Genomic DNA, 72,089 nt, shown 5'->3' with positions numbered 1-72,089 from the left:
CGGTTACTATGAAAGGATCTTAAACTGACTACCCTAGATGTAGAAATCTGCAGTGTACTTCTGAAGAGACATATTTCAGTGCAATGCATAGGGAAGTGCGCATTTCAGAAGTACTCCGGCTCCTCCACCGTTGGATTAGTCGTGAGTATCACCAGCTCTGAAATCAGTTTCCATTGCACTTCTACAAAGGCACAATGAGGTTCCAGCAGTCACTAACTCTCTCCGCTCTCTGAGCAGGCAGCTCAGTCTCAAAAGCTGCGTAGACATGTCAGCAATGAAATCAGGACTCACTAGCAAGGACACACGTGCATCTGCCCATCAGTAAATGTTCTGCCAAGCTTTAGCAGCTCCACTACCACATAATTGTTCTTAAGTCCACCTCTGTGTCTTTTTTTTTAACAGATGTCAAGGAGACGATCAATGGGAAAGATGTCCTAAAGAAATTGTGTGGTCCAGCAAAGAGAAAGTAAATTTTAAGTAAAAATAAATTAAAATAAATTTTTTTTTTTTCTTTCTGTTGAACAAAATATCTCGTGTGCTAGAGGAACAAATAACTTGTCTTTGTTTTAATAGCAAGTACTTTTCTTCACTTACTGTTTAATCCAATTATATCATTTCAATCCTTACGGATATTGTCTCTGCAGATATGAACATATGTCCCAGTTATTTGACAGTTTGCCTGTCTATTTCAAAACACCCGCTGTGACGGAGCACCAGAACAGGAACATCTTTCCACAAACTGTGAATGGGGAGGTGGCATCTCTCTGGCACACGCTGTACTACCCCATGCTGCTGTCGACTGCTCGACTTACCTTTTCCAAGAGTGAAAGGACTCTCATTTCTTAGTAAAGTATTTCATGTGTCACAGTTGCTAGTGCAAAATGCTGCACTAATAATAAGTGTTGGCTAAATCCTGTCTAAGCGTGGATACAGACTTCAGGCAGATGTTGGGAAGAAGACAGCATGAGAAAAGACTTTCCTCAGGGGGGAGAAAATCACTTCCACGCTATGAAGAAGGAGGCTGGAGGGAAAACAAACTTCCTTCAGAAGGAAATATTCATGGAAATCAAATGTGTCCAAACACTTGCTTTGGTGACCCTGGATCCTCTCTGCTGCTGCAAGTTGTGTGAGATTTCCCACAAGCAGGTAACATTTAATGAAAAGCAGTCTATTTACACAAGAGGGGGGGAAAAAACATGCTCGGGGCTTGGCATTCCCTGCAGTACGTTGCTGTTGTCTTGCTTTAGGTTTTAGCTGTGATTAAGGTGCCACCACAGATATCTTAGCCAAATGCTAGAGCTACTCAGATTACCAGCTTATTCCCCTTTCTCTCTTCTGCCTCTGTTCCCCCCTTTTGCAGTGAGAAGGCTGTTCCCTTCCCCCACTCATCCATGTCCCAGATGGCCTTATTGCAAAGTCACCGCTAACTTCAGCTAGCATGAATCTGGAATTGTTATACACTTATTCCTATGCTTATTTTTAATGTGGATTCTGAGAAATGAGTGAAAATATAACATATGGCCTGTTCACTGCTCAACCAACATACGCAAAGACAGTTGCATTCAGGTAGCATGTGACACTTCTGTCTTTCCTTCTACCCAGATGTTTGTTGTTTCTGTCATAAAGTGATACATTAGGGAAATGAAACCGTTGGTTTCATTTCTTTGCGCTGCATTCTGCAATACTTATTTTAAGTGTTTTAGAGCACACTGTCTGAGGCAGGAGTAGAAACAAAAGAACTGGCAAATTCGAAAAGATTAGGCTCCCATGGTGCTCAGGAGTTGTGTGTTTTGCTGAATGAGTTACAAGCTTACCCTCCAAAGTTGGCAAGGGCTGTTGCACTAATCTGACAATATTCCCAGCTCTGCAAGGAAATCTGATTGAAGTTTTGATAGGCAGTGTTGAGAGCCTGAATGCGAGAGAGAGGTGCATATATCTCTGGTCCTAGTACTTAACATAATATATACCTCTGTCAAGTTGTTATTCCATCACTACCAACGGCTGGTCACGCAATTGGGTCACCTTTAATTCTTGCATTTTACATCTGATAAGAATGACAGTTTTCATTAATTCTACTTTCTTGTGCCCCGTCTTTTAATCCCCCTTCCATGCCACAAATGCACGTACACACCAGACTTCCAAGTGCACAGGGATTATATCCAAAGTCTTTCAATATTTTGGGTTTCACACTCCTTAAATACAGATTTCACTTCCCTCTTCCTGAAAATAACTGCATGACTTTCATCACACAAGGAAAAACAGTCCCTTTTACAATTCTGATCTGATGCATTTTGCATGTGAAGTGAACAAAGAGATTTTTCCTTGTGTGGCTACTGTCCTGGCAATGAGAGCTGACTACGTTCTGTGTAAGCCTGGATGACAGTGGAGACAGAGGGAGAAGACTGTCTGGTTTACACTGTCTTTGCTATCTGACATAGTCTTTATCACTGTCAGATGACCTTAAAAACTCATGTCTCCCCTGGTGTTTTTGTTCAGTTCTTCAGTAGAAGAAAAGCCTAAAGGCAGCATGAATGTTTAAAGCCACTTTGAGAATCCAGTGGTATTGCCAGTATTTTCTGAATGGCAGCAAATTTGCTGGGTTATAATGCTTGGAGATGGTGTCGATGTTTGCATACAGACCTCAGATTAGAGCCTGGGAGCAGGCGAACAGAATGGGAGTTCTTGGCTCAGGACAAGCAAAATGCTTAAGGAAAGCCTGAGAAGTGTACACAAAGAGATATGATAAATTGTGTCCTGTATAAAAACCTGAGCAAGATGAAAAGTTGCTAGGGAGAACGGAAAGAACGTGGTGCCAGCTGGGATCACAGCTCAGTGGGGAAAGGGACATTATTTTGCATTGCAAAAGGAGGGGATGGAAACTCATAGAAGAGACAAGCTTGTTTTGAATATGTCTGGCTTTCAGATCCCTAAGCAAGGCTCCGAATGGCACTAAAGTTGTACTGCTGGTAGTTGGAGTTTAAGTTTTATCACAGGGTATACCTTAAGTTCTAGCTGACTTACTAGATGGGATCTCAGATGACAAAGTCTCCCTGTCTCGAGGGAACCCAGATCCTGTGGATCCATCTGTAGTACTTTTCCCCATTTTAAGAGACGCTTTTCCAGGAGAAAAAACAGACTGGAGATACAGACAGATCCCTTCAGTGAGGTTTGGGATCTACCTCAGATTGCAGGACATGCATGCAAGAGTACACCTGGCAAGCAGGATAAGCTGGAGAGCAAGCCTGCATATGTTGCAGGACCCGTATCTCACCTTGCACTGGGGCTAGTGTGAAACAGCTCCCAGGAAGCCTCAGTGCAGCCAGCGTAGGGAAATCAGGAGAGTGAAGAAGGTAGTATCATGAACTGTGCATATGGATGAGTATAGCCTTTCCTTAATGCCTGAAACCCACAGATCTTTGGTATCTGAACCCCATTTGATAAGGGCTATCTCCAGTGCACAGGGCTGGCTTGGGTGAAGGTAATGCTGATGACAATACACTGCATGGTGAGGTGGATGCGTCAGAAGGGAGAGCCATCTTGCAGAGAGACCTGGACAGGCTGGAAGAGTGGGCTAGCAATAACAGTATGAAGTTTAACAAAGACAACTGCAAGGCCCTGCACCTGGGACGTAACCAAAGAGCCCAGTACAAGCTAGGATCTGATGTGGCTGGGCAGCAGCCTTGCTGAAAGGGACCTGGGGGCCCTGGTGGACAACATGCTGAACATGGCTCAGCAGTGCACCACTGTAACAATGAAGGCAAATCGGATCCTGGGCTGCATCTGCAGGGGCACTGCTAGCAGAGACAGAGATGTGATCATCCCACACTACTCAGCGCTTGTCAGACCACATCCGGAGCGTCCAGTTCTGGTCCTCACAATTCAAGAAAGATGTGGACAGATTAGAGAGGGTCCAATGGAGGGCCATGAAGATGATCAAAGGGCTGGAGAACCTGCCCTGTGAGGAAAGATTGAAGGAGTTAGCACTCTTCTCCCTGGAGAAAAGAAGGCTGAGGGGGGACCTCAACACAGTATCCCAGTACTCAAGGGCAGCTACAAAGAGGACAGGAGCCACATAGAGAAGACAAGGGGCAATGGGTACAAGTTGCATTGGGAGAGGTTTCATCTCAATACAAGAAAGAAATTCTTAACAGTGAGAACAATCAATGACTGGAACAACCTCCCCAGAGTTGTGGTGGAGTCCCACGGCTGGAGGCTTTCAAGATGCAATTGGACAGGGTGCTAGATAATCTCGTCTAGGCTCCCTTTCCCACGAAAGGTTGGACCAGATGATCTTTTGAGGTCCCTTCCAACCTGGGCTGTTCTATGACTCCGTGATAACAGTGGCTGCTATTTGAGGTAGGAGTTGGCCCACTTTGCCCATGGCAGAAGAGAAGAGGAATAGCTAAGAGATGCTTTTGCACAAGCATCCGAATGCTACCTGCTGCATGTGTAACTTACTCTCCCTGCTACTGCTGCTGCTCTGGAAGATCTGGGACCTGTGGGACTGTGCCGTGAGGCTCTTTCGGCAGCGGTCATGAGCCAAACCCCTCTTGACCCCTCCCCACATCACTCTTCACTCTGATCTTTTGGTCTTCCCACAGAAGAAAACATGAGCCCTGCTCATCTTCTTTATTCACATGTCAACAGTTCCAGAGATGCAGGAAAGCTAGGAGTAGCCCACCCACGGGGGAATATGGGCTGTCTTGGGGGCACAAGTAGAGTAGGTTTGAGAGGGTAATAATCCTGTATTTCAAGAGTATGAGGGAATCTCCTTGAAGGACAGGCTGAAGGAAGCAAGTGAGGAGAGACATCTTCCCCAAGAACACATTAAACTTTATATGTCTATTGTACTGTTGAATGTTCTTGATATACAAGTGTCTACCCATTTTTAATCAGGCTAAATGGATGGCAGTGAGCTTCAGGAGCAGCTGGTTTCTTTCATTTAGGAAAAAATACATTCTTACTGTATGTTTGAGTGCTGTTGTATCTTTAAGTGGAGTTTGGGGGGACAGGCTTCCATAAAAATACAATGAAAACTGTATGTGAGTAAATATAGCTTCTTGAGCTCTCAAATAATTTCCCATCCAAGTCTGCTTTATCCGTTCAAGTTCCTTGAAACTTCGTGCAGAGCAAGCCTCGTTCATAATTTTCCACACTTTTCTTAATCATCTATACTCATACAAAGTTGTTTTAGGACACTATCAATCTGGTTTGATAGCGTTTTACATCTCATATCCACAGCTGTAAGCAACATGAAATGTGAGGCAGGAAAGGATTGGGCCCCACATTCATAAGGATGACTTGACTGCATGATATTTCTACACTGCGCTTTTACGTCTTTCTGGGGTGGAAATCATTTCATGTTTCTGGATTTCTGTGTTTATTTTAATGAGTTGTTAGTTGTTGTCATGGCTGAACTATATGGACTGCAATATTTTGTATCTAAGCAGTTGAAGTAAAGGGGAAATCAATTCATGTGCACTCTTATAGAAGAGAATACACTTTCTAGAAGTGAAAAGAATAAATCGTAAAGCAAGAAAGACAGAAAAGGCTAAAGGGGTTTCCCAGGAGTAGTGAGGGAAATGGTGCACTAATGCGCATTGAAACGTTAGTCACATCTGCTGTAGAGTATAAAAAAGAGAGGGGAGGGCGCATGTTGTGTGTGCATACCCATGCCAAGCTGTGAATTTGCAGCGAACCAGGAAATTCGCTGTGAATCAGGAAAATACAATGATAAAGCTTCTTTGTTTATACTTTTTAACATCATCTTGTTTTCAGAGAAGTCTCAGCTTTTTTTCTATGAACTTTTTTTTAATATGATGCCCATGTTTACCTATTATGGTGCCTATTTTTATTTCTAATCTACAAGCAGAGTACTCCACTTCGAAGACATTATTTAGACAGTATACTAACACACACAGAAAGATCAATAAAAATACCATAATTATGATAAAGCAACACACCTGGTAAGACTCCCTTTAAAAGTATTCTGAAAAACATTTTTAATGTGATTTTATGAGACTTTAGAAATATCAGAGGAACAATTTTTTTTGCATTTTGAAGTTGCATTGCAATCACTGTCAGTCACGGTTGTGAAGATGGCACTTTTGAAATGTTCTCGTCACTTCTTAAGGCAGCAGAAACTGCATGCGGACAGTGGCTGGGACTCTGCAAACACGCACATGCATTCAAAACAGAAAAAGTACATCTTCATTTTACCAGCTACCAGCTGTGATCCCACACAAACAGAACCGAGCCACTTTGATAAGCAAGAGCAACATTTTCATAATTTATATAATGCATAGTGTATTTTAGTTCTTACCTCCAAAGATACAGCAGCTGACCAGGTACAGAAAATTTGTTGTCTTCTAACCAGTTTAAAGCTTCCCGTGAGTCTGTGCTACCCCAAAACGCAACGTTCTGTTTTTATTTCCTTTTCAAATACACTTCTAAGATGACATGTGTTTTATTTCTAATCCTCTATAGCACAGAAGTATAGAAAGAAAGTCCCTTAGGAGATGAGGGGGGTTTATAACTGACTGAACTGCAACACGCTGAACTTGCTTCCTCTTTTATGTCTAAATGAAACTTCATTGTGAAACTGTGTACTGTTAAAATAGCTGATTGCAACACACTCAGTCCAGGCAGACGGACTTCTCTTTATTAACTGTTATACAAAAAAAACTGGTGAATTGAACAGCTAGAACAATCTCAGAGAAACTGCTCATTTGTTGGCAACTTACAGTGTACCCCATTTCAACCACTATCTATCGTTCTCCTTTTAATTGACACAACAAGACATCTAGACATGTCGAGATTGTCATGCCAAACAGGTCGGAAGAGTGAGATGCCAAAGCAGAAATGCATTTCACAGCAGGCCTACTTTGTTGTCTGCAGACCCGCGTACGTCTCAGCTTCCACCAAACAGCACAGCTCAGCTGGTTTATCAGGTTTTGCTCGGTATCCGCAAAACCTGTCACCAGGAAAGTTAGGCTCGAGGTGCACTCAGTACCTCAGTGCCTGCCATCCCCAGGCAGGCAGCTTGTCTTAGCAGGGGCAGTGTATGAAAATACCTTGGGCAAGTGGGAGTTCACCCTCCAAGCTTGAGGTGTATGGACAGTGAATATGGCTTTGAGATTGGTGTTGGAGTATTCCTTAAAGGACAGAGGACAAGTACTGTTTGAAGGATATAACTGGACCGTTTGAATTGATCCCAATAGGATGTACAGAATTTGCTTAAAAAGGCATCATCAGGCATCCGTACATTGCAATAATAAAAGAAATTAATTTTCATTCTCAACGTATTTTAACTTCCTTATTGAGGACCTATTTTTTTTTTTTTTTTCTCAGAAGCCTCCAACTCTGCCAGCCAGAAAATATGTTGTAGTACAATGCTTCTATTACATAATTTTGCTAAATATTCACTGTGATATGGTATCTGATCGGCACTAGTGTCCAAAGTCTTCTTAGCCATAGGCATGGAAAAAGTACATATGTCACTCTGGCCCTACCGACACATCCCTAGCTAATTCACACAACAGTTTAATCAAATAATATTGTACCCAATCATATGCTATGCTAGGATCAACATCATCTAAAAAGCACAAAAACTGGACAAAATTGGCAGTTTAACGCAAATCTCAACAGATATCTTTGCTGTAAAAGTGCTCCCTGTGGAAACAAAGCTACTGTAGTAACAGATAACTCTTTTATGCTTAACATTAATATTAACATTATTGTATTTTTTTCTCTGATCTTTCATTGGTGCTATGGACCCGTCTCAGGCCTTGTCAAATTTATATTGGCCCCACACTTTTTGCGGTATTTTGATATCTGGTTGAAATAGTATTGAGGGGAGCAAGAAATAAATCACTAGGAAGTTTCACCTCTTCTGTAGATCCAGAGAGCTCTATATAGACAGGAGCTCAATATTTCTAGTTAGACTGCTGGGAAATAACTTCGGTAGTATAAAAAAGCATTTCTGTAAAGGTCCTCAGAGAGTTTTCAAAATATATTTTAAATCATCTAAATCCATGTAAAAACAGCAGGATACAAACGGACAGTTTTTTGAAAGTAAAAAGTGCTTACACAGCCAGAAAAGCACAGCTATCCAGAACCACTGAAAAATCAATCTACTTTCATAGACACACCTAAATATGGATTTAAGACTTACCTTCAGGCACCTAGATTTGAAAAAAATAAGCGGCCTTGTTTTTTTCCCAGTCATGCAATGTTTTCAGTGCTCTAGAGGAAGTCAAACACTGTATTTCTGCTCAGTAGCTATGTGTGCCTGTGGAAGGGAGATGCAGAACTGTCATTTCTGGTCATATAAATTGCACATTAACATCCTGACAGTCTAGGCTTTGGGGACACTCGTTTATTCTAGTGACCTTCTCCACATTCACTCATGACCTTGGAAGGGTTATCCTCAGCTAAGAAGCATTGTCTTATATGAATTTTTACGTTGTGGCTTATCAACTGCTCTGAGTGTAGCACTCTGAGGGCCAGATTCAGAGCTGAACGAGTTGGGAGCCTATACAACATAGCGGCACCTGACCCTTTTCACAAAGATCCCCGCACGTGCTGTGCCTCCCACACCCAGTGGAATAGGTGTGAGAGGAGAGGGAAAGCTTCAGCACCTTAGGGAGTCATTCAGGCAGTCTCTTCATCTGTACATGTAGCTCAGATCGTCTGAGGCCAGGCCAACTTATTTTTGTCAGTGTACTTCGCTACCGCAAGTCCAATGCATCAAGAATGTGTTAACCCCCACAAAAAAAAACCCAAAAACATTTCAAGTAAGTTGCACAGTTCCCTGTTTCCTTCTCTACCACATTCCTCCTACTCCCAGGGAGTTTCCTTTAGGAAACTGCTTTAATTTTGACCCTAAGTACATCTATCTTAGCTTTTTGTTTCAGTTCAAGAGTTTATTTTCAAAACAAATCTGCCAGTTGTATGCCCTCACTGTGCTTTGGTTTGCCTCTTGAAGCACATGAAGCAGATTCCTTTTGGATGAAGCTCAGCAGGAGGACACACACCAGGACCATACTTGAAATTTGCCATGGGCAAGTTTCCTCATGGGCTTTCATGGGACCACAGTGGAGCTAGTCCAAAGTAACCTCCCCAGAACAGGCATACCGTGGAGGCAGGGCTTCAGCACCAGCTGTGTCGCTGTCCACATCTGCTCCAAATGTGATGCGCTATTGGCTGATGTAAGCAGAAGAGAAAACTGCTATCAAGGGACTCATCTATAGGATATACTAGCCAGTTTATCATTTCTTCACCGAGTAACCCTTGCCCACCGATGCCATTCAGCTAGTGTCTCTCAATATGTTGTAACTGATAACGCTACACTGCCATAAACACAAGAGAAGGCTGAAGTTCCTTCTGTATAGCTACAGGCTCCACCACAGAGGTTCAGTATAAATAAATCTCTGCTTAGCCTGGGCCTGTTTGGTCAAACAGCGCAAAGGCAGCTGCCTGTCACTTGTAGGTGAAATGTTTGTATTCTAGAAATTATAAATTGGGAGCCTTTGAGAGGACAATATTCCATAGCTTTTTGTTAAAATTAATAGTAGGAATAAGTGCAGAAAATAAATCAATTTTCCTGTACATATATTCAAGCAGGTACGTACACAGGAAGCTCTACCAGGTTATCAAACAATTTTAGCTCTACCCGCATTTGGTATGTCTATGCCATTAACTAGGAATTTTGAAATTCAAAAGGTTAAAGATAATACCTTAAGATTATCGCCTAGTTTGTAATTACTTTGTGCAATATGACAAGGGGGATATTTTGAATCCTTTTGGTCTTTGGAAGGGAAGAGGTTATGGGAAGGAGATAAGCACATTATCCAGTACTTCATCATAAAGAAAAATCATGAATGATTTATGTTCCTTACAGCAGCAAAATCAGTTATATTTCAACCTTCCCAGTATGCCACACTTGATGAGAGCCTGAAACTCAGTTTCCAATGCGTTAATTACACCAGGATAATCAATTATTTGAGTATAACATCAGCCTTTAAACAGGGAAGAAGCCTTCATTGTACAGTTTTCTCTCCTGTTTCTTCACTGCTGGTAGTAGAAAGCAGATCAATATAATTCTCTAGGTAAAATGTGAGGATTCCCATCTTCCAAATGAGCGCCAGGCAAGTCTGTTTTTGAGATAGCTCAGGCTGAAGGGAGTCTCCTGGATTAATTACTCCAGCCCTCTGCCTGTTACGTGGAAGAAAGATGGTTGTGGCATTGTTCTCCTCTTGGCCACGCGCTTCCCAGGAGGATAAAAAGGGCACGGATGCAGAGAGCCTTGCCGCTCTGGAAAAGGCAGGGGAGTTCTGGTGCCTTGGGAGTATTTACTGTTTCCAGCTGCCCATGGCCAGCAACTGCCCACACAGCACCGAGAAGCCTGGCTGTGCTTGGGGCCCAGAGCTTTACCTCCAGGAACCCGAGTCAGGGAGCACAGCACCTTCCACATGGCTAAATCGATCACGTTTTGCACCCAGAGTTTGATACTTCAAAATGAAATAGTCATTTCATCATACAAATGACCACTAAATCTTTTCGTTATCTACAGAGGCAAGGGCCATGAATTTCCTGATTTCTTGTTGCATTAGAATACGCTTTTTGTACTTCACGTGACAATGTAATAGGGAACATTTGCTGCCTTACATGCTCCTTCTAGTCAATAAAATATACAATTTATTCTTGTGTTAAATTTCATTTCTCTTTTGTGGCTCACATAAATATTTTAGTTATATCTAGTCACCTCTACAGGTTCAATCTATGTGAAAATCAAGAAAAAAAAGCAAGGCGTTTGATATGAGAAAATTATAAACAAGACCATTGCACCCTCCGGTAAAATCTCCAAGGCCAAAGGGAGTTTCCTATGAGAAAAGGCGACAGTGTTGGACGTAGCATATTGAAGTTGTTCTACATTACGTTCCCAGCACTGGTCTTTTCTAGTAATGAATAGCCAGTTAATGAAGTCTTTTCAGTTCATGTTCTTTCCTCCTCTCACTAATTTACAAGAACTAGGAGACTGGTCTTGTCACAGTTCAGAAATCTTTCCCTTCAATCTCAACCTCTTTTCATTCATAACCCCTTATTTACCTTTAGCGGTCAAACTGTTCTGCCCATATTTTTTTAATGAAGGTCATAAATAACGCTGCACCGACGTATTCTGAATAAAGTACCTTACTTTACAAGTGATCCCATTGATGGCAGAGTATATTGTGGTTTCCGTGCATAACCACATATGGGCACATAAGCATATGAGCATTGTTATTTAGTCCGCAGTGCATGAATCACAAGTGGCCTGTAAAGCAGCAGAAGGCAGTGTGCTGGGCGGGCTGCCCCCTTTCCGTTGTCAATGTCTGGCCAAAAGCCAAAAACTTTTCTTTTTTCCTCTTTTTCTTTTTTTTGTTTTTTAACTAGTAGCACGATAACTTAGCAAAGGATGGTTTTAAACAACAACAAAAAAATCTAAATGCCACCTACTTTTTAACACCCCTCTAGCCTCAAATAATAATGAGCATAAAAGGTGGTCCACAATGTATAGATACATAGACGTATGTTTACTGAAATACTGATGTACACCATAAGTACTGTGTACAGCTTGCTCTCTGCTGCTGACTGAAATACCTCAGGGTATGATGCATTTCAGTCAGCAGCAGAGAGGAGCCTGAAGCTGCAGTATGCTGGGTAGAGCGCAGACCGCAACTACTCAACTAAGCAATGAAGCGTATTCTTCCCCGTCTCACCAGCCAGCTCGGCTAAAGGTTTTATCAGCAGCTATAACCCTGCTTATGTTTGCACCTTCCAGATCTCTTTAGGGAGTCTTCTGGGGTCATTTTTTAAGCTTTCCAGCATGCAAGGACATCAGTTCTGCTCCTTCCATGGAATTTGTGTTGTGGTATGCCCCGTCCATTTCTTTAAAACTCCACTTTCAAAGAGGAAATTTAGCAGTGACTTTTTTTTCTGGATTTTTCACCAAGATGCATCATTCCTTTGTAAGTATCTAAACGTTCAAAATATGTATATATAATCTGAAGGGTTGCTGGTTTCTCCCGGTTTTAGTTTTATTTAATGCTTTTCATACATTGAAAACTTCTTTAAATGCTTCGAATTCATATAAATCTTTTCAGCAAACAATGTGAAAAAAAATCTTAATTTTTATTTTTTATTTGTAAACCTGAGTGTGCGTAGCAAATAGGAGTGATCAAAATTAGTATTTCGGGTGGCAAACCAGTAAAGCAGCCATCCCAGATCTGTGCGTTTCAAAGCATCTCCTGCAGAATAAAGAAGTGCTTGAGCCCCTAACTAGGTCAGATCACTTCCGACCGCAGGAATCCCACAGGGATGTTACAATGCGTTCTTTGCTTCACAATTCTGAAATGATTGCTCACATATGCTCAGTTAATTAAGCAGCAGCTAATTACATCCTATGTACCAGATAGAAAGGCACATCATTGGAGTAGTGATAAGACTAACCAGTAGGTCCGGGAGGAAATATTTTTGCTGCTTGGAAAGTAGTTTCACCTTTTATTGAAGGAGTCTTTTGTACAGACTCAGTGTCCAGTGCGGAGACTCCAGCAGCCCACAGTGCCGTCCTAGGAAGAGGGCAGCAGAGCCTGAAGTCGTTTTACCAACGTTGCCAGAGCAGGGTGTAGCCTACCTTTCTCTCCTCCCCTTGGCTTTCTTCCCCCAAGAACCTTTTTCTGCTTTTTTGCCTCTGGGTGAGCTCTGGGTTCCCTTCTCAGCAGGTCTCCAGATTTAATAGGCTCTAAGCCTCAGCAAATCCCAGCTGATAAGAGGAGGAGCTTGTTGTTTCACCTGTCTGCATCTTGTCACCACCTGTCATCTATTCATCTCTGCAGGACTAGCTCAGTACAATATCGGCAGTTTTCTTCCTGGCTTCCTGTCAGATTCCCACTGTGGCTAGACAGACTCTCTGGGACAAGCCAGGATTTTCTGTGTAATTCCAAAGGAGGAACTAGTTAATTATATTATAAAAGTTTCAGATGCTATTTCCCAAGGCAATAGAGATTGGCTGGAACACTGCCTACCTGTATAAAAACCTGCCATATGATACATACTCTAATTCCAATGCTTGCATTGAGTCTTTGTTAAAAACAAATCATGCATCACGCTGCTAATGTACTTCTTGGTTCAGTGACAACTAGTCACTAGTGGTGAGGCTTTAAGATGTCGGGCAAAGAGCTTTTAACTGGAAAACAGGATTGTGCAATAGATAGATAGGTTTTTCTTCTTTTTTCGTTTTGTACTATACCTCAGTGCAACATAATAAAATCAAAGGCAGTCAGGCTACTAAGAAGGGATTCTTTTTGATCGTGTATCAAAATACCACAAAAATTGCAGAAATGCAAGAGGTGTTACAGAGGTCTGATTGCATTAGGTGTATTGGCACACGTCTGTAATTTCTAGGTAGAGCCATCCAGTGGTAATTGGCTGAATTTCACGTCTCTCTTTCTCAAGTACTGGCTCTCATTTTGACTCCGATTTCCACATCCCTCACTTATTCTTACATCTTTCCAGCAACCAACTTTTTCAGCTATCCCAAATTCTGTCAGTAACACTCAATTGAAAATTGTGTCTGAATTCAGGCACTGTCTTCGGGAGGTTTCCAATGGAGATGATTGGGGAAATACAGAAGCAGCAACAGAAAAAGCAGCTGATCCTCAGAGTACTTTTAAGAAGATAATAATAGAAAACCCTCCTTCACCTTGGTCCATACAAACCAGATACCGGCAAACCACTGCCTGTGGTTTTGTTTGAGTTAGGTATTCCTGGGCAACTGTACAATGAACAAACAAAAGGAAAAGCAGCAAATGTTACAGGCTGGAACGGCCGCAGACGAAGAAACTATGCTTATCGCAGTTTGCTGCTGAAGCAATATCCAGGGGCATGAGACCTGGCAGAGGGAGTGAGAGGGAGGAATGGTACCATGGACAAGTTTCTGAAAAGCAGATTGAAAGCTAAGGGTCGCTGGGTTGATTTTTTGAAAGAGATGGTTGCTGGTAAGGGGCAGAAAAACATTAAATCAAGCGATTATACAGGGACAGAGAACCAAGGAAGCTTTTTCTGAGAGGCTGAAACTGAGATTTTGCAAGGAAAAGTGATAGCAGAAGGTTATTTAGTTACATAAATAAGAGGGAAACAATTTAAGAAAAATGGATCCACTGCGGTTTCTGAAAACAACAAATACATTTGCTTTAAGGTGGAACTCAGTGAGTTAATGAAAAGTCTCTGTTTGATGCAGTGCTTGGAGGATTTACTGAAGATACATGTACATATTCAAGAAGACTGGGACAGAAACAACACAAAGATTTAGGCATAAGGTAGAATATTTTAAATTTTAAAAATTAAAATTATGAGCCACCAATATGTCCTTGTAGAAAGAAGGCCAATACCATCTTGTGCTGCATCAGGCAAAGCATTGCCAGCAGATTGAGAGAGCTGATCCTTCCCCTGTGCTCACCCCTGGTGAGACACATCTGGAGTGCTGGGTCCAGTGCTGGGCTCCCCACTATGAGACATGGACACACTGGAGCGAGTCCAGCGCAGGGCCACAAAGGCGATTAAGGGACTGGAGTACCTGACACAAGAGGAAAGGCGGAGAGAGCTGGGACTGCTCAGCCTGGAGAAGAGAAGGCTCAGGGGGGATTTATCCGTGTGTGTACATATCTGATGGGGGAAGTAAAGACAACAGAGCCAGACTCTTCTCAGTGGTGCCCAGTGACAGGACGAGAGGTAAGGGACACAAACTGAAATACAAGAAACTTCATGTAAATGTAAGACACTTTTTTACCATGAAGGTGGTCCAACACAGGAACAGGTTGCTCAGAGAGGCTGCGGAGCCTTTTCTAGCAGCATTTCTAATTTTTTTTGTCTCGTATCACGGCAAGCTGCACAAACATCATTACTTACCACACAGAAATTGTAACTTAAAAATTACAGTGACCCTACAGACATCTGTATCATCATCAAGCTGAGAAGCCATTCATGCTAAGTCAGCCAAAGCAAAATGAAATAATAGAAGAAGTTTGTAAAATAATTATACACACCCAGATGCCATGATAAGATAAGGAGCACTTAGCATCAGAGCATAATTCACATTCTGCTATGAATTTACTGTTACAAGCAACTAGGAAATATTTCACAACATCCCTGACTCACCCATGTGTGATACATGATGCAATCAATGGCCACAGAAATTTGTATCTAGCCTTGTACCAGAACACAGTACTTTGAACCGCGTATTATTATGCTTAGATAAAACTCAGGATTAAGGCTGCTTGCTGCCTTTAAAGCAGGTTGTTTGCTTATCACTCACAGACTCTGGACTACAGAGAAAAGTGGTTATATTATAGATAATGTTCTCTGGTAGCCCCGAGGAGCTCTAGAGTATGATTGCTAAGGTCAACTGGGTAAACAGAAGACCTGGTCTCTGATGACTACCCTGAAGGGTTGGACTCTTTTTTAACTCAAGTGTTTGAATCAGCAACATCACTTTAAAGAAAAGACTGGAAGAGGGCCATATCTCCATATCTCCCCAGTTACGTCCCACAGTTTCTCCACAGGCCCAGCTGTATCTCCAGCATGAAACATGAGCTCTCCTGAAGAGCAGAAGCCGCTTGGTCCCTGCCTTGCTGCCTTTCAGCTGTGGCTAAGGAGAGGACAGAGAAGACAGAACTTCAGCCATTCTGTTCCTTGCTTTCTTGCCAAGCAATGTGACCTCTGGGATGAACTGAGCAGGTCTGACCAGCTCTGCACAGCAATTGAAGAGCACTTCCCATCCAATACACAGCTCTTAGAACAGCCCAGGAAAGAGGAAAAACTGCCAGCACCCTGATTCACAACCCTGGCAGCTATAGATTGATCCAATCTGAACTGGTAGGCTACGGTCCTCAGGAAATAACATGGGATGGGAGAGAGGAGAGGAGAGGAGAGGAGAGGAGAGGAGAGGAGAGGAGAGGAGAGGAGAGGAGAGGAGAGGAGAGGAGAGGAGAGGAGAGGAGAGGAGAGGAGAGGAGAGGAGAGGAGAGGAGAGGAGAGGAGAGGAGAGGAGAGGAGAGGAGAGGAGAGGAGAGGAGAGGAGAGGAGAGGAGAGGAGAGGAGAGGAGAGGAGAGGAGAGGAGAGGAGAGGAGAGGAGGAGAGGAGAGGAGAGGAGAGGAGAGGAGAGGAGAGGAGAGGAGAGGAGAGGAGAGGAGAGGAGAGGAGAGGAGAGGAGAGGAGAGGAGAGGAGAGGAGAGGAGAGGAGAGGAGAGGAGAGGAGAGGAGAGGAGAGGAGAGGAGAGGAGAGGAGAGGAGAGGAGAGGAGAGGAGAGGAGAGGAGAGGAGAGGAGAGGAGAGGAGAGGAGAGGAGAGGAGAGGAGAGGAGAGGAGAGGAGAGGAGAGGAGAGGAGAGGAGAGGAGAGGAGAGGAGAGGAGAGGAGAGGAGAGGAGAGGAGAGGAGAGGAGAGGAGAGGAGAGGAGAGGAGAGGAGAGGAGAGGAGAGGAGAGGAGAGGAGAGGAGAGGAGAGGAGAGGAGAGGAGAGGAGAGGAGAGGAGAGGAGAGGAGAGGAGAGGAGAGGAGAGGAGAGGAGAGGAGAGGAGAGGAGAGGAGAGGAGAGGAGAGGAGAGGAGAGGAGAGGAGAGGAGAGGAGAGGAGAGGAGAGGAGAGGAGAGGAGAGGAGAGGAGAGGAGAGGAGAGGAGAGGAGAGGAGAGGAGAGGAGAGGAGAGGAGAGGAGAGGAGAGGAGAGGAGAGGAGAGGAGAGGAGAGGAGAATTTGCCTCAAACTGTCTAAGGTATCCCCTTTGCTGTTTTAAGTGGTAAATCGAATTCCTTATGATTAGGAGGTTGGATGTACCTCTTAAATGGTAAAATGTTTGTTAATGCAATGAACACCAGCCTGAAATGAGGAACAGTGGGTGTCTTTGTAGCACAGGGGGGAAGGAACTTTGTCCTGTCCTCTAAAAAAAATGATTGTTATGAAACCATTTGGGAATTGAGAAGCTCTTTTACCTCCAGACTGGAAGAAATCACCCTTTTACATTTTTTTTCACTTCTCCAGTCCTCAGGCCCACAACCACAGAAGATTATTGGACTCACCTGCTGCAGGTGACATGGCTCATGTTTAAAGGCACAAAGGTGAGAGGAAGAGTTTGGGCCTCTTGAGATTTGCATTAGTGAGATAAGACATATTTTATAAGATTTGCTAAGAAAGGGACGCTCTACCCTTGAACTGCTTCTTTGGCAGAGCACATTCCAGTTCCTCATTCTTTGCCTCCTGAAGTAAATGAACTGAGCATTGCTCATTAAATTGTAGAATGAACTTTCCCATGACCAGTGAAATTTTATAAACAAGATAGTCTCTGAACTTGAGTCAACAAAAGAGAGGCAGAGCGACTGTGTAACAAATACAGTATCCGCACACCAGCCGCTGTACGTGCAGAAGGACACAACACATGCAGGGAAAACAGCTTCTCACCTTTCTTCCACAACAGCCTCTTCTTCAATGAGTGATTGCGTATCAGATTTCTTTGGGAGACTGGCTGTTCAAAGTTTACCTGATGAGGGCTTTTTGCAGAGCCAAAAGATAGCGTGCAGGGTGTTTCTTTCAGGAGGTATTTTCTGTATAACGGTGTAAATCTGATCTTCAAATTTTATGGGACTGGCCTGGAGAAAAGCTAATATTCCAAGCTAAAAATAACTTCTCAGAGTTAATCCATTCTGATGAAAAAATCTCTCCTTTATTTGCCAAAATATATATCTCTGAACTGACTTTAAAGCATCTGAAATGTTCAGTGCTTAATTCTGTTACGCAAGTCTTAAATCCTTCCTCTCCTGCCCAGCAAGCTGTCATAAGAAATATGCTTTGTTAGCTGGGATCACCTGTTTCACATACATTGTCTCAGTTGTCAAAATTATAAAAAGTAAAACCTCCTGCTGACGTGTGTAAGGAAAACATAGCATTTTGGCCACAGAAGAGCTCTTTGTTTTATATCAGGCTTCTAATTATTACAAAATTTTAAAGAGGAAGAGGCAAAAAGAAAATGAGAATCGGTCCTTTCAGGAGAAGGTACGGAAAAAAATCCTTTTATTTGGATGTTACGTCTTCTTGGAACTTAAGGAATAGCATAACTGAATCTCTAGGAAAAAAAAACAGGTGGTTTTTTTTTAATCTTAGAAGAAGGCAATGACGTGACCTTCTGAGTTCCCTCCCAACCTAAATTATTCTATGAAAATTAATGGCGTTAAACTCTTAGAAAACCACTTACTACTTTATGCTATTTGATGTATATTGTGGTATTATTTTAACAGAATATCTGGAAATATTATATTACTATAGAAAACTTTATACATGTTTATATTACATACATATAAGAAGACATTTACTAAATCATATGTATTATATACATATGTAATAATTATAATTAGTGTTAATACCATTTATTTTCAAAGTTCACACCATGCTTTAAAATATTATTGTGAATTAATTAGAACTGTACTTCCCTACATTCCAAATGTCTCTGAGATTTCTAATGCTTTCTGTCCTCCTTTGTTTTAGCAGACTCACATGCTCCACCATTAATCATCTGAGAACTTTGTACAAAATACACCATGGAAGTAGGTTTTTCTGTTTACTCACTGTTTATCTTATCTTGTTTACAAAAGTACAGCAAACAAAGATAGCAAGCAAAGATATCCAAGAGAAATGTATTTTGATGTTAAAATTTTAATCTAGTTTCTTTCTTAAGCAGTGACAAAGCAAAGCAAAGCAAACACACACACACACACAAACATCAAGCACATTTTAGGGTATCCACAGGAGAAAAGCACGTCTCCTTTCCCTCTTAAATTCACTGCAAAAGCTTCCTTTGACTGCAGGGGGAGCAGGAATTTTCCTAAAGTATTTTTGAAACATTCAGTTGCAGTGCACTCACTGTGCAGTGTCTTGGTCATCAGCCAGATAACTATTTCTGCACAGAACAGAAAGAATAAACTACATCTATAGCATATGAAATCAAACTGAGCAGTGTGTTGCCTCACGCTGACTCCCCATCTCAAACAATATGGTAGAAATTAATGTATAAAAGAGGCTAAAGTTAGCAATTAAATTTCTTTGTATTATTATACCAAAAATACAATCTCATACAGAATGAACGGTCAGCTATGAATGTATCTTAGAATAATAGGAACCTTATAATATAATTAGAAAGGTAATTTTTCTACTTCTGCAATAAGTAGACAAATTTTACCACTGCTATACTGGTGTTCATCATCTGAGTGTCTAGCCTTATGATTTTATCTATGCCCCTATTATCTTTTGTCCTAATAGCCAGACAAATCACTCTTTTGTAGCCATTAGAATGTTATTAAATTGCATAGAAGAATCAACTGAGCTTCTAGAAGTTAACATACTCATAGGGATGACTCACAAACAAGGCAGCTGGAGCAGTTTCCACCCTAGCTCTCAACTCTGCCCCTAAGGAGCTTCTGCCCGGGCAGAACAGTGTTGTAACCTGGAGAGAACCAAATGCCTATGAGCAAGCTGTTCTGATAATGGACCAAAAGCATTACTGGAGTTAAGACAGAAGTTAATAACAAGTAGCTGCAATATGAATATATAAGTACATTCTGTTAACGAACCACTGCTGGGTAGATTGAAATGTCAAAGGCCCTGGAATATATGGGAATAACGTGACTACAGTATGCTGCAGTTACCAGGAACCTACCTTGAGAAACATGAGCAGGAAACTACGTTTTGAAGTACATTAAAGAAAAACAGGAACCTGCTGTTGGAAAACCATTCAGTCAATGTGTAAGATTCACATAATTTGACCATGTACAGAACTGCATAATAACCTACTGAAATAGCCATAACTGATAGCATAGGTGGAGCCACCTTTACGTTGCATATATGAGCCTGTAACAAACACCTCCTGTTGCACAAGCGCCTGTGCTTCAGAATCCAGTATGCAAATCTGACCGCTCTGGTTGCCTGCAACGCTACGTATGTAAGTGTTACCTTATGGTCACTCCAGGGAAAGACACCCCTTATGCTTGCCTCTGGTCTAGCACCCTGCCCTTCAGGCTTGGCTGTAATCCAGCTGGCTCTGACGGAAGCAGGTATTAACACTAGCATTACCCTGGGTTTCCTGGACTGCGGCAGGCTGGTCCCTGCGCTGGGTCAGGACTGTGGAGTGAGCAGTTCATCCTCGCCTTCCAGGAGAGGAGCAAGAATAGCTGAACCAGCCACTGTTTCCAGCAAGTGATTTTCTTCTTTGTGTGTGTCGTGCTCCTCCACCACTGCACCAGGGAAGTGCATTCTTTAGATTAGCTGTCCTAAGTAATGCTTAAGAGATGTAGTCTCAGCAGATGCTCAGAAAGCACACAATAAATTATCAAAATGTCAAATTCAGCCTTTCAAGATCGGTCCACATATCCACTTTCTCTTTGGGTGACTCGGCTTTTTGCCCTAATGATATCTACTAGATATGTTTCAACTTTCTCATGCTCTCTTCAGGATATTGTACAGTTTTTTTACCTCACAACCTCAGTTACTCTCCGCTGCTGAAGAGCACTTTTCTCTTGGGCAGCTTCATTGATAGCTCCATTGACAGCTTGGTTAACTTCCTCCCTGTCTTTTTCTTGTAGTTTATTTTAGTCGATTCCATCTGAGAGTTTCTTCTCTTTCTAGAGCTGGGTTGTTGGTTTTTTCCCCCAGAAGCGTAGCTTTGGCAATCCTAGAAAGAAATATATGCAGTATCTTCCAAATTCATTTCAAATCCAATTCAGTTCCCAATTCAAACACAGCAAGGCATCTTTTATGAAGTTCGAAAAGGTTGGTGTTCATTTTGGTGTCCCCAGTGAACTGTATTTGCCAGCTTACACAGCAAATGAGTTTTCTGACTCAGGAAGAAACTTGTGCATTGTATGTGTCTGTCTCTACTCCTTTGAACCTAGAATACTCCAAAATAGAGAGCACAAGCTTCAGGAGTAGACTCTAATATACAGTAAGGAAAGCAAGCCCCATGGCAAGCACAGGAGCCTGCCAATTAATAGCTAAACAGCAATAACAGCTATAAATTCGATCTAGCACATTCCAGTCAAATCTGTCATTATCTTAAACCCTTCGAGACCCGTGTTGGGTGCCAAAAAGGACTGTCGTGGTTTAACCTCAGCTGGCAACTAAGCACCACACAGCCGCTCGCTCACTCCCCCACAGTGGGATGGGGGAGAGAATCAGAAGGGTAAAAGTGAGAAAACTTGTGGGTTGAGATAAAGGCAGTTTAATAGGTAAAGCAAAAGCCGCGCACGCAAGCAAAGCAAAACCAGGAATTCATTCACTACTTCCCATGGGCAGGGAGGTGTTCAGCCATCTCCAGGAAAGCAGGGCTCCATCACGCGTAACGGTGACTTGGGAAGACAAACGCCATCACTCCGAACATCCCCCCCTTCCTTCTTCTTCCCCCAGCTTTATGTACTGAGCATGACGTCACATAGTAAGGAATGTTTCTTCGGCCAGTTTGGCTGTGCCCCCTCCCAGCCCCCCGTGCACCTCAGGCCTTCTCAGTCGGCAGAGCATGGGAAGCTGGAAAGTCCTTGGCTAGTGTAAGCACTACCTAGCAACAACTAAAACATCGGTGCGTTATCAACTTTGTTCTCATCCTAAATCCAAACCACAGCACTGTACCAGCTACTAGGAAGGAAATTAACTCTATCCCTGCTGAAACCAGGACACTCCTGCTGGTGCATGCCATCACATCAGTGTCAGGCTTTGGCATCAGAAAGGATCCGTTACTCTGGATCAGTCCTTTCATACCCTGGTCCCTGGAAGCATCGGTCGAACTCAGACCTCCTCATCTGACATCTCCTTCCACAACTTCTCCCAACTCTTGACTGTTGACTGAAGATGTCTAAGGAACTTTGGTTTCTTAATATTCAGTTGCCAATTCATGAGGCACTAGGCTAGGCTTCAAAGCCCTTCACCAATAACAGCAAGGCCTTGAAGGAGAAGTAGAAGAAGAAAAGAAGGTCCAAGTGCTTGGCTTGATTCAGACCCCAGAACTGTTTACAGCTCCTGCCACATCAGCTAGTACTGCTGAAAGAAAAAGAAAGAAGAAAAAAAAAAGGCTACTGAGAAGAAAACCTTTTAGGTTTTCTGCAGACTCAAGTCTCCAGGAATCCTTTAGAATCACACTTGAAATTTTACATCTCTCAGTCCAGCCTTTTAGGAAAATACTGACACTACTCCCTTCAGAAGGGAAAGGCTAACAGTGGTGCTGATCAGTCCTGGATTCTGCGAAGCCCAGACTTTTCCTGCACTTCTAAACGCTGCTTTTTTCATGAAAATGGCCCGTTTATCCCCAACATCAGTCAGAAAGGATTTCTCGCCCTACATACAGAACCCCTAGATTCACAACATAAATTCAGGGTATTTTCATAATCTCTTGTGGAAGGTATTCCCAAATGTTATGGTACTGCTGGAGGAGTCAGCAACACTGAACAAGGTTTATAGGACAATATCCAACACCCACTCTCCAGAATGTCTTTACCTATAAAACAAGGCTCTGCTGGACTCTTCTTACCTACTCAGTGATCTTCTGCAGAAGTAGTGGACTGTAAATATCAAGTCCTTGCTGGGACTACAGAGTTTTTGTTTAAACACCCCCCCTCTTCTTTCATTTAGGAAATAGCTAGAAAACTCACAAATACATAAAAAGATTAAAGCCATAAAAACAGGGGAAAAGTTTTAATCTGGCAGCAACTCTTAAGTCTGGGTTATCCAATTACCATATCAAGCTTTGCTCCTAGGTCTTCATTCCTTTATTTTGAACCATCTGTGTAGCTTATATATCTGTTTAACTATTAATCTAGTAGCAATTTCTACCCATTCCTCAGCTGTTAAAAACTGACACAAAAGTTAAAAACTGAAGCAAAGGCATGTCCCATGCTCCTCTCCTGGCAAGAAATTCCTTCACACTATGGAATCTGAGGTTGGGATTTGCATTACTTCTGAGTCCTTGATGACCTGGGTATGGAAGTAACGACCGCAGTTATCAGCAGTTCCACTTGCAATGTAGGTGACATTTAGGTACCTTACAGAAGATCACTCTAACAAGCCCGTTTTTCTGGTGGAGTATCCCTTCACACACGTATCAAGCTTCTGCGTAAGAATGTAGCCAAATTTACTAGCAGATTAGCTGAAATTGTATGCTTTCCTAGCCCTCCAGTCTCTAAAATGGAAGAATCACTGTACTCCTTGGATGTCCGTGGGGCTCTGCCTTTTTGTAATTCAAAACTTTCAGATGCTGTCGGATGTCATTCATCCCTATTGCTAACACCCAGCCCCACAGAGGTATTTTTGATTTGGGTATTTAGGGCAAAGGTGACGTCAGTGAATGACTGTCTCAGAATGATCTCGGGACTGTCTCCATCTTCAAAATCTATAGGATGGCCCCCTTAAGCTTCTTTATTAAACCACTATAGGCTATGAAGCACTACACAACTGCTAGAGCATTTGGAAATGGTGCAGGTAGTGGCAGCAGTCCGGAGGTCACTGTTTGCTTGAAGCACTTTTATTGTTTCAGATTCTGCTTGGAGACATGTCACATGGAAACTGGCATGCAGTACTTCTGAAGGAAAGAAAAGAGGTTGTTTAGCCGCAGCTTAAGTTTCCTGAGAACTGTAAACCACTAGTACGCTAGCTTCATGCTCTCCTCTGTCTCTATTTCATATTCCAACTTGTCTCTGTTTAGATTACAAATGGAGAGGAATTGAAAGCATGTGGCTGATGCCTACCTACAGACTTGTCATGGCTACAGGTACTCAGTACTGAGTGCTTGTTGCACACTCACAGAACCACAGAATCGTGTGCTGGAAGGAACCTCTGGAGGCCAGCTGGTCCTACCTCCTGTTCAAAGCAGGCCCAGTTAGAGCAGGTCAGTCAGGCCTTGCCCAGTTGCATCTTGAGTATCCTGAAGGATGGAGATTTTACAGCCTCTCTGGGCATCTGCTCCAGTGTTTGACAACCCTGACTGGGGCAGGGGGGGAAGTTAAAAAAAAAAAAAGTTGCTCATTTCTAGCCATTCCTTACATCTAAACAGAATTACACGTGTTCCGACTGGCGTCTCTTCCCTCCTGTCCTGTCACCATGCACCTCTGAGAACAGACTGGATCCATCTGCACTACATCCTCCCACTAGGTAGCTATAGGCAGCAGCAAGATGTCCCCTAGGCCTTCTCTTCTTATGGCTGAACAAACACAGCTGTCTCAGACAGTCTTCGTACGTTATCTACCAGTCCCCAAGAATTCCAGCTGCTGGTAACTAACATCATTTTGCCTTAGGATATAACCAGAGCATAAAGAATCTCCAGAAGACCTCTGTATAGCTGAGCTCTCCCATCGGTTTTATGAGAGAGACACTAGTTTTGTGACGTAAAATTGAAAACAGCAATGTATTAAAGTTATTCTCAAAAACGGACAGCATAGGTCAGTCTTCATGACAATAGTGTAGCCATTAATATCTCCAGAATTTCCCAACGGATAGCTAACATTTGATTTGACGATACGGAGGCTGAAGGTCCATGAGCAGCTGAGGCAATCCAAGAGGTCGCAGTTGCTGAATATTTCATGCTGTCTCCAGTCTCCTCCACATCATCTCCTACTTATTCCTAACCTTTCCCATGCTCCTAGCTGTGGAAAGCTCTGGCACTCATTACTGTAAGTGAGTCAATTCAGCTTCTTGGCAGAAAACAATCCGCTTTTATTTTGTCTGGGTATGTTTTCTGCCATATTAATGAGCTCAGACAACTCAAGAAGGGATCCAACAAAAACCAGACCCATTGCACACTAAGCAGAAACTGTGCACAGCCGGGATCAGGATGGTAGTGGTAAAAACATCATCTTTCAGGACCTATGTGCGGGTAGCTCAACTTACCCTGTGGAATCCTGCCTCTGCTGGTTATTACAGATAATTCAGTCCTGTTCTCTCTGAGGTCAACAGGAATGCAGTTACTGATTCCTGAGAGCAGCAGTGGGTAAGGAATGCAGTGCCTTCGGACCTGAGGGAAAGCTGTCCTTTACCTCTGCTCTGCTAAGGACTTGCTATGTGACCACTGGCCAGTAATTTAGCTGCTCTGAGCCTTTCTCCATATCTGTAAAAAAATGCTAGAAGCATTACAGTTCCGCAGGAGGTTTTGTAGAGATAATACATCAAAAGCTTTTGAAGTTCATAGGCAAAGAAACGTGCGGATCCTGGGGCCATCTAATTACCTAGAATAAATGACTAGACCACAATATAATAATCAGTACTAAATTCTCAGTGCCCTTTCTGAGGATGTTGCACAGCAATTCAGCATGCAATAACCAAACTGAAACAGAAAACCAAAAGTATGGGATATATTTTCTTACGTATACTAAATATGTATTTTCCTTAATATAATTAAATATATTTCTACAAAATTAACATATATTTGATAGGATGTTTTAATCAACACTATCCTTCTGTACTCTCTGTGGACATATGGCACCTCTCACTTGAAACATTTTTTTCTGCTTTGCTTTAGTTCTTCTGCATGATATAAGAGCTCAGGTTAGTGTAGGATTAACGGAATTTGTTTAAATCCAGTGCAGTGACAGTCTCAGGGTTCCCACACAATTCCACCGCTGCTTCTGGTTTTTAAAATCTTCACCACATATGGAAACCAGAGCCTGGAGTGTGCATCACTAAATTTTCAATTCTGAGCCTGGATTTAGAGACAAAAGTGTCAAATATCAGTATTTAGAGCAACTCACCTTTTTTCTAATCCTACTATTATACACAGCAATTTCACTTAAGTTTATTTTTGAAAATATCCACTATCCAGTGTGAAAAAGATACATGTGAAAAGATGCCCTGTATGAGCAGCAGTTGCCTTGTCTCTGCTAACTTGAAAGCGAAAATAAATAACAGAAATGAGCCTATGCGAACTGATCATATCATCTGTTTATGGAGCACGAACTAGATTAATTCATTTGATAAAAATAATTAAAAAGAAAAAGCTAGCAAAATACAGCTGCTATGAAACCAGCAGAAAACTAACTCAGTTTTAACGCTTCCCTTCAATGCAGTGTGCATTTTCCTTCAGGAATAAATTTTGCAGTAAGTTGCCCTATTTTTGTATGGAAGCTAGAAGACCAAGTATCTCAGAGTTAAGGATTTTGAAGCACAGAGTATCCACTATATCACTAATGAATACTTAAATTTCTCTGAATTATTCAACTCCCAAGAATGATGACTTTTATCTATATAAAATTCTTGGGTGTTTTTTTTCTGATTTTCCCATTTTGAATTCTGTAATATTATGCATGTAAAGATTTATTGGCTTAATAGCTACTTTTCAAAGTGCTCAGTATTAGTTGTCTTTGAAACGTGAATTTATTTCATCGAAGTTTTATTTTTGTTCACCAGAAAGACAGCAACTGCAACAATTGCTCAGGGTTTGAACAGTGTGAAAGTGATTCTAAATATAAAATGTCATTCAGGGAAAACTATTGTCTAATATCAGGTCAGAAGTAAAACACATCCTGCGAGACATTTCATTGCAACACCGCAGTCATGGCTTCACAATAAAACTGTTCTTGCCAAATGGTGGCAGAGCACTGCATGTGGACACCTTCCAAAATAAACCAAGGAGACAGAACGTAAAGTTGTTTGTTCTAATCTCCTTCCTCTGGGTCTGTGAAAAGGTTCCCTGCACACGGGTGCTGCAGACAATCTATATAAATGTAAGGGCATCGGCAGCCAGGGTCATGATCTGTTTGTATTTGCTCCCTGAGCCAGTGAGAGAGACTGAATTTATCCACATGCGCAAGCATATGCACTCTCACACATACCACTCATCTTCCCAGTAGGCAAAAGGGTGTATGTGGCAGCGTGACTCATTCCCCTGGCACACTGTACTCTTTATACCTACACCTGTTCCAGGCTAGTTCAAAATATTTGCCTTCAGCTCTTCCTGGGGGAACACAAAGATCAGACATCAGTAAGGAAGAGCAGGATTCGACTGCCAAGTCCTCTCTGTCACTAAGAGGCAGAAGGGAAAGACATGTGGACATCTGGCATCCACTCTAATTCACACTGTATCACATGCTTGGAGTAGCCTGACACAGCCACATTTTGTCCTTCATTCAAGATCAATAAAAAAGAATCACCCAGAAAGGGAAGAATTTAATTACCAACATCCCTCCATTCTGCTGAGATGGGGGGGGAAAAAAAACCCAAAAACCCAAACTAAAAGCAAACAACTGGGTTTATTTGCTGTTGAAAATAGTTCTTTAGGAGCCAAATTATGTTGTCTCTGAAAAATGCATTGTAAATATTTATGTGCTTAATGAATGTGTTTCAAATGTGTTCATTGCCTTAAAATATCCAAAAAAACAGTGGGGCTATATTCAGAGGTGGAGAAAACTTCCATTTGAGTTCAGTCTGCAGAACAAGAGGTCAAAAAGCTGCAGGTGGACCAAGAGCACCACTTGCAGGGATCCGCATTGCACGGGCAGTTGAAAACAAGCACCATCTTCAGAAATGTAATATTTTGGGGAACCGAATTCAACTTTGTTGTAATTAAGTTCTCCAAAATCAATGGGAGCCTCCATTATTTCTGCCAGGCTCGAAATTGTTTTAGTAAGTATATCTAACTTCCAAAGTCTCTCTGTCATGAACAATATATGCAAGGCTCCCAACTAGCACTTGCTAGATACGAGCTTGATTTTTTTTTCTTCCCCCATTTTATATGTTCTTCAGTAGGGGAACAGAATAGCTAACAACTCAAGCCACATTGTGTAGACTTGCCTCAGTGAGATCTGAGGCAGAAGCCAAAGAAATTAGTCCACACAGATATCCATGCTCATTCCTTTAAAGGAAGCTAATTCCTTTAAAACTATCTCAGCAGAGTGCGGCCTCACACCATCTTAGCATAAAGGTATGGCCACAGCTCCACCCTTCCTTCCCCTGCAGGCAGCTTTCTTGGAACAGTGCCCACTATCTGTACTAATAGCTTTGCAAATAGTAACGCTCATGTATTGTATGATAAATACCACAGGAAAAAAAAATGTTCTCTTCAAACACTGAATAGAAATGTAAAAGAAGGGAGGGTACGCCGTTGAATGAGCTAGGAAGAATAAGCTGTTCTCCCTGACTTTATATTTTCTAGTCTCTGACAAAATTCCTCCCCCTTGTGTCTCTCTTGCTTGTGTGTCTGCTGCACGTTAAAGAAATGGCATAGGTTATCGTTGCCACCCCTCCTGTTCCCGGCCTATGAAAATACACAGGCACTGCTAAAGAATACCCAAGAAAATGGTAGATCTGCACCTCCTAGAAAATTTCTGTAACCCAGTGATCTTTATAAATTTTACATAGGTGCAGTAGTATTTCATGTTTTACATAAACATCAGTCACAATATTGCTTCCTCCCTTGTTGGATCCTGAGAGACCTCAACCTTTGCTGAATACAGTCATGTCTTGCCTCGAGTTAAAATAAGTTCAAAACACCATACAGCAGTTTTTAAAAGAAACAAAAGAAGTAACACAAAGCCCGCACTTTTCCTAGCAATTACACTAATGAATTCAGACTTAACTAAGATCCCATGAGATTAATTCCTTGAATCATTAATCAACATGGAGATCCTGTAGTCCTGCATAAACTTTTAAAGTCAACTGCGGTTGTTGCCCATAGCTTTAGAGTAGAAGCTGCCTGCAGCATACGCCGTGACAACTGAAGGATGTAGAGGGGAGGGTCGCTTGCAAAGCCAGGAGAGATCATTATGACCCTCTAGTATGACCTGCTGTGGATCCTTCTCTATGGGTTGCAGCACATCCCTAGTAAATTGATCTTTGAACTACAGCTTACGTTTTAAGAAACGATACCAGTCTTGGTTATAAAATTTTAGAATAATAGGGAATCCTTCATAATATTTGGTAATTGGTTCCAGTGTTTCATTACTCTCACTCTTGAAAATATGGATCTTATTACTAAAATGTATTTGGCTCATTTCAGATTTTGTAATTATGGGCTGCAACTAAATCCCTTGCTATCTATTACACATTAGCAGATAGTGCTGTTCACATCCCAACCAAGGCTCCTAGATGCTAGCTGAAGTACTAAGAAACAAAAAAAGGGTATGTTGGAAGCATTGGGTAAGATGTCACACAAAACATTACCAAGTGGCAGCAATCAGATTTTGCTTATCAGGCAGCAATGCCGACAAAACACCATGAGTTTGGACAGCTACCACTAATGGAGAGTTACAACAGAAGACAAATCTATTTAGTGGCATCTGTGGAGGCTGACTTACTGGCAGCATATGTCACTATATAACTTCTCATGTGCTTTAGTCAGCATTATTAGCTTTTGCAATTCTATCGCAGGTCTTGCAACACCAGCAGTTTTTCTTGAAACACTAGTCACCCACACGTAGTAAGGAAGGAAGATCAAGATCCCATTTTTTGAAGTTACCGAGTATTTCTGCTTGACAGTGACACTTCGAAAGATGAAACAAGCCCTTTTGGGGCTGCTAACATTTTTCAGTCGATGCCATGGCTATGGTGACTCAGTTTTGAACACCTCCTCGGCAATATTCGCTCTGAACAGAAATCTTTCTGCGGACATCTCGGCTTGGCACCTCCCGAGCACCCATCCTCTGCGGCTGGATCCCGCCTCAGCGCGGCAGCGCGGCCGCACCGGGAAAGCCGCCCGGGCCAGCGAGGGGTTTCTTTCCGCTTGATTACAAGCGAAACGGGTTTCGCTGCGGGGAACGCCGCCCCAGGACACAAATGACCCCAGACTGGGGCCCCGGGACCTCGTCCAGCAAGCTCTCCCGGGAGCCTCGCACAGCCTTCCGAAGCCCCCCGCCAAGCGGCACTGACTTCCCTCAGGAAACACCCCCGGCTTCCCGCGCCTCCCCTCACGCCAACGGCTCTCGGGCGGGGGGGGGGGGGGGGGGGGGGGGGGGAGGGGGGGGGGCGGGGGCGGCCCGTCACGCGGCCCTCCCACCGCTTCCCTCCTCTAGGGCCCACTTCCTGCTCTTCCCGGCCCCGCCCCCCGCCCCTCCGCCCCCACCGCGCCCCGAGCGCTGGTTGGCTGCGGGCTGACAATGCGCGCGGCAGCGCCCCCCGCCCCGCCCGCCCCCGCCCCGCCCCCCCGCCGGCTTCACCCCGGCAGCCACGCGCCGCTGGCCACGAGCTGCCGGGGCAGCGTCAGCGCGGCCGTTACCCGCTCGCTGAGGGATCGCTGAGGGGACGCGGCGGGCGGTTGGGCGGGCGGCTGAGCGGGGCTGATGGCCGCGTCGGACCGGATGGTGCTGGGGCCACTGGTGGGCTCCATCGATCAGGGCACCAGCTCCACTCGCTTCCTGGTGAGCACATCGTGGGGCTTGGGGCGGCCCCGGGCGCGGAGGCGTGCGGGGGCAGGCGGCGGCCCCGCGGCCTGAGGGAGCCGCTGCTTCTGCGCCTTCCCTCTCCCGCACCCTCGCGGAGTGCCTCTGGCCTCTGCTTTGCCCTTGGGGAAGGGCAGGGGGAGCGGGCCGCGCGGGGCCGTGCTGCCGCTGCCCCGGCTCCTGTATCCTGCCCTCGGCCGGCATCCCTCTGCCCCCCGGCGGGCCGAGCTGCCGCGCCGCGAGGAGAAGCGGGCGCCGGTGGACACGGGGGTGGCGGAGCCGGCCGTGTCCCCGGCGATCACATCCCCATCGCCTTCCCGCCGCGCTGGGGGGCGAGCAGCGCTGCCCGTCCCGCGGAGAACGGGCCGGGCCGGAGTGCCAGCAGTGCCCGCCCGGCCCCAGAGCAAGCCAGAGGCCAGCATTTCTGGCTGCTGCTTGAGGGGACTGCAAAATCCCGCTGTTTTGAGCTCGTTGTGTTTTAAATCTGTCCAGTGTCTCGCCCTGAATGAAATCAAACGGACGAGGTGCTCAGGAACTGGAGAAATAGATCCGTGTGAGTTCAGTGACTGTGATTAGCTGGTGTTCAAACAATGCAATGACTCTGCTGTGTTCTCCTCTAAAACCTACTTGGGCCTGTTGGAACGATTGCTGCAGTTCTGGAGGCTACAACCCTAATGTCAATGTATCCTGTGCACTGTAGGTATTCAGGTGACTGAACTTGTACACCTAATGAAAGATGGGCTTGTTTAAACGCTAGAGGAAGATAGGTTTTTTTAATATATAAGCCCTTTAGTTTAACGAACTTGTTATTTCCATATTATGCAACAGACAGGAACTAATGTTGTTGTTATATATGAAGCTTACTATATAAACTTCCTGCTTGCAAATGTCTATGAATGTCCTGTTGCCTAGTCAGTAAGTTATGGTAATTTGACTTACATCCCAGTGATAATTTCCACCGTGGAAGTGGAATAGATAATTACTAGATACAAAATATTGTTAAATGTGCACAGTGTTCAACTGGGAAGATGAATGTTTTGGCTTGCCCTTGCTTTTTTTCTTTTTTAAATACATGTGGAATCTTCTTTCATGAAGCAGGAGACTAGAATATCTTCTTGACCTCTGTTACCATTATTACTCAATATTACGACCTTCATGGGATTGTCAAGTGACAAAACACAGATCTGGGGGTGGAGAGAAACTTCAAACTGACAAATGACACTAGTGGGCTATCTTGAATGCCAGTCAGGAGTCCTTTCTGGAAAAGAACTTGGAAAAGTTCCTGTAATACCTGAAGATAAAGTCTATCTGCGTTACATGTATGCTGAGTTAACTTTTCTTAGCCTAAAAGGATAACACTAGTAGAACTAAAAAAGACACTGCAAGCTTTAAATTTATACTCAAGCTCTTTTTACAAGTATTTTTACAAGTTCTTCTAACAAGGGATTTCTTATACTAGATGAATTCATCAATAGTTTGTATACAGCTGGGTTTTTTTTCTGTCTGCATGAGGTATGTTTCCCCTGTTCGAGGATTCAGGTGCTCACACAAATAAATAAGAGCCCATAATTATTTCCTTAATTTTTTTAAAAAGTGTATTGTGTCTGTCAGTCTTTTCAAATCTTCTTGCATCCATCTCAGGTTCTCTCAATTCATTTCAAAATACAGCGTTGTTTTAAACTTGGCAGTGTGATCAAACCATTATGATAATAAAGTTATGTGGATTTGAGCAAAAAAGATACATCATCACTGAATTAAATTGGAACATGGTGTAGGGGGGGAAGAAGAGGGCAAAGTGGGCAGGGGTCTGCTGCAGGTCGCATCAGTCATTCAGATAATAACACATGTATCTGGAGAATTCTGTGCTGGAAAGAGATTGCCACAGTTAGAAGAGAGAGCTTGCTTTGAAATATTTTAAGCCAAAATGTAGTGTGGTATTCTTTTTGCCCGAGTTGTTTTCTTGGCTCTCTAATTACCTCTGATCTTTTACTGTGTTAGTTGTTTTGCATACCTTTCTCACTGATCTCTCTCTACATTTTTTTTTTCTCTAGTCCTTCCAACCATTTTCATCTTCACCAAGTCACCAGTCAAAATCAAATTGTTGGTTACTTTGCACATGTCTATTCAGTAGTACAGTGCAACTATTACCTAGCTTTTTAAGATGGAAGACATAGGATTTTGACCAGGTTAAAGATGTCTGGGTGAAATACTGGCTGGTCCTTTGGGGCCAAAGGGTAATGACAACAATTCAGAGTCTAAATTTACAATTACAGGTGGACAATTTGCAAGTGGTGTTCCACAGCAGTCAGTAACAAGGGCTGATACCCTGTAGTATTTTCATCAACAGCCTGGAGGAAAGGTTGGAATGCCCTCTCAAGTTTGTAGATGACCACAGACCGGGGGAGAAGTTGACTGGAATTCCAGCTGGAGAAGGGGCCTGGCAGAGGCTTCATGAAGTTCAACAAAGTTTAGCACTTGGGACAGAAGGCTAAGAAACAGCTTGGTGAAAAAGGACCCAGATTACTGCTGGACAGCAAGTTGAATATAAGTGAGCAGTGTGTCCTTGTGGTGGTGAAGATTAACCACATTAAGAAAAGTGCAGACTGTGGATCAAAGGAAGTAATTACTACCGTCTGTGTGGCACTCAGGAGGCAGCTCTGAGAACACTGTGTCTGGTTTTGGTCTCCCCCAGAGGAAGAGAGAGTCTGACGAACTGGATTTTGTCCAGCAGAGGGTCACTAGCATGATCAGTGCACTGCAGCACAAGCCATGCAAGGAGAGGTTAGAAAATCAGGGGTTGTTTCATCACAGGGGAATCTAAGGCAGTGTCTTCAGCTATCTAACCACAGTTTGTAGAGAACTCGGAACCAGCCTTTTCTCAGACATGCACAGAAAAAGATAACAAGCGATGAACACAAGTTGCAGCAGGGGAAGTTTCAAATAGATGTGAGGAAGAAATGTTTCACTATGAGGGGCTGTGGATCAGGGGCCCAGAAAGCCTGTGGAATTTCCATCCTTGCAGATACTCAACACCTGACTAGAAAAGGCCCTGAACAACCTGGTCTAACTTTAAGCTTACCTGAGCAGTGGGTTGGGCTAGATGACCTCCAGAGATTCCTTCCAGAATTAATTATTCTGTGTATGGACACAAGTTTTGAGAGATTCTCCTGCTTACGTGAATGAGGCTGTATGAGCATAAACGATAAAGAAGCACCAGAACTTAGGTGTATTGCTGTTACTGTCACTCCTTATTTATCCTTGCTTCTCACATACACTACACATACAGTTTTAGCTTATGCTGTAGTTTTACCCTCTGGGGACCCTAATTTGAATCTTTTCTTTGCTAAACTACTTGCTTTTGCAAAATAAACTGTAATTGGTTTTGAGATCTCAACTTTTCTGTTAAGTTGGGTTGAACCTGAATAACAGATTCAGAGTTACCAGGGAGAACGCAGTGTTTTGAGTACTGGTACTCAAATTGCACTGGCAATTCCTTAAAGATATCAAGCAGGAAAATAAATTAAGTAGGCTAAAGAGGTGTACCCAGATGATTAAATTCTGGTCTAGATGTTTTGCCAAATATTTTCATCAAACACTTGCATCTCTCATGTTCCATTTTATTTTATTCAAGAATCATATCATAAAAAGCCATTGTAACTTCTTTTGCTGAAAGTCTTGGGATCAGGAGCTAATGGACAGCTGAACCACTACCTGATCTCTTGAAAGCTATTTGCTGAGTAAAGTCTTTCTGGCGTTTTATCCAGGAACAGCAAGAATCAAAATATTCAGTGAAGTACATACACAGTACTTCAAGTTCTAGGTTTGTCAGTCAGCCACAGACAATTTTTTTTTTTCCACCTCAGTGGAATATTTCTTTCTTTCTTTACTTCATTTCCAGAAGAAACAGCCAAACAAAGCTATATCACACTGTAACCATTCTTTTCAGTAAACAAAAACTGATTTTAGATAAGGAAAACTTAGTACCCATTGAGTTTACCCTTCAGAGGGGACTCAATTTCCCCCCTCTACTGAAGTAACATGACCTTTTGGGAAAAAGCAAAACTTGATTGTGTAGCTAACAAGAAGGGTTAAAAATATTGCAAAGACTTTAGTTTTCCCCTAACTCTTAGCTTTTATTATTTAAAATACATTGTAGTTTTGCTTTTTATTTGCATAATCATAAGCACCTCCTTGAGGGGGGAGGGAGGTCTGTTCATCAGGAGCCTTCTAAGCAAGATAATTTCTAGGAGACTTGCTAAACTGTGCTTATTCATAAATTCTGACTGCCTGCTAATTCTAGATAAATGCTAAAGGTGGAATTATTGTTTGTCTGTCATTCTTCCCCCAGTTGGTTTGATTTCAATGCAATTTCAGAACTCCAGCTCTGAGCTTGTTTGCCTGCAAAGCCATAGCTCTTCCAGCTTAACAGAAACTCATGAATATACAGCATAGGCTAACAGAAGTAGCTTTTCTGCAGGCAGAGTTACATGACAAAGCTTGAAAGTTGTGAAAAGTTACTTCTAAAATCTATGTTTTTACTATTGTCTCTTCAGCTGTGCAGCTTCTTGCATCACTTTTACGAGCCTCATGTTTATGTTTGTCTCATATTTCTTTTCATTCTTTGAAAATTGTTACAACTAACTGGTCTAAATTCTTTTCCACTAAGATGATAAAGACTCAATGTAATACCATGCAACTATTTGCACGTCTTCATATGATGTCATGTATTATATTAGAGACCCTATAAAGAGCTTGAATTAAGTGATCAGCCCTTGTGCTTGTCTGCTTGCTTACATACAGCATAGCTAAGTAGGTCTTTCTTCTCTCCTTCACTCTGAGATTCAAGGCTCAAGCTCTAATTCTTTGTATGATAATTTGCTGGGAGTGGAAGGAGAGTGTTATTTATTCCTTTTCTTTAATCTCTCACCAGAGAATTCGGCACATATCTGGTGGTTTTCACTGTCTTTCATCAAATCATCTTTGTTCAAGATAGCTCTACATGTCCAAATAGCCTATACAATTCTTTTGTGACTACTGCTGATACAATTAGGGCAAAACTGACTGACTTTTTTTTCTCCCTACAAAAAGTGAGAGATCAGCATCATAAACTGGAACCAGTTCTTAATGAATATGAAAGGAAGGAAAGCAGTGACAGAAATACACTTCAAACCTGTTTCAACAGGAATGTATTGACCTTATCTGAATAACTCATACTTATTGTCACCTATTTCTCTCTCTCAGAGGGAAACAAGGACCGTTTTGGGGTTTTTTTGGCAACAGGTTTTTTTTTGGGGGGGCGGGGGGGCGGGGAAGGAGGGGAGGTCCCATTTGTTCTATTTATTCCCTACTTTGTTTATCATCTTCTAGGTTTAAATGTAATGACTCATTTATGTTTGATATCCTTTTGTGTATCAGAATTCTGTTTATCACTGTAGAACATGGTATTGTTCTCAGTGAAACTTTTTAATCCCCTGCCCTGAGGTACAGGGATTTTCTGCTGCTTTTGTTGAGGATGTCAGAAGCTTGTGGTTTTGTTTGTGACGGATTAGGAGAGCGTGTTTACCTAGTTCTTCTCTATGAGCATGAAAAATCTATGCATTTGCAGTGTTATTGCTTCTGTTGAGAATTTATTGCTGTTAGAACAGCTTGCTTAGAAGGAGGTAAAAAGCCTTGCTGTGCTAGAGCTTCACCCTTTATTATCTGCGGGTCACACACTCCAGGTTCAATGAATGACCTTGTCTAATTGAATCTGTAATTATTTCCTGCTAACAGTAGGAATCCTTATGCACTGCCTTCTGTCTCAAGGAATACTGAATGATTAATGGTGAATGATTACCGAGTGATATTTAACATTGTTAGTAGGTCAGATACACACAGGTTCAATAAAAAGTCTTCTATCTTTCTATCTTTATTATAAAAACTTAGTAAATGTTACTATGCTTTTGGCAGAAAGGCAATTTCAAGTAAAAAAATCTTGCTGCATACATGCAAAACTTAATCTCTCCTATTAACTATGTTGCATAGCGTTTTAAGACCCATATCCCATTATACCGGTTCCTTCCAAGCATGCAGTACTGACAGAGCTTACCCTTTTATTAGGATAGCTTCATGTCAAGCCTGAGCTGGTAGATGAAACACAGATAAGTAAATATGGTAAAAAGAATACAGTGGTGCTTTTTCTATGTAATCTTTCCAACGGATAACAGAAAAGGACAAACGTACCTTTTTAAGACTTCTTTTCTGGGGAGTGGAGGGGAAAAATTAGCTTTTAGTATTTTCCAGAGAGGTTGTGCTGTTTCTGTCCTTGGAGGTTTTCAAGACGTGCCTAGAAAAAGTCCTTGAGCAACCTGGTCTAATCTCATAGCTGACCCTGCTTTGAGCAAGAGGTTGTACTAGGGATGTCTCAAGGTCCCTTTCAGCCTGAATTATTCTATGATTCTAATATATAACTAGAATGTTTCTAAACTTCAAAGTTTCATTCTAAAGATACACTTTAAGGTTTCAAAGAAACTGGAGAATCAGAACTTCATCTGTTCTTTGTCAGAATTGTTCTAATAGTATCAGAGTAAACTGTACTATCTGAATGAAATCAAGAGTTGATGGATTAAAAGCTTTAAGAGAAATTCCTAAAATTTGTGGAATGAGAAGAGAGCATTACCAAGGAAGTCTAGAAAAGATTCAGTTGTATCCTAGAGAGTGGATGGGTATAACTGAGTTTTGTACCCTTAGCACGAGAGTGGTTTCTAAATCTGACCCTCTTCTGCTTGCCATGAAAAGATAGGATGGTGTCCTACTGGTATGTTCTGCAGTTCACTGGAGTCTGCTGGTAGATTTTACTTTCTAGGTCCCTGAACATTCTTCAAGCAAAAGATTCTCCATGGTGCTAGTGAGAGAGCGCCATTTTCACAGGAATGTCATCATTGCCCAATCAGTTACTCTGGCTTACTCATTGTACAATTAAGTTGGATGTTTTACTGGGTTTCATCTTAGCTTGGCCACAGTAGATTACTTTTGGAAATGGACCACTGATGGTTAATGAAGATCATTGTGTATTCTAGCTGAGCTTCTACTGCAAGGCAGAGCCTCTAGCTTGTGATTCCTGAAGAATAGCCATTAGTATAGTCCTCAGGATTCTTTACTCTGCTGTTTTTTATTGTAGTATAACCAGATCTAAGTCACTTTTCTGCATGTTCTTCTCTTTTTTAACGTATTGTGTTGCTGCAGTGACGCTCTTTTCTTGTCAGATCGTTCATGAGCTCTGTATTTGCAGTTTGTTTTGAAACAAACTAAGTTCTGCCTAGGTGCTTTTTTCTTTCTCCACAGTTTGGTCCTTTCTGTGATTTCTAAACTACATGTGATTGTCTGTCTCTTAAAATCACTCTTCCTAAAAGTGAGCTAGCCCAAGAAAAGGCATAGCTCTGGCATTACAGTAACAGAGCAGGAACTAAAGAAATATTATGACTAGCAGTGGGTATTTTACAGAGATGTGTTCTAAAATGCATCATTAGTTTAATTTCTGCAACCTCCACAAGAAAAAATGTGGTTCTTTCCCAATACCAGAGACATGGATTTGACAGGTGGACCACTCAGTGGGTAAGAAATTGGCTGGATGGTCTCACTCAAAGAGTTGCAGTCAATGGCTCAATGTCCAAGTGGAGACCAGTGACGAGTGGCATACCTCAGGGGTTGATATTGGGACCGATGCTGTTCAACATCTTTGCTGGCAACATGGACAGCGGGATTGATTGCACCCTCAGCAAGTTTGCCGACAACACCAAGCTGTGTGGTGCAGTTGACACGCTGGAGGGAAGGGATGCCATCCAGAGGGACCTTGACAGGCTTGAGAGGTGGGCCCGTGTGAACCTCAGGAAGTTCAACAAGGTCAAGTACAAGGTCCTGCACATGGGTCGGGGCAATCCCAAGCACAAATACAGGCTGGGCGGAGAATGGATTGAGAGCAGCCCTGAGGAGAAGGACTTGGGGACGTTAGTTGATGAGAAGCTCAACATGACCCGGCAATGTGCGCTTGCAGCCCAGAAAGCCAACCGTATCCTGGGCCGCATCAATAGAAGCGTGACCAGCAGATTGAGGGAGGTTATTATCCCCTTCTACTCTGCTCTGGTGCGACCCCACCTGGAGTACTGCATCCAGCTCTGGAGCTGCCCAGTATAAGAAGGACATGGACCTGTTGGAGCGGGTCAAGAGGAGGGCCACGAAGATGATCAGAAGGCTAGAGCACCTCTCCTATGAAGACAGGCTGAGGGAGTTGGGGTTATTCAGCGTGGAGAAGAGAAGGCTCCGGGGAGACCTTATTGCAGCCTTCCAGTACCTGAAGGGGGCCTACAGGAAAGCTGGAGAGGGACTTATTACAAGGGCATGTAGTGATAGGACAAGGGGTAATGGCTTTAAACTGAAAGAGGGTAGATTTAGGTTAGATGTAAGGAAGAAATTCTTCACTGTGAGGGTGGTGAGGCACTGGAAGAGGTTGCCCAGAGAAGTTGTGGACGCCCCCTCTCTGGAAGTGTTCAAGGCCAGGTTGGATGGGGCTTTGAGCAACCTGGTCTAGTGGAAGGTGTCCCTGCCCATGGCAGGGGGGTTGGAACTAGATGATCTTTAAGGTCCCTTCCAACCCAAACCATCCTATGATTCTATGAATCCATCAAGAGAAAAAAGCAGTTAGAATTGACAGCAAAGCTTACCAAAATATTCTTTGCTCACCTTAATTACAAAAATTCATATATCTGAACCCAAGTTGTATGGATATTTGGGTTGATGATAAGAAATTGCTGTCAATTATCACAGCACTGTATTTGTTTGAAAGAATAAATGTTTATTTATTGTTGTTTAAACTTCTGTGTTAATAGAAAATTCCATTGTGTCATTTATTTGCAGGTTTTTAATGCAAAAACAGCAGAGCTCTTGAGTCACCATCAAGTTGAGATACAGCAGAAATTCCCTAAAGAAGGGTATGAATTTTCTGCAGTTTTTTATTTGTTTGTATACATTTTGGTAGAGCTTATGTGTTTTTTATCTATGAATGATAAAAACTGAAGTTGATTAATAATTATGAAGAACATAGTACCTGCTATAAAAGACTGTGTGGTAGGAAAAATGGCATAAAAAACCCCACATTGGGTGTCGGGTATGTGCTCTGAGTTATGTAAACTAAAAATACTTAGTGTTTTACTCTGACCACTCATTAACATATTTAAAGTTTAAACTTTAAAGTTTAAAACTAAAGTTTAAACGAGACTTAAAGTCTCATTTAAAGTGGAAAAGCTTGTCATTTTTACAATTTAATCATAGTCTTCAGCTTAGTCCATAGAAATTGCTTAGTTTGTTCTCTGAGGTGTTTTTTTTGTTTGTTCTTAACTGACCTACCATGTGCTGCCGAAGTCCTCTGTATAGAATAAAACAGAACAACATTCTTTGTTTTCTGCAGATGGTTTTGTTGTGAAAATACACCTTACTGTTTAAAAAGGGTTTGAAATTCATTACACTTTTTCTAGAGATGTAAAACATACTTTGTAGTTATGATTGTGTCAAAATGCTCAGCTGGTTTTTCAGACTAGAATTTCTTTTTTTCCCTAAATGTAACTTTTTGTCTTTTTATTAACTGGTGTTTACTGTTTGTTAAAGATGGGTGGAACAAGATCCAAAGGAAATATTAAAGTCTGTCCATGAATGTGTGGAAAGGACCTGTGAGAAACTGCAACAACTGAACATAGACATCACTAACATAAAAGGTATTCCTACTACTTAAGGATAGCTGAGGGCTTTAACATACTCATGGTTGAGCAAGTCAGATTCTCTAGTTTTTAAGTCAATAAATAGAAAGGTGGCAGCATGTACTGGCCTCAAGGAAAATGTTAAATTGGAATTGAGAGCAGTTTGTTTGGGAGGAATAATGAGAAAATAAGTCCTTCGTGTATATTAGCAATGCAAAATCTACAAAGTAGACTTAACTTAATCTTGCAAAATCACAGAGACAGTGATGAATGAAGAAATTCTGAAATTTAAATTAGGACTTACTGGGAAAAGCTAGTTTCCCTATCAGTGTTGTTGCTGTCTCGGTTTGTGGCAAAAAAAAAAAAAGAGAGAATTAGAGCACATAGCTTAAGCAGCAAAAGTTGAATGATGAGTTTTTAGAAGTAATATTTCTAGATTATAACATGAAAAAGTTGGAAGCTTTTTATTTCCCATTTACTTTCCTCTTCTCCTTACCTGTTCCTCCCTCCTCTCCACCTCTCCCTTCCCTCCCTCACCCCCTAAAAGGGGAAAACAAACCTTCTGAAAAGGATACTTCTTTCTATTTTGTCCTGAAGCCATTGGAGTCAGCAATCAGAGAGAAACAACAGTGGTTTGGGACAAGACAACTGGAGAACCTCTTTATAACGCTATTGGTAACTACTATACTTTCTGAATACGTAATATCATAAAATGAGTGTGTTGTAGAAAAATGCTTTCCTAGTTTCCTGTGCGGATCTCGTTGTGGCCTAGCCTACTAACTTCTTTGATTTTTTGATATCTGTGTCATAAGCTGTGTGTTTGCATACACCAGTGCAATTAAAAAAAGCCTATTCTGTTAAAATTATTACTTAATAAATCGCTTTATGGGCTTTTAACAAAAAACAATGTTCCTGAGGGATTTTATACTTCTCTGGCATTTAATGAAGCTCTGACTTATGCCCAATCACTTCCTTTTAAATGAAGGAGCTTATTAAATTTTGAGGATGCTTCTGGTTTAACTTTAAAGGAAAAACATGTTAAGTAAGTTTAATGAATACTGATTGATTTGGAGTTTTATTTTTAACTTACCTTGGCTTTTTAGATTATGTCAGCTGAGAAATGGTAACTGTTTACATTTGCTCTTTTAGGCCACGTTAAGTGCCAGATTTAGTTTAGCAGAGTATCACTGAAAAAACAGGACTTTTCTATATTCAAATATATGTTGTTTACAGCTTTATCTTAAGCCCAGCTGTACCTTGATAACTCTGACATAGCACTTTAGTTCAAAGTTTTCACAGAAATAGTAAATAATCAACCTGCTATTTGTTTTAACCTCCTAGTTTAATGACAGTCATCTGCTGTAAACAAAGTAGTATTAGTCGTTTGCTTATGCTCTGGTAGAGAAAAGTATATATCCTATTATGTGGAAAATCCTGTTTGATTTCTCAAATCGTTTGTTCTTTTAAATCAAATGAGTTTATCTAACCATTTTTAATTTTTACAGCAGTGCATTAAAAATACAATGGCAATACAATATTCTTTCAACTACTTGAAAAGCTGAAAATAAAGACAGGAATTTACTTTCAACTACTTGAAAAGCTGAAAATAAAGACAGGAATTTACTGGCAAGAGCTCCAGTTTTGTAGAAGCAGCTTGTACATGTCACTTTTCATGTATTAAATCAGTTGATCAGTTAATTTTATTCGTGTTTTTAGTGTGGCTTGACCTGAGAACCCAGTCAACAGTTGAACGGCTTCTTAAAAGAATTCCAGGAAAAAACAAAGCCTTTTTTAAGGTAAGAGATATTCTAGAACATTTAAATAGTAGGTGAACTCTTATTGCTACAGTGTATAATGTTTTGGAGATGTGTGGTTAAAATTCCCCAAAACAAAGTAAGTCAATTGTAGCTTCTAATCCCTTCTTAGCTTGTTAAATAATAAAAAATGTGCATAATACTGTACTACAGATGTGAGACTGGAAAATGTTTATTTTCCTCAAAATAAGTGGTTAACACTCCTTACATACCTCACTAGAGAAGTTAAATGAGTAACTGTTAGTGAGACTTAATCATGTGCTACCTATCCAATGATAAGTAAACATCACGCACAAAAATTAAGAGCAAGTAGAAAAAAAACATTTGGAAAATAATTTATTGATGTGAAATATATTATCCTTTCTCATCTTATGCCTTAATATTGAAATTAATTGCAACCAGTCTGAGAACTGGGAAGATATTTTATAAAGAGCAAATTCATTCTTTTTTTTTATATGGGTATATATATAACAATTTGGAAAAAAAATGCTTGCAAAAAGGTGTCATAATTGTTTGATTTATATTTTCCTTGATTGATTGGATAAATATTACATATTTTATACATCATGTATTTTTCTATAGCCAGGAAATGGATGTCAAAAAGCATATAAACTTATGACTTTTAGGTTCTAGTAGAGTACAAATTCCATCTTTCCTGTGCCATGCTGCTCATTTTTGTTGTCATTACTTGCTATCTGTGGAGATATCCTAGATAAGACAGGACTTCTGCAAACAACTATTTACACGTAAATGGTCTTTGAACTGCATTTAGATCAGCTTTGATCTTTGTCCATTAATGCACTGGTCATTCGGTTTTGATATTTTCAGACTCGTGTATTGTATGCTTAGCACTTATTTAAATAACAAGCTTGTGTCATTTCTCTGAGGTTTGTGTCTTTGTTTTTTCACTTACTGTCAACATTTTTATACATAATTACAGTATTCATGGAAAAGATACTTGCATGGTCTTTAAATGATTTTTTTTTTTTTTTTATTTTACAGTTTAGGACTGGTCTTCCACTTAGCACTTATTTTAGCGCTGTGAAACTTCGATGGCTTTTGGATAATGTGGAAGAGATTAGGCAAGCAGTTGATGATGGAAGAGCTATGTTTGGGACTATTGATTCATGGCTTATATGGGTATGTATTTTTGAGTTTATTATCACTCTTTTTAAAATGAATTTCCATATCATGCAAATTTCTGTGCAAAGTACAGTGACACATGATGCCCACTGATCACACAGTGATGTCAATACAAGCCACTAAAGAAATTCCATTAAAGTTCCTTACAAGACGAGCTTTTACTGTCCCTGTATCGCTTTTTTTTTTTTTTTTGTAGATGCTTATGTGTAGTTTACCATTTATATGTTGCTGTAAAATTTTGCTCATGCTTTTGGAAAAATCTTGGACTTTAGAAAGATGTATTTACAATATAAGAATCCAGGAGGTACTGCTGTACCCTTATTACCTCTCTCATGCCTTTTTTTCCACTATATCAGGTCTGCCTCTTTAGTTGTTGCAGAAATATCGGAGTTCCCAGTCCCAGGCTGAAAGCTTTGTGGATGTAGAAAATTTTTTTGTAACTTGTTAAGGTAGAACTGTATCTTTTCGTGGCGAATACTGTTGATATTTTTTTTTGTTCAGTGTTTGACAGGTGGAAAGAATGGAGGCGTTCACTGTACAGATGTAACCAATGCCAGTAGAACAATGTTGTTCAACATTCATTCCTTGGAATGGGATCCTGAGCTCTGCCAGTAAGCTCAGTTTTTCAGTAATACTGTTATTTAAATAGATTCTGTAAGTGATGTGTGAAGAAACTAATTTAATAGTAAGAATCTCTTATCTAGACTAAGATCAGCAATTACTGTTGCATTTACTGTTAACATTAATAATTAAGATTCATTGTTCTCCAGATGTCCAAATTACAGCTGTCTGGATTAATTAAAAGTAGCAGAGCCTGGATTTTTTCTGTAGGTGGAAGACTGGTTCATGGAAACAATGACATTTAATAGTTTCTTTATTCCTTAATCAAATTTGTAAGGCAGTTACAATGATAGTGTCTCTATTTAAATTTATTAATAACAATATTATAAAGATATTGTTGGAAGAGGAATGACTTCCCACATGAAAGAGTTGGATATGTCTTCAAAAATATTCAAATATATGCTGTTTTACTCTGTAATTCAGTGTCATGTACTGTAACAAGTGGAAAAACACATAGTGATGGATTAAACCCTAGAAATCAAAGTTCCTTTTATGATTTTTTTTTTTTACAGCTGAAACTTATTTAAGAAAATAAATGCAAAATCCTTTCTGATTTAGCACTAACCATATATATAAATTATTTTGTATTGTGTTCAGGTTCTTTGATATTCCTATGGAAATACTTCCAAAAGTACGAAGCTCCTCTGAGATTTATGGTCTGATGGTAAGTTTTCTTGTGTGTGTGTGTGAAGTTAATCTTGTTAAAATATAACTATATCAATATAAATTTGACTGAATTTCCATACATTAAGACTAATGGCTTTTTCTAGACCAGTATTGTTTGATATATGATTAGTATGTCATTATCTACTGTTGTGTAATATTATATGAAGTTGAATATCTGTTGTTTTCTCTTTTAAGTGTCAAATAGACAAAACAAAATGGTTTTTGATAAGGATAAATATTTTTTTTTTAATTACAATTACTTATTGATTTAGAAACTACCCATCAGTAGATTATAAGAATGAGATTGCTGTTATTACAGCACAATATTTTTACTTCTTGTACAATTGAAAAGAAGAGATGAAAGTCACTATGGAAGTGTTCGTGATCTAAGAAGACTGGATGAGATGTGTAATGTCTTATTTCCACATAACTGAAGGCAAGATTAGTCAGTTTCTGTGAACTGGAAAAATCACAAGTGACACCTTAGATTGCCTACTTTTTGAAAAATATACTCCTCTTGCCATGTATATTTACATAGCACTCAGTATAAAAAATACTTTGGAATATTGTGATGTCTTTTTAATCACACTGCTTCCAGTGCAGCTGTGAATATTACTTAGGAATAAATCATAAATTGTTATCATGGGGCTGAGGTTTCAAGTTTACTTTGGTGCAGCACCAACTCTTCTGATCTTCAGTGGCATCTAATTTATTCTTAAAAGCTTCAGAATTGGATAAACTGGATGTTGTGACTTTGCATTCTTTTTCCTGGTAGTTTGCCCTATTGTTTACTAGGAACATACAGGCATTGTGTAATTAAGACAAGTTATGAGACTTTGATTTAAAATATAACTCTAACTTGCCTGACATGTAAGTATTTTTGCTAATCTGTTAATGGAGATGCCACTAGAAGTCATTGCTGACTTTTATTAATGTGAACGTCAGATGAGAGTGAGTTGTATTAAGCTGAGTGAGTGAGGTAAATGGAAAAAGATGCTACCTGGCAACTGAAACAGAATTGCTGGTCACTTTAAATGTGAACTTGTTTCTCTTCCCCTTTCCTTCAATTTTTTTCTTTTTCTTCCTTTTGCTGACTGTAGAAAATCTGTCCTAGCCTGGTGAGTAGAGGCTTCCATTAGGCTGACCACCTATATCTTTCCCATTCTCTTCAGATGCTGTGCATTTCCATTGGTTTAAGGATTAGTAAAAGCACACTTTCTAGACCAGTAAATTTGGTGGATATTTCCAAATCTGAGATATTCCAATTAGAGTTCATGCCAAAGTTGTTTCTAAAATGTAATCTTGATGTATGCATTTGCCTTAATTTGCAGGCTGTTGAATATTTCTTTTTATAGCGAAGTAAAAAATACAGCTACTGGCTAATAAATGTTAGCTGTCTCATTTTATAAATGAGAAAAGCGGGCCATTCTGTCTACAAATATTGATTCTGTTATAGTGAAACATCAGATTCATGCAGGGGTTTTTAGTGCATTTATAAACTCAATTACCTTAAATCCATTTAATTGAAATGAGAATTAAAGAAAAAAGATTCAGATTGGAAATGCACTTGCATGGCTTCACTGAAAATGCGTTTTCACAATTGCACAAAGAAACAATTTAAAGAAAGAAGTAAAAATTGTCAGGATATAAACTTCTTATGTTACCTATTGCAAGAATGCAACTGAAAAACTATGTGATAGTGTTTGGAAGAAATTCTATATGAGACTTAAAATGCTGTATCTTAAAATGAGGCATCTGCCTTTGCTTAGTGTGTCATCACAATCACTTTTTTCTCCTGTCACTTTACCATTTATGCATCTTTGCATTTTAGACTTGACTGTGACTGCACAGGTTACACTGAACCTAATTTTCTGTACGCTATGATTTCAACAAAATTATGTTAAGAAATGTTGAGGTGACATAAAATATACCTGTAAATTTCCTGCTCTCTATTTTTTAGTGTTTTAGGCATGAGCTGCATTAAGCTGAAGTCCAATGTACACCTGAACTGAACCGTGTTGCTTACGTGACCCTTCTTTGTTTTCCTTTGAGCATTACAAGTTTAGCTTCTTTTTCATTGCCTTAAATTGTAGTCATGGAAAGCTAATTTGGAGCTTTTCTTTCTCTTTTTGCAAATCAGAAATCTGGAGCTTTGACAGGTGTACCAATTTCTGGGGTAAGTCCTACTTCAACTCAGATTCTGGCATGAGAACCTGATACTGCATTAACTATCTTCACTGGAAAAAGCTTTAAGATGGGTGAATCCAGCTACAAATGAAGTTGATGGGTTTTTACTTCATGTTAAACATGGAGTAAACTTTTGAAGTTGAATTATTAGTTGACTGGGTTCTTCATTATTAAGTTAAGGTCTGGCTGTGGAAATACAGCTGACAGCTTTAATGCATATGGGTAGTGCTGTTAGAAACTTAGGATCTCTGAGTAAATGAGTAACATTACAAAATGGAAGCCACCTCTGCTTTATATATAAAAGGAGTTCAGTATATACATAATGCAGAAATGTTGGGCAGATTCTCAGCTTTTTCCAATACAACATACATATAGATAGTAAATTTTTATTTTGGTTTCTTTAAATTGTTCACCATAAATAGCACACACATTTCATTTGTAGTTCTTGTGAAGGAAAGACTAGTAAAAAGCACAGGTTGTCTCTATAGATTTTTTCCTCACTTTCAATTAACTGTGTGCTCCTAATAGATTAGAGTTACAGTTAAATATATCTGTTCATGTTCCTTTTTCATGCATGTGATTCATGTGCAGACATTTGCTTAAAAAAAAAAAAAAATCTCTTTTCAGTGCTTGGGTGACCAGTCTGCTGCTCTTGTTGGGCAAATGTGTTTTCAAGATGGGCAGGCAAAAAATACGTAAGTTATTATGAAAGTTGTAAGATAAACAGTATGTCACTGTTCTGTTTTGAATTTAGTATTATGTTCTCTTTTGAGCTGACTGCCAAATGCTTTTGTAGTTATCGCATAACTACAGCTCTACCTTGTGACTGTGTTGACCTACAAAGTAAACAGTGTCCTAACTTTTATATAAAATAGTGAAGATATTAAAAGTTAAATGGTTTGTGAGTTATATTTTGGAACAAGTCACTGTGAGGAAATATGTCTGTGTGACAGGAGGTTTTTCATTTTAAAATTCTCCAAAACACAGATTAAAACAGTTGTAGTATCATTTAAATCATGACCTAAAGTTAAACGAATACAGGCCGTGTGGGTCAGATTGCATAGACTTGAATGGCAAAAAAACCACAGCGTTGCTGGATGGAAAAGGTTCATTTCAGCTGCAGTACTTAGTGTTGCTTCTGTGTCTAGCTCGGTGTGGAGAATTTTACATTTTTTTTTTTCTATTTATCAGCCTCTTAATGTCCCTTGTTTAAAATAGCTGATCAGTTAAATCAGGCAACTGGTGTAATCAAACATTCATTTCAGGAAAAGCTCTCTGCTTAAATGACTTACTGTTCCATTTACAACCATGTGCTTAACTGAGCATGTAGGTACATACACAGTATTGCACTTTCACAGATTTAATTACACATTAATCTATACTTGTTGCTAATTAAACTTCACTTTATCTTTTATATTTATACACAAATTTAATGGTTACTGGCTTTGTATTTTAGTAAACAAATGTGGTTCTAAGTAATATTGTCACAAAGTATTTTGATAAGAAATACTTTTATAACACGAGACCTTTTGAAAAAAATCCAGCTAAACCAAAAGGTAAAAGATTTTTTTTTAACTTATTTGTGTTACTGCATTAGCCTTTTTCTCTTCAAATATAACTGAAGACTTTCTCAGTACTATTTTAAGCTATTAATTTTCAGGGTATTAAAAAGGTAGGGAACTCATAATTTCTTAGAATAAGTTAGAGTGCATTATAAATATTTTGTACTCCTTTTGTTAAACTCTGTCCTTATATGTGTGTGTATGCACACATACATGTGATGTGATCTTCAAATGAGAAACATGCCATTTTCAGAAATTCTTGAACATAATATGTTTAAAGAAAACCCTCTCCTTTTTGACAGTAACAGTTTCTTAAATCTTCCCCTTTAAAAGCTTGAATTTAATATTGTGAAATACTTATTTTATAAAGTAGCTTTCATAATCAGCTTAAATTGAAGTAGGTAAACACTGCCACCAAAGAGGAATTCACACTTAGTTTTCAGCCACATCTGCTCCTTGATCAAGTATTATACAAGAAATAGCCAGAGGACTAGATTTTTCAGCTGCAGGCTGCATTTAAATCAACTTTTTGAGGATGGTTTTGTCATCAGTTAATAGTAACATAACCTTCAAGGGGCAAAAAGTAGTGTCTTGGTTCTCCACAGGGGAGTCGGATTCATGAATTGTAGTAACGGGTTATCCTTTAAACATCCTGGTTTTAACTTTCCTTTGCTTTCATGCTAGGTATGGAACAGGATGTTTCTTGCTGTGCAATACAGGTCAGAAGGTCAGTTGCATTTTTTTAGTTGTTCACTTTTTTTTTTACAATCTTTATTTAAGTTCTTGAGTACAACTATATATTAGCCTTTCTTAAACTTATTAGCAACAATTACATTGCTAAAGATAAGGAAAAGTGCATACTGAAATCTGAAAGAGTAGAAAGTAATAATTTGTTCAAGGTGTTTCACTAAGACTCCATTTCCTAGCTCCTTAAGTTTCCAAAAAGAACTTTTCATAGCAAGTTTCTTGCTCTTTCCTTGTGTATGTTTCTTAACCTCACCCAGAAGTGCTGAGTGTTGTGTTACTTAACCACATGCTTTTCTCCTTGTCTTGGCTATTTTATTTCTTCCCTTCATTTTCTCCCATTGTTTCTTTGCGTTTGTAGCTGAATAAATAATGCAAAGCTTTGGCTTCCTTCTCATTCACATCTCCTTCTAAAGACCCCCATTTGTTTGTTATAAGGCGGCTGGAAAGATCTGAGGCAGCTTGTGGAAAAGAGAATTAACATCAGCGATCTGAGGGTTCTATCTTAGGTGTTTGTTTAGAGTGACTGATAATTTACTTTGTTTAAACTTTCCATATTTTTTTTCCAGTGAAGGTTTTATCTCTTGTTTATTATCATTTGAATATATTTATTTAAATATTTTCTGCCTCTGTTCATGCTTTACCTTTTTTTTCCCCTTTCCCCATTTAGTCTGTGTTTTCTGAGCATGGTCTTCTAACCACAATAGCTTACAAACTGGGCAGAGACAAACCTGTTTGTTATGCACTAGAGGTAAGTACAGTAATCTCTTCCTTCTTGTAGTGATACGTGTTCTTGTTTACTTCTGTTTTCTAGTATCCTTATGTTATCTTTAGTTGCATGGAAGTCAAAATAGCTTTGTGTTATAGCTTGTGTGCTTCAAGGCTTATGTGTGGTTTTGGTTATCCCTATCTCCAATCTATATCATGTAATCTAATAAAAATATTTCTACATTGCATCATTTACATTTTCACGGCATGATAGCTAAAACATTTTTTCTGTTACACAGTCTTTCAAATCTTTAATAAATGTTATAAATAAATTTTAAAAAAATTTTATACTAAAATTGCATTTTAAAAATGTACTAATGTTTCAGTTATCCTCACAATAAAAGGTGTGACTAAATGTCTTTGGTTTTTATTTCATTCTAATGGATTTTACTTCTAACTTTAAAAAATCTGAATCAAACTTCTGGGACAAGAATCCTCTAACAATTGAGCTTTTTTTACCTACTAAGACTTAGGTGCCTACTTCCAGAATTTAGTTCCTCAGTTCTCCACACAACTCTGAGGACATCTAAATTCTGTAGAAAATTGGATTTTTACTATAACTTCAGGGTTCATTGTTCTAAAGCTCTGCTTCTGAAGCACAGATCAGCTGAGCACCTATTCGGCACCAAAGTTTCGTCAGGTTCAATAGAATGATTATTGTTCCATCTGTGTTGTTTAGTGGGCTTTATCTAATAGTTATTCTCAAAACACGCATACTGAATTCTCTGCTGCCATTGAGCTTTTGTAGAGAGCCTGTGTTTTCCATGTGAAACAGACAAAGACCACACACAGGATTTTCTTTGCTGGGAGAATAGTTTGTGGCTTACAGTGCTTTACTAGGATGTGGGAGGCTGTGTTCATTTCCTTTTCCTTCCCTAGGGAAAGTTGATCTTGCATTTGCCATGTTCTGGCAGACTTTGGGGTTTTCATTTTGTGCAGGTGTGTGAGATGTTTGTTTTATTTTTAACCCATGTTCTTAAAGCAAAAACTGGAACTGTCGTGAGAGTGATTTGTATTTCTGCATGCTGAAACACATGCTTGTATACTTTGCTTTTTCCTCATCTCCAAGTCTTTAATGATATTGTCTGAAGAAATGGCATCAACAGAAGATATTAAGTGTTCTTTCTCCTGTATCTATGCTAGAATCATCTAGCTGGTTGAGACACTTTCCAGAGAGGCAAGAAATGTGGATTCAGCCTTTTCTTTTGATCAAACCCATATCTTGTAACTGTAATAGCTGACTGGTTAGAAAACACCCTGCCCCTTCTATCAATGGCTTTGAATGAAAATATAATGCTGCTCCTGTTTTACTTGAAGCTTAGTCTAGTAGACTTGAGAGCGTCTCGTAGAGAAGTCCATTTGGACTTTGGAGTTAGATGGGAGCCATGCCATTCATCTATGATACGATGGAGCCATTCAGGTCCATTTGCTGAGGCAACGGAGGAATTTTGCTGGCAAATGCAAGTGCCTAAATTTTCTGTCTCTCTGGGCATTTGTATTTAGACTCTAGACATAATCAGTCTTGTTTTTTTAAATCAAAGCATAAAAATCTTAATTAGTCAGAAAAAGAAGGCTGAGGCTACTGGACCTCATGACTAAATTAGAGAGACAAGATGACTGCTTAGGAAATGTCATGGTAACTCCCCTCCGTGGAAAATATCATGCAATATGCACCTTTTCTACGTGGAGCCTGCATAACAAGCTGCCATTTTTACAAGGCAGTCTCCAGCTGCCAAGAAACTTGTGGTTTGTTTGTGAGCCTTCTTGGGAGTGCTGTAAGCTGTGACTGTCAGCCTGCAATTGGAGGCCGCAGCCGCCCCGCCTCTCCAGTCTTGTAAAAAGGAACACGAAGCTGTCATTTGTTGTCTCCTAATGTTGTAGTGATTTTGTTTCCTTCAGGGATCTGTTGCCATAGCTGGTGCTGTTGTTCGTTGGCTGAGGGACAATCTAGGTATTGTTAAGACTTCGCAGGAAGTTGGTGAGTATTCACAATTTGGAGCTGTTCAGTTTTTTAAGTTTTCTTTTCCAATGTCTTGATGTCTCTAATGTTGAATGAAAGCTCAAAATATTCAAGAAAAGAAAAGCTGGAAGATGCATATATTTTTCTGTGTTTGAACAATTTGTTCTGCATCCATGAAATCACTGTTCATTGATACATGTATTTCATACAGCATATCAATACGGTCTTTGAAACCCTTTGTCAGCTTTGTTCTATTGCAATCTGTACCTTTTAGTAGATTCCCTAGCAAGCAGATATTCAGGAAGATACTATACTTAGTGTATTTCCTCGTTTCATACAATATCAAATTTTCCAGAGCCAAGAGTATTTAAGTCTCTATTACAGAACCTAGAGCATATTTGATCCTAAACCTACATATTCATTCCTGTCATAAACGTGAGAACCTCAGGCCCTACACATGCAACAATTTATGTAGAAGGCTTCATATCCATTGAGTTAGGGACCTCAGTTTGCAAAGCTGCTTCTTAAAGGAATTGTGGAGGATGGTAATCTGTTTTGGCTAAGAATATAGTAATCCTTTAGCATTTGGGTAGCTGATGTTCTGCTTGAGCTAAACTGAAACAAGCTGGTGTGTGACATTATAGAAACTAGGAATATATCAAACTTTGAAAAAGGAGAAAATGTTGGAATCATGCAAGTGTAACAGTTTGAAAGTGACTGTTTTAATGAGATTTAGGATTAAAAAGCAATTCATTACATATTTTTAATAATTTGATGTCGTATTCAAAGGTGGAAAAATTTAGAATTCAAATTTTATGTAAAACTTCAAAGACTAAGCAAAAACTTAAAAAGTCAGTCTGTTTTTCTGTAAGAAAGCTTCGCAGATCATACAGAAGAATATAAACTACTATCACATGAATTAGTGATGTTGAAACACTACAGTACCTGTTGACTTCACAAGTTTGATTAGACCTTTGGAAGGTTTGAGTTTCAAGAACTTTAATTGTGTCAGTGTTGTTAAAGGCACGTGAGACTTCATCATCTCCTCCTGTTTCCCTGAACATGTACTTCCTTCTTCCTTCTGCCTTCACTGCTTTTTTAAGTGGAGTCTGTATGAAAGTACCATTTTAAAAAGATTTTTTTAATAAGTTTTCCTACCTTTTTTCTCTATTGCTATGCTTCTATGATCAATGCAAAGAGAAGAAATTTACAAAAGCAGAAAAAAAATACTTTCCTTTCTTCTTATAGGAAGGAGCTGCACATTAGGATTACTTCCTTGGCAGTTCTAGATGTTTTAATACAATTTTTAAAATTACAAATATTTTAATATTGGGGAGTTCAGATATCCAAAGTTATTACTCAGCTATTAAGAAACTTCAGATTTCCTTGTAGCTGGCCTTGTGATTATATACGTAAGCTGAGAATTTAGAACTCTAAATCCATTTGAAATTAATGGGAATTTAGTTCTTAACTCCCTTTGGTCTTGATCCAGTTTCACTTGTTTGCCTTGACTTAAATGCAAGTAAAGTGTGACCTTTTGGACTGCTTTGAAGGTTGCATGCTTTACCCACAGGATACCCTTTGAAAACGTCACAGAATCTAGGTCAGAATATTGAGTACGATTTTGGTTTTCGGTTTTGATTTTTCACTTTACATTTTACATTTCCCACAACACCCTATGCCCCATCTTCCATTCATATTGTTGGAAATGGACAACTAGTTAATGAGGAGCAGAGTGCCAGAGTTAGCTGTATTTTCTAACTGTATGTGGCTTGATTATTTTTGTAGCTACCTAACATATTCTGAATATTTTCCCTATTTAAATAGTAACACTTTTAAGTGTCATATTGAAGTGTTGATACAGTTGTGAAAAGCTAAGTGAAGACTGTTTGTGTGTGTGCATTAGAAAAACTGGCTGCAGAAGTGGGGACTTCTTATGGCTGCTACTTTGTGCCAGCATTTTCAGGACTGTATGCACCATACTGGGAACCCAGTGCAAGGGGGTAAGGATCTGACTAAATACTGTATTTGCAGGGAGCTTTAATGATTTTACAAATACTATCACTAGTCCTTCCAGGTATGTGAAATTGTACTTTGTTCCTTTGATGTGTCTGGATACATCATTCTCTGTGGTATCTTCTGGCAATTACTGTATTTCACTTTTGTATTTAATCTGTTCGAAACAGCAGCTGCTACTTGGAGAAAAAGAAGGATTAACTGGCTCAGCTGCTCACCCTCCTCTCCCTCCCCCCTCCAAAAAAAAGGAGGCAAGGAGCAGGGAAAACATTTGGGCTGGGTTGTGCATTTCAGAGGACAAGTACAAGATAATTCTATCATCTTGCTACTAATGGAGCCAGCTTTTTTCCTTCACGCATTTCTGGTTCTGGAAGGATTTTCATCTCACTAAAGAGAAAGAGGAGGTCTGCATACCTGTGAGCTGTCAGGCAACAAAAGCAGAAAGTGAAGAATTTAGTGCCGATTAGTTTTTCTGAGCTCAGTTTCCCATGGCTGCTGCATTCACTATCTCAAATGATACGGGCTACTTAATTCCTCCCCACTTCTCCTCCCCTTATGTCCAGCTTGCTTTCCAGTCTATTGAACACTCTTTTCTCATCTCTGTCCAGTCCCTTTCCTGGTTGTTAAGACTTAACTAGCTGGTACTAGTTAGAACTACTAGTTCAAACAATAACATTCTATTTGTCTTTTCTGTTATTGTGAGCTTGCCTACTGTTGCTGGAATCACAACGTGCCATGGGAGTCACAGAAGCATAACAAATTTAAATACAGAATAACTTTATTAAAGTAAAAAAAGAAATCTTAAAGAATATCTAGTTCCCAAGGTTTTGAGTAGTTGCATCTTTACAATTTAAATGCTTTTTTACATAAGGAAGAAAAAAATCTTTGAGTTAGATGTTTTTACAGTTTTTCAGATCACAGTGCTTAACTTTTTAACTGTTGAAAGCTGATCTTTGGAATGGCAACAATTAAAAATGTCCTTTAATATCTTTGAACTTGCATGTATCCAGCACCAAATATAGCAGCATTTCTGTGTAGTACACTACTATTCCTCAGATGTTGAAATAGAGTAAAAGGATGATTACTTGCTCTGCAGTTCAGAATACATTGACAGAATTCAGCTTATTCATGGTTAGATGTAGCATAATTTCCATATCCAAAAAATCTCTTTGAAGGTGCAGAAGCAACTAATGATCAGAATAGATCTGAAAACAATTTTAAGCATTTAGAGCACAGCACTGACCCAGCTGTGCTTTTCCTTAAGAACTGAAGGCACTGGAGAATTTATTAGGATTTTAGTGGTAGCTGATATTATTTTTTAAAGAAAAATCAGCCTCGATCATACATTTCCTTTTCTTAAAGGAAGACTAGAATTTGTGGGCGTGTGGGGGGGGGTGAATATGCACCCATTTGCATGCAGATTGGCAATAAAATTTTAATTTATGGCAATTGTATTGATTGGACACTGAAAGCATGTTTGTCAGGACAACAGGGATGAGAGAGTTTAGATTAATGAGAAACAAGCTTTTTAATATTAAAAAGCAGTCCTCGTACAATGGAACTGAATGAGCTTTGAATTAGAAGGCCTATGTCTGAAGTAACGGTGTGTGTCTGTTAAAGAAGTATAACTGTCTGGTGTTTTTTTTTTTTTCTCTTCAACAGTATTATCTGTGGCCTTACTCAGTTTACAAATAAAAAACACATCGCCTTTGCTGCATTAGAAGCGGTCTGCTTTCAAACACGAGAGGTAAAGGCAAATTGGGTCCTAACTTCATTGTAAATTAGTATGATAACAGGGACTGTAGCTCTTCAGGAAGAGGGAGGATTGAAAAGATTTAATGAAGATTAATCATACGCTTTATATTGTACTTGGATGCTATTCTTCTCTTTACATGGTGCTAATGTTGAAAAATTGTACCTGTGGACTTAGCTACAATGATCTGGTTGGGTGGTACATTATTTTGGGGTGGCAATCCTGCTTTTTATCAGCACTTAAAATAAGGTGAATGTATTTTGTGGATATTTTGAGAGGCAGAACACAGGAACATTAAAATGACAAGGCCAGTGCCATAACTAAAAAGTTGCATTAGTTCTACAACATAGGAGACTACATTTTATATTGTCTGCTGTGACGGAGATGGCTTATGTGGCTTTCGGTACACAAGAACAAAAATGAGTTAAAGCAAGACAGCAGCAAACATACCAAAGGAAATCTGGATTCACTTCCGGCCCGTTACATCTTGTATTGCCTTAGCTGGCAATCTGCAACAGCAAACCTAAATTCTCACAGAAGAAACGAATCCTCCAACCAAATCAAAGGGGTTGATATCAGTATGTTCTGAGCATTAGAATCTTTATATCACCATCTACTATCAATTTACGCTCCCTGTGTTCCATACAAATACAGGAGAAAATGCAATTCCTAGACCCCAAAGGGTAACAGTCAAACCTTAATTTGATTGCATGTTTTTAAACTGCTGTTATTTAAATATACTGAGTTTTAAAATAACACCCAGCTAAAACTGTGTGAGAGGAGCAAAACAGCTTGCTGTTTCTGTAGTGACATAGAATAGAGTAAGAAGAACTCGTGGAAAAAGACAGCCAGAAATTCCACCTCGACGTCTGCTTTTGAAGCTATGCTAACAGCCTCTGAGTCCTCAGAAAGTTGTGAAGGAGCTTGGAAGTAGCATATATCTCTAATTCTAGTACTAGAAGTCAGGGTAAAGTTATAGGGAACTGAACTGATAGTCTGGTTTGTTGTCTGCTCCCCTCTTTCCTTGTCCCTCCTCCCATCCATTCCCTCTCATGTGACAGCTCAATGAACTTTCCAGCTGAAAATTATCCCTCTTCTTGCTGGACTATTTTTCTGCTGGATTAATGACCTCAGCTGCCTCTCAGAGGAGTATAGCAAATCTCAGAACAAGAGACAGGGCATGTGGCTGGGAGCAGGAGGGAGGGGAATAAAGCTCTCGGGCTGAGTGAGGGTGAAGTTAACTGTTTGAACAGATCTAATACTTCCTCATACTTTAGCCAATGTGCTTTTATCAGAACGATGGGAGTGCCTGATTAGGTCTCTGGACACACTTAAATTAACAGATTAAGTCTTAGTGACACAGATAAAATATATGTACATTTTTCAAAGATACGTTGTTATTTCTGTCTTGTCAGAAATAAAGTTCTTTTCCGTTTTAACTGAATTAAAACAAGTCTTTTGAATCCTTCAGGAAAACCCTCAAATTTCACGTTCATTGGAGTTTTTGCTTGTTTTATTGTGCCATCCAATCCTTCTAAGTCTCTGCTCCTTGTTATCCAAAAAGCTCCTTCCTTGTGCAGACAGATGACACTTGTTACCTTTTTTTCTTCCAGAAGGCATTATGGAAAAAAAAATTAATTTTTCAGTTCTAAGAGCTATACAATGCTGTCATTAGACAAAACTTACATACATGGATACCTTGCTCTTCATCCAACATCAGTACAATAGAGGTAGCAGCAGCATGATCATGACTTGTTTTGTTCCTTCATCCCTTCCTGATTTCTAGCATTCTTTTCATTTTTTTCACCTCTACTGAGTGCATAGTATCATCCAACATGCTCTTGCACAGTGGTAAACAAATCCAGAGCCTCCAATGGTATGTGTATGTAAAGCTGAGATTATGAGGCACTGCTGAATTTCTGAATGGTAAAAAAGGCAGGTGGAATCAGCACAGACAAATGTAAAATGATACATGCGAAGGAAGTAAGTGGCGGGGAGCCATACTAGCTTAGTACTGCCAGCAAACTTTGCTGCTGTGCTATGAATCCTCTTTTCCAGTTTATTTCTAATGTATTGAACAGTGCAGGCCCATGGACAGACGCTGCCACCATGAAAACTGGCCTTCTACTCTTACCTTCTAATTTTTAACCATTATTTATCCTGTGGCAGTTCTTTTAGTTCATTTAAAGATTTTCTGGTAAGGGACCTTGCTGACTTACTTTCTGGGAATGGGTAGAATCTACTGGACAACACATCTCTCTATAGTTTTTACTACCTTACAAACTTACAATTTTTTTTGTTCCTTTTTTAAAAAACATGTTGACTTTCCCAGTAAGGATTGTATAACTGGGTACTTCGCGAACTACAGAACAGCACAGAATGCATTGTAGTTTTGGTCTTTTTTGTGGTCTATGTTGCTTTGTCAATTAAAGCTGAGAAAAGCACACGTCTTTTTTATTCAAATAAATTGAAAAATTACAAAGAGAAAATCATTCTGCACTAGTTAATGCCTAACTTTGTCAACAAAAATTATGCACTAACCTTAAAAAATGTAAATGAGACATTTAATTGACTGCTTTTACAAAATCCTAGAAAATCCACTATTCTGCATTTAATAGGTGCTTGTAGGATAATGCCATGGTGTTAGCAGTAGCTAAGGTTTGAGGCAAATCTTACATTTTTAGGAAACCCTCTAAAAAGCATATTGATAGGTATCAGTGAATTAAATACTCCACTCTTAGTTCATTATCCCTTGCAAACACTTTAACACTTTTCATTTATTTTCAGCTATCCACTGTGCCCAAAAGAAGGAAACATAATTTTACAAAAAATTACACTGTTTATTTTTGCAGTCTATCTCATGTAATGTAAAATTTTCAATTTTCAACAACTAATTGAAAATATTTCAAGAGGCTGCTCTTTCAAAACAGTTCAACGTTCAGCAGTTCCTATTGAAGTGTCTTCCAGATTGCTGGTTCAAACGTTCTAATTTTTCAATTCTTTAATGCATCAAATTAGAGAAGGTATCTGGACAAACTGTAATCAGCTGAAGGACTCCATTTAGTATTACTTTTTCCTTTGTTAGCTTTGATAAACGTAGTTGTCATCAGCTTTTCTTCAAGATTCTTCTCAGACCATATAAGCAACACATAGGCCAGATATAGAGCATCAGAGGAGAAACATCTCCTACACTAGGATTTCTGTAATAAATAGAATGCATTTGGTGTATATTAAACAAGACTGTATTGTCACTACCTCTGTTTTGCCCTTTTGATATATAGGGGAGGGGAATTATCTACTTAACGCTTTTCAGCAAATGCTGAAGTATCAGTATTTTACACTCAGACGGTATCATAGATTTGTCTGCAATTAAATCATAACATACATTACTCTTACTTAAGATTTTAGATGCCATAAACAAGGACTGTGGAATACCACTAAATCAGTTACAAGTAGATGGAGGAATGACCAATAACAAAGTCCTCATGCAACTCCAATCAGACATTCTCTGTATTCCAGTAGGTAAGATGAAATTACAACTCCTATTTTCTTTTTAAAGCTGAAAACATCATTGGTTTGTAATGGCTAATGAGGGCAAACTGGCTGACTTGCTTTGTTGTTGTTGCTGGTCTTTTGCTACCGCTTGAGAACGTTGGGTTTTTTTTCAGAAAAAGTTTTTAGATCTTGCATCCAGTTTTGAGATTCACTTTCACAGAGAATCACTGACTTATTTTTTTGTGTTGAAATATTACAGCACTACGATAGTATAACTTTAAAGTTGTCGTATCAATTTCTAAACATCTAACAATTTTAAAATCAGTGAAATTAACACTCTCCTGCAACATGTTGGTCCCAAGAATCTTGCTCAGAGACAAATCATAACTTTGCACCTCCACTTCTCGTGTTTTGCTCTTGCATTTCAGCAAATAGCAAATCCCTTTTTCCTGTTCCCTTTGCCTGCACAAACCTTTGATTTCGTTTACAATGTAAAAGAAGACCCACAAAACACATTTTCCATTCTATTTCCTCCCACAGCAGCAACAAAGAAGTGAATAGAGGTTACAACAAAAGTGGGAATCTTGCAACCAGTTTTCTTGGCATGCATAATACGAAATACAAACCCAAATGGGGTTGTTCCTCTCTGAGACAAATGGAAGTTTGCAATACCATTATTCTGATTCAACAGCAATGCAGCCATTTTAGAAATGATCATGTAACACTTCTTTCACAGAAGCCCTCTAGAATAATAAAAAGGGTTTTTTAGCTTTTGAAGGATGTGTTTCAATACACGAAAGCTCTTTAAAGACCTCACTTGAAACCTGGAGCATTTCAGCATCAGTGAAGAAGATCTTTCTGAAGACGTGTTTTAACACCTGTAGCAGATCCAAAGTTGCCGAGTATTGTAAGCTATACATTAGCATTCTTAAGGATGCAGTGTGTCACTGAGTAACATCAGGATATTATATATCTTCATGTACATTGAAGACTGATAATTTGCTGCATAAATGTAATAATCTTGCCTAATATGCAGCTTCTAGAAAATCGTTTAGAGAAACATTGTGTTGTCTCATGCATAAATGTGAGACATCTCAGTGGAAAGTTTTTTAACTCTAGAGATATTATAGCTTGCCTTTAATAATACATAATACACAAGGCTCATACTATCAGTGCAGATGCATAGTTCGCAGATGAAAGGATATGATCAATAAAATCGGATTTTAAAGGATCCTCTGCCTGAAGCATTGCCCCATGAAAATGGGCAATTGCATGATTCAGTCTTGAAGGAAGTAGTGATCTGAGATATTTCAAAGACTTGGATGACTCATAGGTGAAGTTAGCCTCATAACCATGTGAATGGCAATAAAATGAGGTTTGCAGTTGGTAAACTTAAAGGAAGCATATAGCAGTTGTAAAAAATATATATCATTCTAGATATATATGTAAATCCTTAGTTCTGATATCATCAAGCTGACTTTCATTAAAAATCATAGAATCATAGAATCATTAAGGTTGGAAAAGACCTCTAAGATCATCGAGTCCAACCGTCGACCCAACACCACCATGCCCACTAAACCATGTCCCTAAGCGCTTCATCTACACGTCTCTTAAATACCTCCAGGGATGAGGACTCAACCACTTCCCTGGGCAGCCTGTTCCAATGTTTGATAACTCCTTTCGGTAAAGAAATTTTTCCTCATGTCCAATCTAAACCTCCCCTGGTGCAACTTGAGGCCATTTCCTCTCATCCTATCACTTGTCACTTGGGAAAAGAGACCGACACCCACCTCGCTACAACCTCCTTTCAGGTAGTTGTAGAGAGCGATGAGGTCTCCCCTGAGCTTCCTTTTCTCCAGGCTAAACAACCCCAGTTCCCTCAGCCGCTCCTTATAAGACTTGTTCTCCAGACCCCTCACCAGCCTCGTTGCCCTTCTCTGGACACGCTCTAACACCTCAACGTCCTTCTTGTAGTGAGGGGCCCAAAACTGAACACAGTATTTGAGTATATCATCATGGCCTTCTCTGTGATTTATTTCAGTAAAGCCATCAATGCCTGAAACAACAGCTCTGGGAGCTGCTATGGCAGCAGGAGCTGCAGAAGGAGTTGGAATTTGGAGTCTGAATCCCGGAGATTTGACAGCAGTGACATGTGAACGATTTGAACCACAGATCAACCCAGAGGGTAAAACCCTTTCACATTGTCTAAGAAGTTGCAAACTTAGTATTTTATATCCAACAGATCTGTTTTTTTCTTTGTTGCAGTCGTAACATACTGATATAAAAACAGCTATGTATGAATATCCTCACAAATGTTGAAGATCAGCTTTGTAGTGTTTGGTTTAGAGAAAAGTGCATTTCACTTGCTGTTTTGTCCATTTATTGACTAGTAAGATTGGAAAATGGTTAAAACGACATAACCCCACAGGGGAATGTGTTTGGTTTCTTTCTTCTTTTTGAAAGAAGCTCGGCACTGGACATTGCAGTTAGTAGCTTTTGATTTATAGCAAGTAAAATCAAAAAAATCTGGAAAGGTTTTTACTGAGAAAGATGTCTCCTAAAGCTCTTGTGCATTTGTGAATTTTCACAGATGTAGAAAGGACACTGACTGTTTTTGGGAGACTTCTTTTGGCTTTAAAAAACCTATATTAATCATTGCTTTTAGTTAACTACCTTTTTCATCAGTTCTTAAGTGCTTCTAAAGATGGAGAGTATGTACTTGACATAATTAATCCATGTGCAAGACATGCATTTTTGTTTTTTCAATTATTTCTTAATTTTTGGTACAGAATTTTGTCTTACCGTTTTGATTATAATTACTGCTATAATCCCTACTTCAAGACAGTATTTTCAACACTGAAGGGCTTCTACATGAGTAACAATTGCTTCATTTTGTCCTACTTGTAAATCTTCTTATTGGTGAACATGCAGAAAATTGTTTTTAAGGTTTACTTCTCCTTACTGTGCATAACTGTGGGGTTTGGGGTTGTTTTGTTTTGTTTTGTTTTTTTGTATTCAGAACAGCATTTTATAATACTTGTTCTGTGCAGACAAACTATACTGTGCAAAAGAGTGGAAAGGTAATATTGTAGTCCTTGCTTCTTAAATACTTGTAGTTGTATTCATATGCATTGAGAGGCTTTTGTGTTTGCTGATTTCTCAATTTCAGAAAGTGAATTTCGCTATGCCAGATGGAAGAAAGCTGTGATGAAATCCATGGGCTGGGAGACATCTGAAGCTCCTTCAAATGGTAAACCAGAAATTAATGCAGGTCAAGTATTATTAATTAGCCAGTTAGCCTAGTTAGTTAATCTTGAGTTTGGTGACCTTTTCTGTTCATTACCATCTCTGGACTATACCAATGATTTAAAAATTATTACTTAAAACCACTGTGGAAACAAAGCAGGAAAATAGATAGATAGGTCTTCCTCTTGAAAGGAGGGCACAAGCAGCATCTTGTAGGGCTCTAAAAACAGAGGTCATGAAATCAAGACTACCTGCAGGTTTTTCAGAATAGCATTGGTTTACAAAAGAAAAAAATCTTACCTAGAGGAAGAGAGACAGCACAATTCTAAGACAGTGCAGGGATTTCGTAAACTTTCTTATAGTATAACCTTAATGTTGCAAAGGAGAAAAGTTTCCTCCTGTGATTTTTCTTGCTATATCTTGCCTTTATTATTTGCTGCATAGGAAGGAGGGATTGATAGCCGCATCAAAATCTGTTTGACCCACAAGGGCTAAGAGCAAGAAGTTATCATAAAGTGAAGAATTGCATAGACTTATTGTTCGCACACAGAGAATATACAAACACTTCTGAGGGACTGAACAAGATCTTTCTTTTGAAGTAGAGGGCTTTTTCATCTGTCAGGTTTGAATTAAATAAAACCTGCAGTCTTCTATGATCTATAATTTGAGTTTATATTTCAGCACTATTTCAGGATAAGTTTTTAGTCCTGAATCATCCTACAACACATCATTTATGGGCTTTATCTTCATTTCATTTCCCTTTTGTTGGAAAAACTATTAGAATGAAAAGTATTAAGTAAAGAATCCTCAAAATGTAAACTCCCCTCACAGTCCACAGTTGCAGCCCTCAAGCTGCATGAAGTCTCTTACTTTATTCTTGAAAGCTAAAATTTTCCTTTTACCATCCTATATATTGGTTTAAGTATTTTATTTAACACCATGGTTAATACAAACAGTTCTATCAAGGCTATTTGGAAGGGAAATAGGTAATTTAGCATGAGTAACAAGATTCACTTCAGTATTGTCCATTATGTTTTAGTAGCCTTACATCTAAACTCTCTGTTATGTATCCTAAAATCCCAAGTGCTTGATGTGTATCTTACTTATATATCTTTATTTCCTTTTGAAGGATAGAAAATTCTGCCTTGCAGAAAATAAAACTAGATCTTGTTCTTCAGCTCATGTGAAAAGGGATATGTTTATCAAAACTTACCCTCAGTGATTATCTGGTTTAGCACTGGGCGGGGAAATGCTATTTTCCTTAGTTCTTGCTTTGAAACTTTGTCTTCTGCCTGCTAGGAGTATTTAAGATTGAAGAATACTAGAAGTGGGCTCAACCTAGATAGTGCTAACAGTGGAATTTGGATTTGAACTCTTACATTGAGAGCCTGTTTTGAATTATTGTGGGGATTATGCATAATCTTATTTAATTTTTCTGCAAATGTCACTACATTTGTTACTTTTTGCTGTTCATATGATTTTTAACACACATATTGCAATTCATATATATATTTCTCTTTTGATTTGCTTGACTGGAAACACCCTCCCCTGGATGACATCAGGTGACACTAGTATCTTCTGTAGTCTGCCTTTGGGGTTTTTTATTATGAGTAGCATGATAATGTTAATCGGAGCAAAGTACGTCTCAGGTTAGTTATTATTTGAACTAGATCACTTTAAAAGCTATCTACACTAGTTTAAGTGTTGGGTTTTTTTGTATTCCATCTGTTTATTTTTAGCAAAAATGACTGATGCTTTTTGTTGTTCATGCACACGAGTGTTTGAGGGTGTGAATTAGACATACGGTACCTAAGGGAACCAAGTGAATGCCATCTCAAATTCATCCTCATGTGCCATGAAATTCATAGTTGTTAGGTGCACATGAAACCTTGAACTCTCCCCTCCCTTTGTCTAGCTATGCAGACTATACACAGTTTATAAAAGGGATATAGGTTGGAGCAGCCTAGCAGAGTTTTGCATTGCCTGCGTTACAGTGTGCATTGCAGTTAGAATAAGGTTCCATCCTTTATCCTGTATTTCTTCTTATAACGTTTAAAATTATTTTGAGGATCTTGTTTAAATAAAGTGAAGACTTTTCTTCTGTCCCTGAAAGGCTTCATGCACCTCTTTCATTTTTCTGGCCCCCTTGGAACTATTACATGGTTAGAAATCTTCATCTACTAAATCTAAAGAATATTCTTTTTGTACTTTGCTCTTGATGGATAAGTGAATTATTTTGTGTAAAGAGAAGAGACCCTAAAAGGCCTATCTGCAAAACTGGGGAAAGGGACTGTGTGCATATGCAATGAAGATGCATCTTCAACCTATTAATATATGTTTTATTTTAAAAGAAAGTTCTTAACATGGATGACGGTGTTAGTTACTTATGCCAGAAGTAAGACATTTCATTAAGATATTCTTATGGTACAAAAAAGAAGTTTATATGGTGATGTCAGTTGTTCTTTATCGTTGTGTTTCATAATTTCATTCCAAAGAAAATATTTTACAGTATAGCCATTGTTGCTGCCGAGTAAGCTTTTTGGGGGTGGTTTTCTTTCTTTGTTTTGGTTTTGGCAGGATGGGCGGGGGGCGTTAATTAAACAGACAGTTGAGGACTCTAGCATGCTCCTGTGATGATGTGTTTGTATTTTGTTTCTACTCATTCAGCCTGAATTAACTATTCAGTTGTAATTTTTCTTGCATGGAAGAGACTGAGCTTGTAGGAGAACTAAAATCAAACTAAACAAATGCTAGGCGAAAAGCAAACTGAACAAATGGATTGACATTGATTTACTAACTCTGGAATGTATCTGTGAATGAGAACAATCTTGATTATGAAGAATAAAATAAAACCAGCTGTGATTAAGTGGGTAAATTTTTAACAAGCTGAACTAAGCAACCTGAATATTAATTCCAGGTCAGGTTCCTCACCACATGGAGGATACCTAAAATAATATGAAGATCAACATTAAGTGGACAGATAAGCAACTTTTAAATTCTGGGTTTATTGCTTTTAAAAAACAACTAATCAGTAACCTACATATAAATATCTAAACTTGCACTGCTGGAACTCATAAAAAAGGTTGGGTTTTTTTCTCCCTTCCCTAAGCTTGTCAGTGCCTTTCTGACCCACAAGTGGAAAACATTCATCTCAACTCACTCTGGCCTTCAGAACCCATTTTTGCCCTTGTTTTCAGATAACAGTAACTAATGATATAGTTACTGTTACCATATATATATAGTTACTATATATACACCAATATAGTTACTTTATATGCCAGTATCTTGGTATATTATTTGCATGGTAAGCTTGGGGACAGGAGAAGTTGCAAGAAATTTCCAGCTCTTATTTGTTTCAAAAATGCTGACGTCTAAAAAGGAATAGCATCAGTGATGATATGTACAGGTTGTAGTTTTGCTCAGCTGTTCATTAGGGTAGAGCATCATATATAGAATTTGTGTTGCTGATTGGGGCAGGGCTGCTTTCCCCTTAGAAATTTACTCTGGTAAATATCCTTTTGCTTTTAAAAGCCGGAACTAGCTGACCAGACTTTCCTTCTAATTCAGTACAGGAACTCCGTTAATTAATTTGTTACATTTTATCTTTTAATGAAACACTGGAACTCCAACGCAGTCATCAGTGTAGTAGGTTTGAGGATTGAATCTACTGAGGATTGAATTCATCCTTCATGTGCTGAAACAGCAGTCAGTCTTGCATGGCAACAGTGCTGTTGTTGAACATGTCTCTGTAGGGCAGGGCCATGATTTTACAGCTAGTGAAATGTGAAGGAAAAATCTGCTGTGGCAGACTAGAGAACACTAACATGGCAAAAACCCATTTACAGAACCGCTAAACTAACTGCCTTTTCATGCAGCACCTGCTGACTGAATACGAAGAACAATACTGTGTTTCATTCTATCATTTCATAATTTCATCAGTCAGGTCAATTACTTGTACTTTTTTTTATGATCTTCATTCTTCTTCTCTCCCAGGGGAGAAAGGGCCAATATTTTGTTTTATTTCACTATTAAAGCAAGTTGTGTGTAGCGACTGGAGTCCTTCTGCTAAGATTCTGTTAAGTTTTTCACACTAGTTTTAGAAGTGGACATCTGAGAGATTTCAACATACTCTGTAGCCGTACTTTTTTGGGGGATGGGAGTTAACCGAAAGTGATACTGTGTTTTATTAGACTCAAATTTAAAGAAATGCCTTTGCAGGCTTAAATTGGCACTTCTCAAGTGAGGGGTAAGTGGGGATTGGCTACATACGGGATCTTACGTGACATCTGGGGTATAAAGTTCTTGACTTTATTCTCACAGAATAAGGTGTCAGTGCTGATAGTAATACTATATTCTTCCTGCTTAAATACCCTTTGGGGTTTTTTTTAAGATTCTGTTTTTCCTTTTTAGTTTATTGTGTTGTGATAGTTACTGCCAAATTGCACACTAATTTACATATAGGGATCACTATGCAGTTCAGCAAGTTAGTTGCAATAATATTTCTGAAAGCTGAGCTCATATTCAGAAAAAAATAAGCTTAGAGTACCTTCCTTCAATTCTTCTGCTTCTTAAAAATTTACCCATCTTAATAGTGTGGTCTCTTCTCTCCTGGTATATGCATATCCCACACACTTAAGTGCTGGCTTATCTGGTGTCACAAGATACATCTAATTTATAATTGCATTAACTGAAAACAAAAAATGGTTGTACTGAATTCCTCTTATAGCACAGCTGTGTTATAGAGGGTTATTAATGTTTTAGAGTAAATTCTGTGTTACTAATGCACGTTCTTTCTTACTTAAGGTACTGATAAATGAGACTACTTAGTGGACTCTCTGGATGCAGCTGATTTTTTTGTTTCGTTTTGATTTGTTGTCTGAAGAGATTCCACCACCAATGTGATTATACTACTTGTGTGACTAAATCAATTCATGAATCCAGCTGTTGCCAGTCCCTGAGTAACCTCCCAGTGGTACACTGAAACTTAAGTCTTCAGCCCTTCATTACTCTGCTCCCTTCCCCATCGACTTCAACTGCACTGGAGGCCTTTGCGTGGACTATCTCACATCATCCTCTAAAATTTCACAAGCCCTAGCTTTGTTTGAGAAAGTTGGTATAACAAAACTCTGCAACTTCTGAGGTAATGTCAGATGTTTAGCTATCCTTTTCAGAGTTTGGTACTTCATACAACACACTGCAGAAAGTTAATGATGCACTATAGAACTTTGTAAACATCTTCCAATTCTTCCAGCTGCTGTGAATTACCTTTCAGATGTCTGTGGTTGCCAAAGCTGTTTTATTGTAGTGGCCACTGGTCTGAAACACCTTCAATGGAACAAACCTTTTAAACGCTAGCTCAAAATGTATTACCAGTAGCACACATCGCCACGGGTTTGGCAATGAAGAGGTTGCTGATATGGTCCACAGAGTGCTGTGGAAGTGATTAGTTACAAAGTTAAAAAGTTTCGTTTGGCTTCTGGGTAGGTAGTCAGTTTGTCCATTATAAGTATTTAAGACACTAAGTCCTGTAGCTGTACCTTTAAAGAGGTGGGAGCGAATAGATGTTTTGGTTAAGGCCATGTTCATGTTCTTGTGCTTTTGTGTTAGTTTGGAAAGACATGCTATTCTTGGTCCTCAGCAACTGATAACTCTTAAAACTACTCTGTACAACGCACTTTTCTTGACCAATACTGCATATATTCCGTCATCCTGCTTACGGATATCTTAGTGACTATTTGTGAAACTTCTGAAAGTTGAAGCTAACTTAGTTTTCCTTAAAGAGGGTCCACTCCAAATTAAATATCAGTGCTTTAGTTCTTGATCTCATTTAGTATATCTCAGGGACCAAAATCTCCCTTTCAGTTTCCATGTCCATAGTTTTAACAGCAAGTTGTCGCAAAATATGCTGGGACAACCCAAAACCCTGGCTTGGAAGAGTAATTCCAGTGGCACCTGAAATGGGCCACTGGAATTCACAGGCAACATGCGTGACCACTGAGTTGCGTCCACTTTGAAACTTTTTGTCCTCCACAGGTAAAGGAGTGAGGCAATAATCTTATCTTCAGCTTTCCTGTTTGAACCAACAGCATGACAAATGCCAGCCGCCTTGGTTAGGTCAGAGAAAATGTGTTCTTGTATAGTGTCATTAGATCAGTATAGAATGATAGCGAGGTTAAATGTGGGAACAGCATGGAGAATTTCAAAGATGTGTTTAAATGCACTAGGAGTTAAAGGGAGCGGTTTTTTGTGTGCGTTTGTTCTTAAAGACTTTTGTCTTTAAAAAAATAAGTCTTTAACAAAGTTTGTTTTTCTTCCTTAAACAATGATTAGAGGCTTAGTTTTTAAAAAGATGTTAAATACGTGTTTGTCTGAAGCAATGGATTGCACAGAAGTTCAGGTCTGTACAATATATTTAGTAGCAAATGCATATTAATTGCCTTTTTATTAACAAGTGCAATGACCTTTGAAAATGTGACTTTTAATTAAGAAGGTAGAGGAGGAACATTTTTCGTCCTGTGGTTGCATGTATAAATTCAACAGAAGGGATTTTTGTGCACAGGTGAAAATATAACAATGTCATTCAAATCCCGTATCTCCTATAAATACTCAAAGGTGAGGTGTGAGAACTAAAATTTCTGGGTTTTCCAGTTTGTACTGGAGAGGTGAAGAAAGAGTGAAGAATGAACTCCTAGAAAAATCTTTATACTCCTTACCTTTACTCGGAGCTGTTGCTGATCCCACCTTACCCCAAGGAACAGCAGTAAGAGCAGCCTTTGGAGCACGCAGGGGAAGGGCAGCACACACCTCAAACACCGGACTTCTGAGTATGACTTCTTGCCAAAAACACTGAAGTACTGAACCTGGGAACGACTAATGTTGAAGTGTTGCCTTTGCCAACGATGTATGCGGCAGGGGGAAAGGTAGCACATAATAAGTAGGAGGGGGATTTTTTGCTGCTTTTCTGACTTATCTTTTACTGGGAAACACAATTCCTATTACTTTTTCACTGAGTAAAAATCATTATTTTATTTTCAATTGCTGTTGCCAATATTTTTTAAGAATTTCACACCACTGTTAACTTTCTACCAACATAGTTGAAATATATTGTAAAATGCGTTTTGGGGGGGAGGGGAAAGTTGAACCCTTGAAAGTTAGCTTTTTGTGAAGCTGTGATTTATTTTTTTCTATAAATTACCAGATTTATAAATTCTTACTTGAGAAATGCATTAACTTGGTATTAAAATACCATAAATAAATTGATATAAGCTGTCAGTTTATTCTTGCACATTATCTTTCAGACACATTTTCGTTAATGTTTTTTACATGAGGCATTAGTATCATTGACGCATATTAAACAATAGGGCGCCCTCTTTAACTTGCTCAGATATACGTCTCAAATACATGCAGTACTGCATTCTGCTTTTCAGTGATACATTGAGTTTGAAGGACTGGTTTAGAAATTGCATTTCCTCAAGTCCCTCCGTATTCAGGAAAAAGCAGGAAAACACAAGTAGGACGACGAAAAGGAACACAGTTGTAATACAGGTTTGATCCAAAAGTCTCAAACAACGTTGCTTGGTGGGACCAACAGGCCAAACAGTTTTTGCTCCTGTACCATGGTCTAGTAATTGCTACAGATCAAAAAGCCATTATGAGTTGAGGGAAGAAATGTTCATGGCATATAAAACATTGCTGGGGGCACTAGCCGGGAGCGACAGGTATTTCTGTTATTTTAAGAAGGAAGCGGGCGTGGTGGGGGTGTATATGTGGAGGGTACATGTATGGAGTGTGCCTGCCAGATTCTTGTTTGTTCTGTCTCTATGTAGCTCCCAATTGTATTCTACACATCATGCCGCATAATTGTACCAAGGATGTAGCCTTCATCCATAGTCTTTACAAAGTCTTTAGTCCCCTATATTGAAATCAGTTGTGTGAGTCAGAAACATCCCCCTCCCTCCCAAGAAGAAAGGCATTTAAATATCCTGTCAGCACAGAAACCTTAGGTAACGTCCTTACTTAGTATCAGACTTCTCCCTCTGCTCGTGAGACTCTAGAGTCTTCCTTTCACACGGCAAAATTACAGCCTTGCCCTTAGCTGCGCCGCACAAGAGCATACTCTGATTTCATGGTTCATCGAGCTGGAGTATTATGAGATGAGAACTTTACTAATGTAATTGGTACCAGAAATTTATATGTATAAAGAATTTTTGTTCGATGAAAGCTAATACAATGTCTATTATTGGAACTCTACACAAACAAGCTCCTTAATATCGCTACCAGCATCCAAGCCATAATCTTTCCATCTGAAGAATCCTAGATCTGTAGCTATTGGAATGCCGTCCCATTAAGAGCTGTAACACAAGCCCAGTATGGGGTTTCTTTTAATTATTATAATTGACTGGCATTTACGGAAGTAGTACTCATCAGTCCTGCAGACAAGGGCAGGCAAATGAGTAGCAGCCCTTTAAAGCTCAGAAATGACAAAAGAACATTGCTGGAATGATTTTCCTATGCTGTCCAGGGGGACCTCAACAGGCTGGAGAAATGGGCTGACAGGAACCTCATGAAGTTCAACAAGGGGAAGTGCCAGGTTCTGCCCCTGGGAGGAACAACCCCAGGCACCAGGACATGCTGGGGGCCAAGCCGCCGGGAAGCGGCTTTGCAGAAAAGGTCCTGGGGGTCCTGGTGGACACCACGTTGAACATGAGGCAGCAACTGCAAGAAAGAAGGCCAACAGCACCCTGGGCTGCATCAAGCAGAACATCACCAGCAGGTCAAGGGAGGTGATCCTTCCCCTCTAATCAGCCCTGGTGAGACACATCTGGAGTGCTGGGTCCAGCTCTGGGATCACCAGTATGAGAGAGATGCGGACATACCAGAGTAAGTCCTGTGATAGGCCACAAAGATGGTTAAAGGATTGGAGCATCTGTCATATGGGAGAAGCTGAGAGATCTGGGACTGCTCAGCTTGGAAAGAGCTCAGATACAAATACCTGATGCAGGGAGTAAAGGCAGTGGAGCCAGACCCTTCTCTCTGGTGCCCAGTGACGGGATGAGAGGCAATGGACACAAACTGAAACACAGGAAATTCCATTCAAACAAAAGAAAAGAATTTTTTACTCTGAGGGTGGTCACACACAGCACCAGGTTGCTCAAAGAGGTTGTGGAGTCTCCATCCTTCAAGATACTCAAAACCCGATGGGACATAGCCCTGATCTCGCTGACCCTGCTCTGAGCAGACGATCTGAAGTGCTCTCCTGCCTCAGCCGGTCTGCGAGTCTGTGATTAGGTCAGTCACAGCTTGTCTCCAGCACAGGCTGACGGCTTGAGCCAGCTAATCATGAAGGCCAGGGAGAAGGAAATGCTAGTTTATTTGGACAAAACCAGTTCACTTCATACGAATCAGTTTTCGCCCACCGTTGTATTTCAACATTATTCAACTGGAGCTATTACGATGTTACCCTATGTACATACTTGTTTTGGAAGAGTCAGCCCTATTGTGTGGGCTTATTGTCTTACTCGTTTTAGTTTTGAGAGATAATCTTTTAAGCAGTTGCTGGTGGGAGTTTAAGTAGAATGACTGTTTTTCGGATTCCTGATTGCTTTAGTCTAATGCCCCATTTTTCATAGGGAATTATACCACCAGGTGCTTCAAAGCAGCCCAAAAGGCAAGCGTGGGATAACATGCCTCCAAAGAGACCACAGTTAAATTGTAGTTAGCAAAACCTAAAAATACGGGTTCGTTAATTTTTTGTAATGGGAAGACATCAGTTTGGGAGTCGCTTCTTATTGTCTGTAGTGTTTTTTCTTTAAATCCGTGGGCTGCTGATCTGGGGGTTCCTTCTCTGACTATCCTTGAAAGTACGTTCACTTCAGTTGGAAGGATCTCCTGCATTGTTACTTTTCAGTTCTGGAGGGATGGAGCGCTCTGAGAACTGAAAAGCCAGCAGCTCCAGCCTCCTGAT

General features: G+C 39.8%; 2 protein-coding genes across 6 annotated transcripts in view; one reads left to right on the top strand and one right to left on the bottom strand.

Annotated features, from left to right (window-relative positions):
- Nucleotides 1-6,512, bottom strand: part of TASL (TLR adaptor interacting with endolysosomal SLC15A4) — an 8,295-nt gene extending 1,783 nt beyond the window's left edge. The window contains exon 1 of the mRNA XM_076328888.1: nucleotides 6,323-6,512. The gene's annotated coding sequence lies outside the window, so the exon portion shown is untranslated. The remainder of the gene's footprint in view (nucleotides 1-6,322) is intronic.
- A 23,709-nt stretch (nucleotides 6,513-30,221) lies between these two features.
- Nucleotides 30,222-69,397, top strand: GK (glycerol kinase). Of its 5 annotated transcripts, XM_076355875.1 has the most exons (21): nucleotides 30,222-30,401; nucleotides 39,315-39,388; nucleotides 40,062-40,168; nucleotides 40,748-40,825; nucleotides 41,867-41,946; nucleotides 42,967-43,104; nucleotides 43,609-43,718; nucleotides 44,326-44,392; nucleotides 45,495-45,512; nucleotides 46,535-46,570; nucleotides 47,209-47,276; nucleotides 48,828-48,870; nucleotides 49,558-49,638; nucleotides 51,555-51,633; nucleotides 53,522-53,618; nucleotides 55,294-55,378; nucleotides 58,786-58,906; nucleotides 60,921-61,064; nucleotides 62,049-62,129; nucleotides 63,688-63,774; nucleotides 66,929-69,397. In XM_076355875.1, exons 1-21 carry the CDS (start codon nucleotides 30,324-30,326, stop codon nucleotides 66,940-66,942), a joined length of 1,686 nt encoding a protein of 561 aa, XP_076211990.1. In that variant the 5' UTR covers nucleotides 30,222-30,323; the 3' UTR covers nucleotides 66,943-69,397. The 5 variants fall into 5 exon arrangements, with proteins under 5 accessions (XP_076211990.1, XP_076212000.1, XP_076212010.1 ...); XM_076355885.1 differs by lacking the exon at nucleotides 66,929-69,397 and having other exon boundaries at nucleotides 63,688-63,779; XM_076355895.1 differs by lacking the exon at nucleotides 45,495-45,512 and having other exon boundaries at nucleotides 30,223-30,401.
- Nucleotides 69,398-72,089: the final 2,692 nt, after the last annotated feature.

Source organism: Aptenodytes patagonicus, chromosome 1 (assembly GCF_965638725.1).
Source record: "Aptenodytes patagonicus chromosome 1, bAptPat1.pri.cur, whole genome shotgun sequence".
In the NCBI taxonomy this organism is placed as follows: domain Eukaryota; kingdom Metazoa; phylum Chordata; class Aves; order Sphenisciformes; family Spheniscidae; genus Aptenodytes; species Aptenodytes patagonicus.
The sequence above is the reverse complement of the archived record's forward strand: the minus strand, read 5'-3'. Positions and strand labels throughout refer to the sequence as shown.

Excerpts from the sequence above, each read along its gene's own strand:
- GK (XM_076355875.1), top strand. The coding sequence starts at position 30,324 with ATGGCCGCGTCGGACCGGATGGTGCTGGGGCCACTGGTGGGCTCCATC. Across the intron at positions 43,105-43,608 it reads TTGATTCATGGCTTATATGG|TGTTTGACAGGTGGAAAGAA; the intron begins GTATGTATTTTT and ends TTTTTTGTTCAG. Across the intron at positions 55,379-58,785 it reads TCTGCTTTCAAACACGAGAG|ATTTTAGATGCCATAAACAA; the intron begins GTAAAGGCAAAT and ends CTCTTACTTAAG.